The following is a 72,089-nucleotide window of genomic DNA, read 5'->3' as shown; positions in this document are numbered from 1 at the left end:
AGATAAAGTTGTAAGAGTCTGGAGAAATTTCTTCTGTTGGCTTACATTTTCTAACTGAAATAGGAATTAGGTTCATCTAATGTTTCCCAGTAAGTCTGATGCTTGCAGTAGTTTTTTTGACCAATACTCTCTTTCAAATTAAAGAACCATTTTATTCCTACACTTTGATATTTTTGTATCATGAGTAGTATCAAATTTTTTGATATAGATATAGATATCATATGGTTTACACTCTAATATTAGCAACAGCAAGTTTCTATAAAAATAAGCAGTAAAGCCAAGGATTATTTCAAAAGATAAAACAACATCATCCATTGAGCTGCTAAATAAATGTTTATTGAGTAAAGCTATTTCATGTGAAATAATTAATGGGACCTATAGAACAGATCAGAGAAAAATATTGTGGCATCTAAATGACAGGAAATAATTTCTGCTTGAATGGCCAGAAGAGCTTTTACCTAATAATAGAAGGGATAAATTATATATCTAACCTTGCTCCTGGAAAGTTACAAAAATATTACAAATATTTAATGTTAGGGATCTCATTGTGATCTTCCCTATTCTTTAATTCCACAATTAAAACAGAAAAAAAAAGTGATCCTCAAATGTTCTTACACAGTTCAAAGTTATAACACTGCCATGAATTTTTTCTTCTTCTTTGACATGAAGCAGGCAAAAGAGTTGTAAAGTGAATCTAGAAATTCAAATTTTAAATATTGTAAGCTGGCAGTAAATATTACATTCTGCCATTGATGCAGCAAAATTCAAATGGAAGTTCTGTGCAAAGATTTTTGACAGCAATTTTCTATGTCATCCATAAGCTCACGAAGAGTTTGATTTTTAATTATTATTCTAATAAAGTTATTTTGAAGTCCATGTTCTTTTCAAACCTGAGATTTAGAAAATAGTAGATTCTTTCATCATGGCTCTGGCTGCCTTTTACATTTCACCTTCTACCAGATTTTCTCCTGTCCTGTGTATGGATTACCTTGATCTTCACTTCAGGGTGGTTCTTATCTTAGTGTTTACCCCCAAGCTTTTCTCTTGCCTTGAATGTTCTTCCCACTTATGTACTTAAGGATGGTCCTGTCTCATCATTCAGACCTCAGTTTTGAAGTACACTCTCAGAAAACCCCCCTTTGTTCACCTCACTAGAGCTATCCAGTCACATGTGTGTCACTTCATTAAAATTTTCTGAATATCAGTTATCAACTTATGACCTTATTTTCATTTTAATATCATCTTCTTTAGTATCTTTAGTATTTTTGACTTCTGGAGAAAATAAACTCCAGGAAAAAAGTCAAATGTATTGCCTTAGTCATTACTGTACACCTCAATCCTATAAGAGTATCTGATGCTTCATTCTAACTTGGCAAAGATTCTTCAAAAAGTATATGTACTTCATAGTTATTGAAAATAGTTCACAATTAATGTGAAATACCTTTGCACATACACATTCTGTGTTTAAAGATAAACTACTGTTTTATATGTCAAGCTTGTATGAAATAATAAACTGATACTGTAATTATTATCATAATATACATCAAATATTTTTAAAAAGTAAGAAAACTATAATGGAACACTGCTGCTGCTGCTGCTGGTAAGTCGCTTCAGTCATGGCCGACTCTGTGCGACCCCAGAGGCAGGCAGCCCACCAGGCTCCCCCGTCCCTGGGATTCTCCAGGCAAGAACACTGGAGTGGGTTGCCATTTCCTTTCCCAATGCATGAAAGTGAACACTAGGTTAGACTAAAATCTAAGTCTTCCCATATACCTATTTAAGCAGTGCAGTTTTTTTTTTTTTAGTTTTATTTTTTTTATTTTATTTTTTTTAATTTTTAGTTTTTTATTTTTTAAATTTTAAAATCTTTAATTCTTACATGCATTCCCAAACATGAACCCCCCTCCCACCTCCCTCCCCAGAACATCTTTCTGGGTCATCCCCATGCACCAGCCCCAAGCATGTTGCATCCTGCGTCAGACATAGACTGGCGATTCAATTCACATGATAGTATACATGTTAGAATGTCATTCTCCCAAATCATCCCACCCTCTCCCTCTCCCTCTGCAGTGCAGTTTTGAAAAGTATCAATGTGTCTCTAGTGACAAAGAAAGCAAGATCTGGGAGAAATAGTCTTTTGCATTTAGAAACTAAACTCTCAGATTTAACAGCGAGGATAGTTCTTCCCATAGTTAAAAAAAAAAAATTATGTCTATATAGAATACTCTTGAGAGTCACTTGAACTGCAAAGATATCCATCCAGTCTGTTCTGAAGGAGATCAGCCCTGGGATTTCTTTGGAAGGAATGATGCTAAAGCTGAAACTCCAGTACTTTGGCCACTTCATGCGAAGAGTTGACTCATTGGAAAAGACTTTGATGCTGGGAGGGATTGGGGGCAGGAGGAGAAGGGGACGACAGAGGATGAGATGGCTGGATGGCATCACTGACTCCATGGACATGAATCTGAGTGAACTCCAGGAGTTGGCGATGGACAGGGAGGCCTGGCGTGCTGGGATTCATGGGATCTCAAAGAGTCGGACACGATTGAGCGACTAAACTGAACTGAGTTGCTCTCCTCTCATAAAGGATTACATAACTTCAAGATATTAACAAACATATTCTGAATTATGCTGACATGGTTATTTCTTTTTCTACTCATATAAAGGAAGAAAAAAAAGTAGTAGAGAATGTTTGTAGTGGTGTCTTCCATATTAAACAATAAACTACCAACTTGAAATTACACTGCCTTCTAGAATTTCCAAAAAGGACATTTGGAAGCAAGAAAACCATAGGAAGATTCTATCTTCCAAAAAAGATAGGAAGATTCTATCACCTAAAGAGTTAATATTTATGCGTTCTCCCTTACTTTGTACCCAAATCTATTTCTTTTAGACTTATATTCACTCAGCAGTATTTATTGAGCACCAAGTGACTGGAAGTGTTGTACATGTAGCATGAATGAATAAACCCAATGCCTCCCCTTACAGGGATTATAATCTTATGGGGGAAATAGAGAAAATTAAAATAAACAAACAATTTTTTAAGTACAGCTTCTGATCATTAATGTGAAGGATATAACCAGATGGAGAAGTAGGGAATAATAGAAGGGGATGACTAGAAAAAGTCATCAGGGAAAATTTGTCTAACAAGATGGGAACTCTTCGGAAAGTAGATAAAATAAGATGGAACAGGACAAGCAAAATTGCTGGGAAGAGAATTCCAGCAGTAAATAGAATCAGATAAACAAAAGTTCTGAATTGAGGAAGACTTGAATTATGCAAAAGACAGGTTAAAAAGGAAGAGAGAGACAGAGAGCCTTAAGAAAAGGGTTGAAATATAAAATGTACTTGAGATGTAGACAATACCTAACTTTATTACCTTAAATTGATTTGCATTCTTAACCAGATTTGCATTATTTGTTGTGTCCCAAGTGGGTTATAATGAATGGGAGGTAAGACCTCACTGTCCTTCAGGAAAGAATTGCTCTTAGCATGTAAGCTAATGACCACACAAGGCCCCTTGTTTCATCCACAATTTCCTCATGGCATTTTTTACCTCTGTGTTCTTCAAGGTGTATATCAGGGGATTTAACATGGGAGAAATGATGGTAAAAGACACAGCCATCACCTTGTCTATGGGGTAGGTGGCCACAGGCCTCAAATTCAAAAACATACAAGGCACAAGGAACATAATGACCACCATGAGGTGGGAGCCACAGGTGGAGAGGGCTTTACACCACCCTTTGGAGCTGAAGGACTTCACAGAGCAGAGAATGACCACGTAGGAGGTGATGAGAATCAGGAAGATGGTGACACACATCACCCCACTGTTGAGGATGAGTAAGAGGTCCAGGGTGCAGGTGTCCATGCAGGCCAGTTCCAACAGTGGGAACAAATCACACATAAAATGATCAATGATGTTAGGGCCACAGAAGGGTACTTGATACATAAAGAGAAGTTATGTTGTTGCATGTATGCACCGCCCCCCCCCCCAAGCCAAGCCACTCCCAGCAAAAGGCAGCACATTTGAGGCCTCATGATGGTCATGTAGTGAAGAGACTTACAGATGGTGACTGAGCGGTCATAGGCCATCACCGTGAGAAGGATGATGCCCACCCCACCAAAGAAGTGGTCAGCAAAGAGCTGGACCATGCAGCCTTCCAGGGAGATGGCAGAGAGGGAGATGCTCTTAGAAAGGGAGTCCACAATCACCTTGGGGGCAATGGCAAAAGAGTAGGTGTCATCCACAAGGGGTAAAAAGGTTAGGAAAAAGTACATGAGAGATCTCAGACTCTGACTTGTGACCATAGTTACCACAATGAGGAAGTTTCCCAAAATGGTGAACACATACTTGATTAGAAACACAGCAGAGAGGATTTTCTGCAGCTCTGGATTCTTCATAATGCCCAAAAGGATGAATTCTGTCACATTGTTGGGATTCCCTATTTACTATGGGCTGATGTAAGCTTCTTTCTAATCTGAAAAGTCTACAAAATAATATTATTTGTAGTTAGTAATCATTGAATGTGTTGGACATTATTTGCATTGTTACACCCCCCTGGCCTACTTTTTTCTCCAGCCATCTGTACAACAACCAGCTGATAATAATTGTATCCTGATAACAGTTTGATCCTTGAGATTCTCTCTACAACACCTCTCATCAGTGTATCTCCTGCTTTCCTTCCTGACACTTGCTGGTTGAGACACTTAAAAGATTCTGTTTCATCAATCACATGGTATTTTAAAGAATTATCATATCTTAAGGAAGACTGTTTGCAACTGCACAGACAGCAGCCCACCAGGCTCCTCTGTCCGTGGAAATCTCCAGGTCATAATAATAGAGTGGGTAGCATTCCCTTCTCCAGGGGATCTTCCAGAGCCAAGGATACAACTCAGGTCTCCTGCATTGCAGGCAGATTGTTTACCATCTGAGCCAACAGGAAAGCACTTTATTTGTATATTATTTTATAAAGAAAACCTAGATCATCAGTAGATAGGAGCCAGAGGATCAATGGATTCACTTACATTCATTCCTTGTCTTGCTCACCCCCATTTACAACCTTCATTCTGTTTTCCAAAATGAACCACTTACCCACAAGGCTTTCTCTCAGCCTATGCCTTTTAGAAATCTCACGTTAGGAATCTGAACTTATGTTATCACTAGACACACCTAATAGCCAATAATTTAGAAAGTTTCCTATAAATTGTCATTCATTTATTCTGTATACTTACTGAGCACCTACAATGTGTTAGCTGAAAAAAATTCCAGGTTAGGTAAGTCATGTTCCACCAAATATCAAATGCTGTGCTGTGTGCAAAGTTGTTTAATTAAATTTAATAACATTCATAGAACTGAATCCATCCAAAGTGAACTGCATTGAACCGTGGGGCCCAGGCAAACAGGTTCCAGACCTTGCTTCCAGAAATGAGAGAGTGCTGCTCTCAGAGCCTGGTCGCTATTCCCCCGACAGTCAGGTTGAAGAATCCCAGTAACTTTCTTTTGTCTTTGCTGGTTTTATTCCCAAACATTCATTAGCCAAAATCAAGAGCTTCTCCATTCTTTAGAATTCCAAGTTCAGTGTCAGTCACTGCCATGAGACTTTCTTTGTAATAAAGTCTATTTCTTTCCAGTGTGCCTGTGAAATACCATTGCTCATAAGATGTTTACATAAAACCTACACTGTATATATTTCTCACTTAATAACATGTCTGATAGTGCAAGGAATACAATTCAGCACCTTCGCCAAAAGAGGGAGAGAGAATGAGCTCTCCTGAAGCAATGCATGTACAAAATAACTTTCAGAAGGGAAAATATCAGTATGATATGCAGACTTCAGAAAAGATAATATAAGCTAGTCTTTGACACAAGAATTTAGACAATTCTAAATTTATAAAGTTATAATATAGAGAATGAACAAGGGCAATGACATGGTCAAGGCACAGAGAAAGAAGCATGAATACATGGTGTGTAGAATCAAATTATATGGATTTTGAGGTCAGAAAAGCTAGGTTTCATTATGGACCTTCCAGGGATGTATCAATAACTAACCATATATCAATTGTTTTTCTCAGGGTTGTTATATGAAACAAATTAATTTCCTGGGATTATAGTTTAAATGTTAAGATTAAACCTTATAGTCATTAAAATGCAATAAAAATGTGAACTTAAACTATAGCTTAAATATATTTTTTAAAATATAACAATGTCCTGGTATATGTTGTGTGTCTCATGAAAGTTAGTCACACATACCCATACTAATCTCAGGTAGGCTGTGTCTTAGGTAGAGATATATAATCAGACTGGAGTTCAACTGTGAATATTAAGTAAAAGCTTTAGTGGTGACTAAGACAGTAAAGAATCTGTCTGCAATGTGAGAGGGCTGGATTCAATGCCTGGGTCAGGAAGATGCCCCGGAGAAGGAAATGGCAACCCACTCCAGTATTCTTGCCTGGAGAATTCCAAGGGCAGAGGAGCTTAGCAGGCTACAGTCCATGGGGTCGCAAAGAGTTGAACACAACTGAGTGAGTAACACTTTCAACTTTCATCTTAAAGAAATCTATGTAAATACTTCATTTTTCACATTTCAGTTGATTCTTTCTTCTAAGTATCTGCAATATGTCAGACAACCTCTCTGTGCCTCAGTTTCATTCTCTATAAAATGGGAAAGTAACATTACCATCTGAAAAGGTTGTTTTAAAGATTGAATGGTTTTATGAATGTAAAGGGGTTAGATCATCATTCTCATTTGTTTTCCCAGCATGAGGAGAATGCCACTGACAATACACTATTTCTAAAAACTTCCCCTCCTTTGGATCATGTGTTTACATATGCATCTGATAAATGTTCCATTTACTGGCAGGATATTGGCTTAATGACTCCTCAACACTTGGGTAGAATGTAAGGTTTTGAATTGATCTGAAAGGAAAAATATGCCAAAACTCTTTTCTAAAACATAGTTCTGACAAAAAGAATAATAACTTAAATAAAAGATATTTATTTATGTAAGTTACACAATTGGAAAATAGTACATACAGATAGAGTGATACAAACTTTACGGTCAAGGGACCTCTCCCGACTGTAAGCACTCATGGACCCTCAATCACCAGTCTAGTGCATGCTTTTCAGATGTTCATTTTTGTGTAGATACATACACATTATTTAATGTGTTTACTCCAGATAAAAGTACACACAATGCAGTAATATACATGAAATTCTATTAAAATTTGCATGAACATTATTTGTCAGTATTTATGAATCCTCCTTCATTTTAATTGCTACATATTACTCTATTTGGGGCTTCCCTAGTGGCTCAGAGAGTTAAGAATCTGCCTGCAGTGTGGGGGACCCTAGTTTGATTTCTGCACTGGGAAGATCTTCCGGAGAAGGGAATAGTTACCCAAGCCAGTATTCTTGCCTGGGAAATCCCATGGAGAGGAACTTGGTAGGCTACAGTCTGTGGGGTCACAAAGAGTCGAACATGACTGAGATACTTAAACACACATACAAATATTATTCCATTTTATGGTTACACCATAACTCTTTTAACGAGTCCATTTTTGCTTGGAATTATATTTTTAATATTTTGCCTCCCATACAGGGCCATAAGGAACATCCCTTACAGAAATCTTTACTTAGTAGTTTGAATATTTCTGTTGAAGAAGTCTATATCATCACCACGTCAAAAACATGCTTATACTTAAATTTGATAGACTCTGTAACATTCCTCTTTCAAAGTTTTGAAGCACCTTTTATTGTCATAAATCATGTATTACAAACTATTAAACAGTAATTTTCCCCACAGGGTTTTCAATTCTAAATATTATCATTATTAAACTAATATATTTAAAATAAATTAGGTGAAAACACACCTCACTTTAATTTGTATTCATTCATAGAATTTTGTTAATGACATAAAGGATGAATATATTATTGGCCTCCAGATAAATTTAAATTGCATGCAATGTAATGTCTAAATAGACATATATAATCTTAACAAATGTACCAATCTCATAATAATACATCACCCTCAGCACCAAAGCCAACACCATTCCTGTAGGCAGAGCTGCTCACAAAGGAATGTATTTTTACATGGATAGATATATTTATAAAGTCAACTCTTTAGTATCACTGTAAAAATGGAATCATTAATCAATTCAGAGAGAAAAATCATGATAAAAAGTCTTTCTCAGAGATGATTAGTATAAAAACTAAGTTAAAGGAAATGGTACAAGAAGAAAAAAAGAATATATGCATGTATATGTGTGTATACACACACACACACACACACACAGAAAATTGCATGAAAGAAAAGAAATACAAAATCTATCTTAAAGTATCCTACATATATCAGCTACTCCTGTTCCTCTCTTTTCTTAAACAAATCTCTGGAGGAATCAACCTGCCTGACTTCAGGCTCTACTACAAAACCACAGTCATCAAGACAGTATGGTACTAGCACAAAGACAGAAATATAGATCAATGGAACAAAATAGAAAGCCCAGAGATAAATCCACACACCTATGGACACCTTATTTTTGACAAAGGAGGCAAAAATATACAATGGAGTAAAGACAATCTCTTTAACAAGTGGTGCTGGGAAAACTGGTCAACCACTTGTAAAAGAATGAAACTAGATCACTTTCTAACACCGCACACAAAAATAAACTCAAAATGGATTAAAGATCTAAACGTAAGACCAGAAACTCTAAAACTCCTAGAGGAGAACATAGGCAAAACACTCTCTGACATAAATCACAGCAGGATCCTCTACGATCCACCTCGCAGAATTCTGGAAATAAAAGCAAAAATAAACAAATGGAATCTAATTAAAATCAAAAGCTTTTGCACAACAAAGGGAACTATAAGCAAGGTGAAAAAACAGCCTTCTGAATGGGAGAAAACAATAGCAAATGAAGCAACTGACAAACAACTAATCTCAAAAATATACAAGCAACTTATGCAGCTTAATTCCAGAAAAATAAAAGACCCAATCAAAAAATGGGCCAAAGAACTAAATAGACATTTCTCCAAAGAAGACATATGGATGGCTAACAAACACATGAAAAGATGCTCAACATCACTCATTATCAGAGAATTGCAAATCAAGACCACAATGAAGTACCATTTCACACCAGTCAGAATGGCTGTGATCCAAAAGTGTACAAGCAATAAATGCTGGAGAGGGTGTGGAGGAAAGGGAACCCTCTTACACTGTCGGTGGGCATGCAAACTAGTACAGCCACTATGGAGAACAGTGTGGAGATTCCTTAAAAAACTGCAAATAGAACTGCCTGATGACCCAGCAATCCCAATGCTGGGCATACACACCAAGGAAACCAGAATTGAAAGAGACACGTGTACCCAAATGTTCATCGCATCACCGTTTATAATAGCCAGGACATGGAAGCAACCTAGATATCCATTAGCAAGTGAATGGATAAGAAAGCAGTGGTACATATACAAAATGGTGTATTACTCAGCCATTAAAAGGAATATATTTGAATCCGTTCTAATGAGGTGGATGAAACTGGAGCCGATTACACAGAGTGAAGTAAGCCAGAAAGAAAAACACCAATACAGTATACTAACACATATATATGGAATTTAGAAAGATGGTAATGATAACCCTGTATGTGAGACAGCAAAAGAGACACAGATGTAAAGAACAGACTTTTGGACTCTGTGGGAGAGGGAGAGGGAGAGGGTGGGATGATTTGGGAGAATGGCATTGTAACATGTATACTATCATGTAAGAAATGAATCGCTAGTCTAGGTTCGATACAGGATACAGCATGCTTGGGGCTGGTACACTGGGATGACCCAGAGAGATGATATGGGTAGGGTGGTGGGAGGGGGGTTCAGGGTTGGGAACTCATGTACACCTGTGGTGGATTCATGTCAATATATGGCAAAACCAATACAGTATTGTAAAGTGAAAAAAAACATAAAAAAATAAATTTAAAAATAAAACAGTCTCTGAAACATAAATACATTATTTTATTTGATAATCTCATAATCTGGACAGAGACCAAAGGGAGACACTTATATTTTGATAAATTGCCAAAGAGATTAAAGTAAATTAAATTGTTGATAGCTCAAAGGTCTTCATCCTGAGGCTACAATTTGTTTATACATACAAAACAACTGAACTACTGACACATTTTAAATATAATTGTGTGTGCATATAGGTAATTCAATTATTCAAAGATTTTAAAATAATAGTTCAAATTAATAAGGCTGTAACTGTCTTAAATACTCAAATATTTGTTAAAATCACCTCCAAAACTCAGTCTCATGTCATCTCTGTGACCTCAAAAGCCCAGTTACCTGATTGTCCCAGTAAATAGAAGGCAGATATTGTGGAAGTAAATTTTTTAGATCCATGTCAGGGTAACAAAAGATCTGGCTCCATCCAGGATGTAGTTATGAGAACTTTCCTCTAAAAAAGGAGCTTGGAGTCATGACACATTAGAGTTACAACTTAGCAAATCCAAGCACAGAGGCAAATAAGTCAGGACCACACTGGGAGCAAAACATCCAATCACTTAATAGAGAGTTATTTTGATAGGACCAGAATTTCTAATGATTTTAAAGAAAGATTTTAAACACATGATCTAAGTGTCCAGAGATTTGCATAAGAAACCACTTGCATGAGGCAAAGTAATTCAGACTTCATCCAAATAGGAAAGGTTGCCAAATAAGGCAGCCAGCTAAGCTGTTCATAGAATTGTTCATGGAACTGTGCCTACCATTTAGCTATACTTGAGTTTAATTTGAAAACAGTTTGTAATACACACCTTAGCAGACACGTCATTATTGAGATGTTCTCCTTTGGTTAACAGAACCTGGGCTGAAAGAGGGCAAATAGTCATTTTCAAGTCCAAACTTGCATCATTTCAACTGCACCCCTTTGAAGCTGTGCCTCTGCTGACTGAGGCACTGATCACCATACTAGTCAATTCCCATCTACCCCTGCAATGATCTGCTTTTCCCAGGGGCAGAGGTTCACTGGAGCCAGGCCAAGCTGATACTCCACAAACACAAAGCCATATCACAATATTAACCATTCAGTAATTTTTGAACAACTAAACTCTGTTCTTCAATAGAAGAATGCCCACACAATAATTTGCCTGCCTGATAATACAGATGAAGAAAAGTCAATAGGACTTACTTTTGGCCACCTAGGTAGTATTAAGACTGAAATCTTGTATCATCTAACCTGATGTTCTCTACATCTTGCAAGACTGTTGTTAAAATAATATCACATCTAACTTCAGGAGAGTTGTCATTATAATGGATTCTAAAATGTTTCTAAGCCAGAAAAAATAAGGACTAAACTTTCACTTCGTAACAGGATTCTCAGTTGACATCCTTTGAATTTAGAAATATTTGGGGTTATCAGTTCAGTTCAGTCGCTCAGTCGTGTCCGACTCTTTGCAACCCCACGAATCCCAGCACACCAGGCCTCCCTGTCCATCACCAACTCCTGGAGTTCATTCAGACTTATGTACATCGAGTCCGTGATGCCATCTAGCCATCTCATCTTCGGTTGTCCCCTTCTCCTCCTGCCCCCAATACCTCCCAACATCAAAGTCTTTTCCAGTGAGTCAACTCTTCGCATGAGGTGGCCAAAGTACTGGAGTTTCAGCTTTAGCATCATTCCTTCCAAAGAAATCCCAGGGCTGATCTCCTTCAGAATGGACTGGTGGTTTCTCCTTGCAGTCCAAGACACTCTCAAGAGTCTTCTCCAACACCACAGTTCCAAAGCATCAATTCTTCAGCGCTCAGCCTTCTTCACAGTCCAACTCTCACATTCATACATGACTACTGGAAAAACGATAGCCTTGACTAGACGGACCTTAGTTGGCAAAGTAATGTCTCTGCTTTTGAATATGCTATCTAGGTTGATCATAACTTTTCTTCTAAGCAGTAAGCGTCTTTTAATTTCCTGGCTGCAATCACCATCTGCAGTGATTTTGGAGTCCCCCCAAATAAAGTCTGACACTGTTTCCACTGTTTCCCCACCTATTTCCTATGAAGTGATGGGACTGGATGCCATGATCTTTGTTTTCTCAATGTTGAGCTTTAAGCCAACTTTTTCACTCTCCTCTTTCACTTTCATCAAGAGGCTTTTGAGTTCCTCTTCACTTTCTGCCATAAGGGTGGTGTCATCTGCATGTCTGAGGTTATTGATATTTCTCCTGGCAATCTTGATTCCAGCTTGTGTTTCTTCCAGTCCAGCGTTTCTCATGATGTACTCTGCATATAAGTTAAATGAGCAGGGTGACTGTATACAGCCTTGACGTACTCCTTTTCCTATTTGGAACCAGTCTGTTGTTTTATGTCCAGTTCTAACTGTTGCTTCCTGACCTGCATACAGATTTCTCAAGAGGCAGGTCAGGTGGTCTGGTATTCTTATCTCTCTCAGAATTTTCCACAGTTTATTGTGATCCACACAGTCAAAGGCTTTGGCATAGTCAATAAAGCAGAAATAGATGTTTTTCTGGAACTCTCTTGCTTTTTCCAAGTTTTGTGGTTATAGCCTCCCTTATTTTCAACCTTCGATAGTTAAAAATAGCAATATCTTATATAGTTCACAGAATACAACTGGTTCGTTAATATATTTGACAACATACTCTGAGAAGCTTGCTGAAAAGGAAGAGCCTCTCAGTTTTACTGAATATGATCCACACAGGTGATGGGCCAACCTCTGTGCTTGGAAGACGTTTCTTAGTTGCACCATGAGTAGTTATCTTGACTAACCATTCAGATATAAGCTATGGCTGTATTCGTTAATCTTCTTTCTTTTATCAATCAGTTCAATTCAGTTCAGTTCAGTCGCTCAGTTGTGTCTGACTCTTTGCGACCCCATGAATTGCAGCACATCAGGCTTCACTGTCCATCACCAACCCCCAGAGTTCACTCAAACTCATGTCCATCTAGTTGGTGGTGCCATCCAGTCATTTCATCTTCTGTCGTCCCCTTCTCCTCCTGCCCCCAATCCCTCCCAGCATCAGTCTTTTCCAATGAGTCAACTCTTCACATGAGGTGGGCAAAGTACTGGAGAATAGTGTTCTCTAAAGGCACATTTTAACATTGTTTCCTTAATCACTCCCCTTAAAATATTATAAACACACATATACTGCTCACATATATGTTTTATGTATATCTGTTCTTTATATATAAAAACTTTGACAATTTCATCCTCCAAGAAAACATTACTACATGCTTTGAAGAGATATTTTCTTCATTTCAAGTGTATGTATTAGAGAAACCTACTTATTTTTTAAAAGAGTGAGAAGAATAATGTGATTATTTAAACTTGGCCCTAACTACAATTCTAGCTGGATTTAAAAACTACACAAATCTCTATCCAATTCTTCCGTTCTGCAACACCCTCTTATGAAATGATTTTCATCAGACCCATTGCTAACAAAATTATATTTTTCATTTATTTATTTGTTTATTATGCATCTACTCCCTACTGGAAATTAACTTTCACACAAACACAACTCTTATTTGTAAAAGTTGTATACCCAGTTCCTATAACTCTCTCACATATTGTAGGCACTAGACAGTATTATTTGGCCAAATTAAATATGTCAAAATTTCCTAAGCTGAATTTCCCATGGAGGCATTTTTCCAGTAGTATTTGTTAACACTATGTGATAACAATGTGAAAAGCCCTGAGGAAACGGTACCTATGTAATTGCTCAAGGTGCTACCTTCATGCTCAAACAAAGTATCAGCCTCCTCAATGACTGAGCCGCTTATTTTTTGTCCAAATATCTCTTTCATCTGAGTGTCACTCTTTTTTGAAATTCAACTATTTGATTTTTATTTCTTGAGTCCATTGTACTTCACTTTTCAAGATGTGCATAAAGGGTAACATATCTGCACAAATGAGATCATTAGTTGTTTTTTCTCTGATACAAGAGGAATCAAAAAGATGCAGGTAGCCTGGGAAGTGAAGATCAATGCAGAAATGAGAGGAAGAAAATGCCCCATCCCTTTCCCCACCCCAAAATAAAGGCTGAATACTTCAATGACAATCTTCACAACTTGATCAGATCTGTGTTTTTATATGTTCACATCAAGTTAGGAAGAAATCTTGTGAAGTGGAAAGAGTAGAGGAAGCAGAGTTTCAAAGGTTTGATATTGTTTAATTTCATTGTCACATTTTCTTTTTTATAAAATGAAGTATCAACCACTCTAATAATACATGTTGCTTCATTAAGAGAGTGAAAGCAGTGATTTATGTCTGAGAGTGTTTGGCCTATGTTCTCCTCTAGGAGTTTTATAGTTTCTGATCTTACATTTAGATCTTTAATCCAAACACTCTCAGACATAAATCACAGCAGGATCCTCTATGATCCACCTCCCAGAATTCTGGAAATAAAAGCAAAAATAAACAAATGGGATCTAATTTAAATTAAAAGCTTCTGCACAACAAAGGAAAATATAAGCAAGGTGAAAAGACAGCCTTCTGAATGGGAGAAAATAATAGCAAATGAAGCAACTGACAAACAACTAATCTCAAAAATATACAAGCAACTTATGCAGCTCAACTCCAGAAAAATAAACGACCCAATCAAAAAATGGGCCAAAGAACTAAATAGACATTTCTCCAAAGAAGACATACGGATGGCTAACAAACACATGAAAAGATGCTCAACATCACTCATTATTAGAGAAATGCAAATCAAAACCACAATGAGGTACCACTTCACACCAGTCAGAATGGCTGCGATCCAAAAATCTGCAAGCAATAAATGCTGGAGAGGGTGTGGAGAAAAGGGAACCCTCCTACACTGTTGGTGGGAATGCAAACTAGTACAGCCACTATGGAGAACGGTGTGGAGATTCCTTAAAAAATTGCAAATAGAACTACCTTATGACCCAGCAATCCCACTTCTGGGCATACACACCGAGGAAACCAGAATTGAAAGAGACACATGTACCCCAATGTTCATCGCAGCACAGGTGGGGAAGAATGGACAATAGTTTCTGTGAGGTAAGCCTAGGGAGATAAACCTGGAACCACAGCTGGACCCATTCCGAGTATCTGAAATCACTTTAGCTCTCACCTTTGAAGCAAACATGGTATTTTTCTAAAAATTACTGTATTCATTTTCTAGGGCTGCTATAACAAAGTACCACAAACTGGGAGTCTTCAACAACAAGTATTTATTGTTTCACAGCTCAGGAGGCTGGAAGTCTGAGATCAAGGTGTTGGTAAGGTGGGTTCCCTCTAAGGGGCAGGAGGGAGAATCTGGCCCACGCCCCTCCCCTAGCATTTCAGGGTTTACCAGCAATGTTCTTTATTCTTTATAGATACATCACCCTGATTTCTGTCATTGTGTTCAGATGACTTACTTTCTCTGTCCATGTCTGTGTCCAAATTTCCCTTTTTCATAAAGACATCAGTCAGATTATAGCTCACTTTAATGATCCTATTTTTAACTTGATTACCTCCGTAAAGACCTGATCTCCATATAAAGTCACATTCTGAGGTACTGAGGGTTAGCATTTCAATATATCATTTTATATATAAAATATATATGCACCCACACACTGGCATGCACACGATGTTTCATAAGACAAGTGCCTTTTAAAAATGATGTTACAGTCATCAAGACAGTATGGTACTGGCACAAAGACAGACATATAGATCAATGGAACAAAATAGAAAGCCCAGAGATAAATCCACACACATACGGACACCTTATCTTTGACAAAGGAGGCAAGAATATACAATGGAGTAAAGACAATCTCTTTAACAAGTGGTGCTGGGAAAACTGGTCAACCACTTGTAAAAGAATGAAACTAGATCACTTTCTAACACCGCACACAAAAATAAACTCAAAATGGATTAAAGATCTAAATGTAAGATCAGAAACTATAAAACTCCTAGAGGAGAACATAGGCAAAACACTCTCAGACATATATCACAGCAGGATCCTCTATGATCCACCTCCCAGAATGCTGGAAATAAAAGCAAAAATAAACAAATGGGATCTAATTAAAATTAAAAGCTTCTGCACAACAAAGGAAAATATAAGCAAGGTGAAAAGACAGCCTTCTGAATGGGAGAAAATAATAGCAAATGAAGCAACTGACAAACAACTAATCTCAAAAATATACAAGCAACTTCTGCAGCTCAACTCCAGAAAAATAAACGACCCAATCAAAAAATGGGCCAAAGAACTAAATAGACATTTCTCCAAAGAAGACATACGGATGGCTAACAAACACATGAAAAGATGCTCAACATCACTCATTATTAGAGAAATGCAAATCAAAACCACAATGAGGTACCACTTCACACCAGTCAGAATGGCTGCGATCCAAAAATCTGCAAGCAATAAATGCTGGAGAGGGTGTGGAGAAAAGGGAAGCCTCCTACACTGTTGGTGGGAATGCAAACTAGTACAGCCACTATGGAGAACAGTGTGGAGATTCCTTAAAAAATTGCAAATAGAACTACCTTATGACCCAGCAATCCCACTTCTGGGCATACACACCGAGGAAACCAGAATTGAAAGAGACACATGTACCCCAATGTTCATCGCAGCACTGTTTATAATAGCCAGGACATGGAAACAACCTAGATGTCCATCAGCAGATGAATGGATAGGAAAGCTGTGGTACATATACACAATGGAGTATTACTCAGCCGTTAAAAAGAATTCATTTGAATCAGTTCTGATGAGATGGATGAAACTGGAGCCGATTATACAGAGTGAAGTAAGCCAGAAAGAAAAACACCAATACAGTATACTAACACATATATATGGAATTTAGGAAGATGGCAATGACGACCCTGTATGCAAGACAGGGAAAGAGACACAGATGTGTATAACGGACTTTTGGACTCAGAGGGAGAGGGAGAGGGTGGGATGATTTGGCAGAATGGCATTCTAAAATGTATACTATCATGTAAGAATTGAGTCGCCAGTCTATGTCTGACGCAGGGTGCAGCATGCTTGGGGCTGGTGCATGGGGATGACCCAGAGAGACGTTGTGGGGAGGGAGGTGGGAGGGGGGTTCATGTTTGGGAACGCATGTAAGAATTAAAGATTTTAAAATTTAAAAAATAAAAAGCTAATATAAAAAAAAGAGAGTTAAAGCATATAAAAGTGAAAGTGAAGTCGCTCAGTCGTGTCCAGCTCTTTGAGACCCCATGGACTCTAGCCTACCAAGATTCTCCACTGGATTTTCCAGGCAAGAGTACTGGAGTGGGTTTTCATTTCCTTCTCCAGGGGATCTTCCCAACCCAGGGATCAAACCCAGGTCTCCTGCAATGTAGGCAGATGCTTTACTCTCTGAGCCAGCAGGGAAGTCCCTATCAAAATGTATGCCTCATAGCTGGCCTTCAACAATGAGCTCACCTTCATTTAATGCCTGATATTTTCACTAAATTAACAGTCCAGATTAAATGAAAATATTCTTAACAACAGATTCAAACATTATTTATCTCTTTGATTTTAGGAGAGACATACGTCTTTATATGTTTCTTAAAGAATCAGACATAATCAAATGGCACTGTCCTCATGAGATTTTTGATGATGAGTGCAAAGAAATATTTTAAATTCCCTAGAATTATTTATAGACCAATAAAATTCCATACACCGAGGTGAGACTGCCTTACATTTCTTTCTTCTTTTCTTACACCTTCCAAGTTTGCTGTTGACACTGAGCCCTTAGTATAGCCCCTTCGGTCTTATTTTCCTCTTAAAATCAATAATTTCATCTTTGAGTAGAAATGCCATCTACTTAATACTTTTTCCATTCTTACCCTTGAATTACTCTCAACTCCTATCTAAGAGTCATAATGCAAAATGAACCCTATATTATTAAGTGTAGATTCTATTGCAGCACTTCTCATTATCAACCTCAAAATTGATCATCTTTAACAGATTAAGTGCTGATGACATTATCTTCCAGGCCTAGATACTGTGGGAAAACCTTCTGTTTCTTATGAATCTGAGGTACCATGCATAAGCTAGTAAACAGTCACCCCACAGAATAGGTGTGGATGCTTTGGCATATCAATATGGTCAAATTATGGTGAAACAGTCACCCCATAGAATAAGTGTGGATGCTCTGGCATAACAATATGGTCAAATTATGGTGAAAAAATGACTAGAGATGACTACTGAGTTTGAGAGAATATTTCTGAAAAAGCACAATTTGGAGTGTTATAGTCAGAGGAGCTTTGACTTATAAAGTGTTAGGTAATAACTTAGAATGATCTGGTATTCTCCATGTGTCTAGAGGAGCATTACAGGTATCACTGCTTTCCTAAAGTTTGTGCTATGAAAACTTTTGTAAAATCTTGCTTTCATAAAAGGCTATCGTTAGTACAGTAATGTTTTTGTTCATAAGAGCAAAATTTCTCTTCTGATTTCTTTCAGTTAGTGGAAATAATTCCAAGCTTAGGTATTCTTATATTGCCCTACATATGACAAGGCTACAGCAAATTTGATTATCTTCTTCAAGGAGAAAGTGAATCATTAACATTATAGATACATTTCTTATCTATAGACATAAATGTATCAGGAGTTGGTGATGGGCTGACGTGCTGCAGTCCATGGGGTCGCAAAGAGTCAGACACCACTGAGTGCATGAAATGAATGAACTAAAGGGTGTCAAAGACAACTGTGTTTTATTTGAAGAAAGTAGAACTGAGATTTGGAAAACCTAGATTCAAATGCTGTAGCTAAAACTCTTAGATGTGTTTTCTTCTTGTTGCTGACATGTGATTAAAGAATGTTTACTCTTCTTTATTCAAAAGACTTCTCAAGTCTTGTTAAGAAGAAAAGAAAATAATTCCTTTATATTCTATAAAAACTGTAAGTGATAGGATATTTACAATGATAAGACCAAATTAAGAATAATTTTCAAATTTCTGGTTTATTTTTTATGCTACAAAAAGAATTAAAGATAAATTGAGAACTGTTCCTTCCTCCTTTAGTGAGTGTTTCTCTTTTTGCTTTTGATAAATTCATAGTGCCAAAAAAAATCAGCAGTGATTCTTTCACTCCATAAATACACCTAAGAATTTCTAGGATCTATTTGCTTTACCACAGGTTATGTAAAAATAAAAGAAGATCTGAAATCAAGGCAGGCCCTAGGGAAAAGCCAATTTCATCCAAGCAATATTTGTATGAAGAATTTAGTAGAGTAGAAACACATACTTTATAATCATCTCACTAGGCATTCATAGGTGTTTTTCCTATTGCACATCCTAAATCTATGCACATGAATGTTAAAGCCTTGGCAGAGTACATTAAAAGTTATAAAAAGCACCTGGCAAAGTACCTATCCATTAAGCATTAAACAAATTTTAGTTTCTGGGCCTTTTTTAATGTCAATGATCTGCAAATTTTATTAATTGTTTTTTTTTCATATTTTACAATAGATATAATCCTCTCTACATAGATAAATCATCATACTATTGGCTTCATGAACAGTCTACTTTATTCTCCTCTTCATCAAATTCATCATGGAATTTTTCACCTCTGTGTTTCTCACTGTATAAATGATAGGATTTAACATGGGAGTGAGGATTGCAAAGAACACAGCCACCCACTTGTCCACAGGATAGGTGGCCACAGGACGCATGTAGGTGAATATACAAGGGACAAAAAAGAGCACCACTACTGTAAAATGGGAGCCACATGTAGAAAGAGCCTTGTGTCGTCCTTCAGAGCCGTAGGATTTCAGGGAGTTCAGGATGACTGTGTACGAGACGAGGAGCATGAAAAAAATGAGCAAACACATGGCCCCACTGTTGGCTGCCACCAGCATACCAAGCTTGTAGGTGTCACTGCAGGCAAACTTTAGCAGTGGAAAGAGGTCACACATGAAGTGATCGAAGATGTTGGGACCACAGAAGGTCAAGTTGACCATGAAAACAATCTGCGCAGTGGCATGCATAATCCCCCCGATCCAGGCTACCACCACCAGGAGCTTGCAGAGCCCCTGTCGCATGATGATTGTGTAGTGCAGAGGCTTGCAGATGGCCACATAGCGGTCATAGGCCATGACGATGAGGAGTATGATTTCTGATCCTCCCAAGAAGTGCTCCAGAAAGAGCTGAGTCAGGCAGCCACCCAAGGAGATGGTTCTCCTAGGGTACAGCAGGTCAGTGATCAATTTAGGGGTGGTAACGGATGTGTAGGAGGCATCTATGAAGGCCAAGTAAGTGAGAAAGAAGTACATGGGAGCAGAAAGTATGGGGCTGAGGGAGATGGTAATGACAATGAGCAAGTTGGCCATAACAGTGAATAGGAAAATAAACAAAAACACAATGAAGAGTATTTTCTGCAAGAGTGGATTCTGTGTGAGTCCCAAGAGAATAAATTCAGTCACATTGTTAGGAGGTATAAGAACATCCATTTAGGAAGTAATACCTTCTTGGGGCCTGAATTACCTACAAAGGAATAAAAACTGGCACCTGTTAATCATGAAAGGTTTGTGGTCTGAATTTCTTAGAACAAAACAGAGCAGTCACTATAGCTGTGGCTCAAGTCCTTGGCAGTTTTGCCCCAGTAATTGTTTCAAATCATTCTTATTTTTTTTCATGATGTGTTCCACCTTTTCAGACACCCAGCACCTGTCACTTGTAAAACATCTGGAGGGAAACACGTGATGTGTAGTTTACTGAGAAAATACTGGGTTCCCTACATGAAACCTAGATTCTCCTCCTGATTTCAGCTGCTTGCAACTCTGCCATGTCATCTCAGTGTTCCTTGATTTCAAGCCCTCCTTTGTGTATGTGAGGTTACAAATTGTAATTCTCAGATGTATCTCCAAAGCTGAGAGGTGTCCCACAGGTGTTAGAGCTCTTCTCTTTTCCGTGAGAATTTACATTTGAATTCTTAGATCTAACTGTGAAAAGAAAGACACATCAATAAATCTATCACAAGCAGGCGGTTTAGGGAAATGGATATAAGTCTTTGGTAACACACTGTCCGTTTTACCTACCGGAGCACATATGCTATTCAAGTGTATTTACTAACTGTGCCTATCACAGTGCCTGGCAGGATTTCTACAGTCTCTGAAACCTGTTAGATGATGAGTAAATGCTTTCCGAGTTGTCGTTCATGGGTAAGAGTATGCCTTCTTCCACAGATTATAAATCCAGAAGAATTCAAGTGTTCTTGTCCTCCAGCTCTGCTTATCATTACTTTTTATGAAAAACAAAAATAAACATTTGAAAGGAAGCTGCATTCCACTTTAATAATTTCTGACACACTTTATGGGGTAAGTATGAAAATATTAATTGCCTCTAGGAAAGATTATATTACTGGGTAATTTTACTTTCAGGATAATTACAATATTTATTAATTAATATTTTTAATTCTTCAAAATCCTGTTCCACATGCAATTTAACATAGTTACATTCAGTAAATGTACAGCTTCAGTAGACATATAAAAAACTGTGACATAGGTGTGCAGTAAAATAAAATTTATCAATCAAAGAAAATCATTATTTTCAAAGTTTTAAAAATAGAGATTTGATGTGAAAAATATAAAGACTCTGCTGGATGAGATAAAGTAACTATGCATATATACCCAAAAACATATATAATCTGTTTGTATAAGTAATTATTAATATTACAAGTTCATCCATTCAACAAGTATTTACTGGATATGACTATATATAGTAATGTGTATGTGTTTACATAGAGTCATAAAAAATGTGCCTATTAAATTTCTTTGTAATCCTTTCCCTGAAATTTCATCACCAAATAGCAGCAAGGCATCCATCCTTGATATGAGTCACCCTCCCACTCCATTATGTTTCTGCTACAGAAATTCCCCTGCCTTCTTTTCCCATCTTCCCATAGCATCCATCATCAATCATTCTTGGTTACAAGATACTGTATTACTAATATGATGAGGACAGGTGAGACATACATTTTCCAAAGAAAAGAGAAAACATAAACATAATTAAAAAAAAAAACTATTCTTTTTTCCAAGATGAAAATTCTATACATATGTGAAAACAAAGTACAGCAGCTTCACTGAATTTCCTTATTCTGAGGTGGAGTTTCTCAGCAGATCATAAAAAGTATAGTGAATAGAAAAAGTAAGAATTAGATATAACTAATAAAATTTATTCAGACATAACTGAAAAAAATAGAAATTATTCTGTCTTTTTTCTTTGACTCCAAAATACTCTCTCTAGAAATAACTTAATGGAAAAAATTTTTAAAAACAGAAAAATTAAATGTTCAAATATGTTCAACACAGTTATTAAAAGCTGTGGAAAATTTAGAAACCACACAGAATGCTGAACATTGGGGAAAGGGATAACTAAAATATATTACATATTTTTGAATAATGTATCATTTTAACAGAGGTGATAAATAAATATCAGTAAGAAGAAGTCTGATATATTTTTACTTCTAAATTGATAGCACTGTACTTAAACCTATTTTTCTTGATGATTGACATGCTTAAAAGAGATTTAAATCTTAGACTGGTGGGTGTGAGAGGTGATTATATGATTTGTATAATCCATTTAAACCTGATATTCTATGACTGTATAATGTCCTGTCCGGGGGGCGAGCTGGGGAATCTCACCCATGAACTTGTCTGACATAGGTCTACAGCCAGGGCCCCAGGCAGCTGTTAGTGCACCAAAAAAGAAGTAAATTTCAATATTAAAAGCATCAACTAATTCAGATACAGTAAGTGTTTTTTTGATATATAAACAGTACCTGTGGAGAAGGGCTTTCTCTTGAGCCTCAAAAGTGTTACCATATATCCTGTTTGGGAGCAAAGTCTATGAAGTTACTTACCTGTGACTAATTAAACCCAAGGGATATTTCATCATCATTACCAGGTCTTGCCAACAAGCCGATTATCTCAAGTAAGGTAACTGAACATCAGAGATGAACTTTTACAGAGTACATCTTTGTAAACTTCATCCTGATGTCTACATGAAAACAAAACATGATGAGAGGAAAAAAAAAATTTGACCACATATGAACTTAGATATTTGATAGTAAATGAGCTTAAATATGGAGTCTGAATATTAAATATTAAATATGTAAACAGGTGGGTATCTATTTTTTTATTTTTTATTATGATATTTTATTTTTTAATAGATCTACCATTCATGTCCATGAAAATAATTTTTCAAAAAGGAGTTTCTTGGATCTATACCAGGAAAGCCTGTTCCCAGAATACAAATGCAAAGATAGAATAGTTCAAAATCCTGAAAACACAGCAACACAGATTCTCAAACTTGAAAGGTAAAACAGAATGAAAACAGAAGAGATTATATATGGATCATATCACTGTTGATCAGAAACTAGTTGAGGTGTGCTTTGACCTTTGATAGACTCAGGGACTAATTTCACATAAACCAGGTACCTGTCAAAGTGTTCTCTTGGCAGCTTTATGTACTTGGGTAGCAGCTTTATGTATTTGGGTAGGTGCAAGAACATGTTCTCAAAACAACAAAGCACTCAAGTAGAGTTTGTATGTCTTATTGTTGTTCAGTCAATAAGTCATGTCTCAACTGTTTGCGACCCCATGAACTGCAGGACACCAGGCTTCCCTATCTTTCAATATCTCCCAGAGGTTTCTCTAACTCATGTCCATTGCTTCAGTGATACCATCCAATCATTTCATCCTGTCGCCCAGAGGCAACATGTATTAATCCAATCCTAAAACACTTTTATACCAGGAAGGTATTTCTTATGTTATTTATCAGAAATAGAAAAGTTTGGGGGAATGAGATAATTTTACTTCTAATAGAAGTACAAGCAAATATAAAAATACTTATAGCAAGTTATTGGCATGGGAAGAATCACAGAACTTGGAAACAGCTTCCAAATCACCTAAGTAAATTACTTTTAGAAATGTAAAGGTTATGGAATAAAATAATGGTATGTTGCAAAGTCGCTTCAGTCATGTCCGACTCTGTGGAACCCCATAGACGGCAGCCTACCAGGCTCCCCCGTCCCTGGGATTCTCAAGGCAAGAACACTAGAGTGGGTTACCATTTCCTTCTCCAATGCATGAAAGTGAACAGTGAAAGTGAAGTCGCTCAGTCGTGTCCGACTCTTCGCGACCCCATGGACTGCAGCCTACCAGGCTCCCCCATCCATGGTATTCTCCAGGCAAGAGTACTGGAGTGGGTCCCCATTGCCTTCTCCTAAATGACTGTATAGTAAAAATTAAAACTCACATCTCCTAATCCTGAAGCTAGTGTCCTAGATTTCTTTCTGATTAAAAGATTTAAAATACTTTTTTATTTCTCACACTGAAAAATAAAGGAAACTTAATTTAACGTGTGTCAGGTATGTGGAGGCGTTAATATTGCTAAGTACATGTGATGAATCCAAGTAGAATTGAGAAAGGATGAAGGCATATTTTAGGACTTAGTATCTGTGCTGTAAATTGAGTTCTAACAGGAAACATGTAATTCTAGAGCCTTAAATAGGATGCTTATAAAATAGTATCTGATTTCCAAGTCTGATATAGAGCAATTGCCAAAAGCAAGACAACTTCTAATTAGTCTTTTAAGTCAAGAACATACAGCTTACAGAGAATCAGATTATCATTCATTATATAAATCAGAATAATCTGTTTCCAGAATGTTAAACCCTCATTGTGCTAAAAAAAAAAACAACCATGTACCTAGACATTTTAATTTAATGCAGGTGGACTCTGAGGCCTTATGTGATGTGAATGACTTAAATATGTATTTCAATTATTGGAGGAGGTCAAGTGATCCAGATATATAGAGACTGGGGCTGAACAATTTAATTTTTCAGTTCAAAATTTGATCAGAATATACAAAATCAACCATATGGCACAATCAGAGTATATGCTAAAAAAATTCATTTTTCACAGATTTGAAAATGCAACTATGATCCTGTCTTTGAAATTTTAAATTTATTTTTTTATCAGATTCCACTATAAAATCTTAACACAGTATGATTTCATCTATAAGAGATTGAAGCTATGCAATTCTCTTGGTGTTTAAGATCCATAAACTATTCCACTAGGATAAGGATTAGATCATATAGCGGTTTCAGGAATAAGTAGTTTAAGTAACCCAAAGAAAATTATTTTTTAGTTGTAATTACTGATACTGAAAATATTCATTGATTATCAAAAAAAAAAAAAAAAGAATATCATGTCCTACACAACCTCTTCCAACTAAAGTCACATTTTTACTCCAAAGTTTCCTCATGGCATTTTTAACTTCTGCATTTCTCAGGGTGTAGATTAAAGGGTTCAACATGGGAGTTATGAAAGTTAAAACCACAGTCATGGATTTATCAATGCTGCTGCCGCCGCTGCTGCTGCTGCTAAGTCATGTCAGTCGTGTCCGACTCTGTGCGACCCTATAGACAGCCACTCATGAGGGTCCCCCATCCCTGGGATTCTCCAGGCAAGAACACTGGAGTGGGTTGCCATTTCCTTCTCCAGTGCATAAAAGTGAAAAGTAAAAGGGAAGACACTCAGTTGTATCCGACTCTTAGCGACCTCATGGACTGCAGCCTACCAGACTCCTCCATCCATGGGATTTTCCAGGCAAGAGTACTGGAGTGGGTTGCCATTGCCTTCTCCGATTTATCAATGGGTAGGGTTGAATTAGGCCTGGCATATAGGACGATACAGGGAACAAAGAATAAAATGGCCACCATCATTCGGGAGGCACAGGTATAGAAGGCTTTGTGATTCTCTTCCAAACCATGAGTCTTCAGGGATTGTATTATGACACCATAGGACACTAAGAGGATGAAGAAGACAACAGTGCAAATTGCTCCTCCATTAGCTGTCATAAAGAATCCAGTGAGGTGGGTATCAAAGCAAGTTAGTTTCAGTAAAGGGTATATGTCACAGACAATGTTGTCAATCACATTGGGGCCACAGAAAGGGAGATGAGAAATATACAGCAATTGAAACAGTGAGTGCAGAAAGCCTCCAGTCCAGGCCACCAGCAACATGAGGACACACACCGCCTGATTCATAATGATCAAATAATGAAGAGGTTTGGAGATGGCTACATAGGCCATCACCACCAGAAGAATGCCTTCAGCACCAGCAAATAAATGATCTATAAAGACCTGAGTCATACAAGACTGGAAGGAAATAGTCTTTTCCTCATGAAGCAAAGTCAGTGATCATTTTGAGAGTAACAGTAGTAGAATAGACAGGATCTATAAATGATAAAGAAGCCAGGAAAAAATACATGGGGGAACCAAGTGACCTGCTGGCTGCAATGGTCACCATGATAAGCACATTGCCCAATACTGTTGCAATGTAGATAAGTAAGAATAGGACAAATAGAACTTTTTGCATCTCAGGATTTTGTGTGAGCCCCAGGAGGACAAGCTCTGTCACATTGTTCCTATTTTCCATGTGTGCTTCTGAAGCTGTGAATCGAGTGTCAGAGGCTACAAACAAATGGCCAGTAATAACTTCAGAGGATTGCAAGCTTTGTGTCAAATACGTGGTGCCTTACTCAACAGTGTTGGCTCCATGAGATCTCACACATAGAAATTATAGAATATCAGAATTGGACACTTTTCCCACAGCACTTCATTCATTTTATCAAATTCCTTGCTTAAACTATAGTGGTGAGACTTCAGTATTCTAACTGGGAAGTATATATGAGTGGGTGTGAGTTGACGTACCAAATGACAAGAAAGTTGCTTTCTCTAGAATACCTCTCACAAACACCAAATGTTTTAACTTTATATATCATTTCTTTCCTTTCCTTTCTTTTCTTTTCTTTTTTTTTTTTTTGAGAGCAATTTTGGCATTCTGAAATATACCATGAAAACAATCAAATCCCTAATAGCTTTATTTACATATTTACATAAAGTAATACCTAGGCATGGGGCATAAAATTGTAAGCTGATGCTTAAATAGCAGCCTTTCTGAGTTGCTATGAGCTCCAAAATCAGTCAGTCGCCCTCTGCAGGGAAAAAACCAGGGACATCATAAGTGCTCAATAAATGCTGATAAGATTCCACTTATTTACAATGAATTTCAAAACACATAAGAAAGCACCTGAGAACAGATAAATGTATGAACTTCTTCCCATCCAAGAAAATACAATGAAAGCAATGTTTTGTTTGTAAATACACACACACACACACACACACACACAACATGTGTGCTCAGTCACTAGCTCTGTCTGACTCTTTGTGACTCCATTGACTATAGTATGCCAGACTCCTTCCTCTGCCCATGGAATTCCTCAGGCAAAAATATTAGAGTGAAAAAAAAAATTAGAGTGGTTGCCATTTCTTCCTCCAGGGAATCTTCCAGACCCAGGAATCAAACCCATGTCTCCTGTTTCTCTTGAATTGGCAAGTGGATATTTTACCACTCAGCCACCTAGGAAGCTCCCTCAATCCTGCCCCGGCCCTGCCAAAGACACACTAAACAGACATTTATTATAGTCTAGGTTATTGGAGGAAAATAATAGATAATACAAATCTATGTTAATGAGTACTACATAGACACATTTCTTGATTTACATAGCTGTTTAGATTTGATTATTGCTAGCCATAGCTCAATTCAGGATGCCAAAATAAAAATTTTAAGCAGAATCTTGGTATAGTAGAAAGAATTCCATGCCAAAAATCTAGAGCTATTATTTGATTTTGCTCAGGCATCTTAGGAAAACTCATACTTTTCTTGGAAAGATGACGATATTTCCAGATACTATGAGTTTCTGAATTTTTGTCATTGAAGCCTTTATCCTAAATGACATGCTAACACTTTTGCTGGTAGATCATCTTTATATTAACCAGAGTTAATTAGTGTGTATTGAAGGTTGTTTAACTATTATAGTAATCAATAAATTAAACTCATTATTTGGTTCATATTGTAAGTTCCTGGTTTTTTGAGTCTATATGAAAAGCAGGACAATCCTCACTTGAGGAAAATAGATCCATGGCCAGTTTTACATGTAATGCGTTTAACTTCATTTTGGCAAAATTATTTTAAGTGTGCTCCATCTCAGTGTCTAATTTACAGACTGTCATTTGTGAAAGGTGGAAGATTGTTCTCTTCTTTGTGCATTTGGTAATTCAATTTATGCTCAGATATCAGAGGGAAAATAAAAGTGAGAAAGAAGGAAGAAAGAAAATAAGAGACGACTGAGAAAATGTAGATTCAAAACAGCAAAGACTAAATATTAAATAAAATATGCTTTGAAATCAGCCAACAGTTTGGGTTGAGGGTACTGAATGAACAAGGAGTGGAGGATTTCCTGAGCTGTCCAGCTAGAGATGGATTGGAGGGTAACTCAGAATCAGCATCAGGATTTGCCTCTCAGAATCTTTATACTTCTAGGTCAAATAAAGAAAAGAAAAGAAAATTCTGAAGGTATGTGAATTGAAGAAACCAGTTGCCTCAGAGTTCCATCTTCAAGGTTCTGGCTGTTCATTGTATACGTACATAGTTAAATATCTCCACTCACAATGACATAACCACATAATCATTTGTAATGGAAAATAAATACTTGTGGTTCCTGGAAGTTGTCCTGTGTTCAAGAGATAACTTCCAGTAGGAGAGTCTAACCCTTTGACCTTCTGAGCATTTAAAACATTTATATGTTTATAGCTGGTTTTATGCTTTCATCTGTTGAGTTTGTTGGGACAATAAACATGTCTTAATAACTGTTTCTCTGGAATCTGAGTGTGCCTCATATATTTTAAGTGATCAAGAAATAGTTCACTTTTAAAATATTCTTATGAACACATTTATTCCTCTAAATGGTTTAAACCATTAATTTGACAAGACATGATACAAAATCCTATATTTTATCGATATTATATTTTATTAAAATAAATATATCTGCTTCAAACACTTGGGATATTCTTCAAACTTCTTAATATAATCAATTGGAACAAATAAATCTTTAAAGAATCCTCAGAACATGTAAATTCATGTCAACTATCCCACAATGATAAATGAAGTAAGATAAATTAAGTAGGTCTACACAATGACAAATTCAACAACATAAGGAGGAAAAACAAAACATCTACATGGATATGCAAAGTGTAAAATACTGAGAAACATTTTCATTCAGTAATATATTAGAAATTATAGACTGAAATTTCAGTTTCTGAAAATTTTGGTACATATTCTTTTGAAACATGTGATAGCAATTCATGCCTAAATATGTTTCTCTTTAACTGTCTATATAGTAAAATCTGGGGCTTCTCTTGTAGCTCAGTCACTATCTGCCTGCAGGAGGCCTGGATTCGATCCCTGGGTCAGGAAAATCCCATGGAGAAGGGAATGGCAACCCACTGCAGTGTCCTTGCCTGGGAAATCCCATGGACAGAGGAGCCTGGTGTACTGCCATCCACAGGGTCACAAAGAGTTGGGCGCAACTGACAGATTAACACTATCACTGTCACTGGCATAGTAAAACCTGCTTCCCACGTGAGCTATAGTGACCATTAAAATGATGCAGCAAAAATTTTGACGTCCTAAAAAATGCCTATCCAGTTCATTAGGTTAAAAAGAGATAAATTTTAAAGTAATATCACATTTTCCAAATCAATTTCTTTATAACAAAAGTGTTACACCTAAACCCTGAATATGGTTGAATAGACTTTGGAAACAAATACACACACACACAAAATAAAACTATCAGAGATGTCATATTGCCAAACTTATATATAGTTATATAACTTTTCTTTTGTTTTATAAATATAAAATTTATTTTATAAATATTGTGACCCTAAACGTCCACAGTGTACTTTTTGAGAGTGCAGGTTCTAAACTCTTGTTCGGAATTTGAGCCTCAGAATCTGTACTTACAAACTTTGTAACCTGGGTAAATCATTCAACATAATCTCTGTAATTAAACATAATAGAATCTAACACAATAGGGTTTAAAGAGAATAATGTAAATGAAGATCTTCAAAATTGTAAAAAATTGTCTAGCAAATAATAGGCATGAAATAAGCTCAAAATATATTTTATTATTCTTTTGTTTCCCCATTTAACTTTAGTGTCACATCTCATCCAAAGATGCTTTCCTGAGGGATGGAGAGATTGATTGGGTCATTATCATATGCAGTTTTGAAAGATGTCCGGTTTTACTACTCACATGATTGTGTGGACATTCCCTTTTATTTCTTTCTCCATATCTCACTCTCCTCTTTGAAATGTATCAATACATTTAAATTTAATTTGAGGGAACTTCTTTCCATAAATTATGAGGTCAACTGACTGCCTAATGCCATGTGTCTTGTTTCATTTACAATATTCATAAGACCCTAAAAATGAGAAAATATCCAGTTCATTAACCCCCTGAAGATAGATGCTGACATTTTCTCTAAGACTTTAATATACTTTGTATAGAACACAGTTCATGAATTGTATTTCCACAGACACTAAAATTCACTCTCCAGCTAGGTGTAAGTACAAATTGATGAGTCTAACAAGTAAATAAAGTCTCTGAATGTAAGGTTTTTACATTTCAAGTTTTGAGTTCCCTTTTATAATAATAAGCTATTGATTTACATATCAAAATGTTATTTGGGGTTTATACACAAAGGAATAGGAAGCAGAGATTTTAACGTTTATACATCAGTGTTCATAGAAGCATTTTTCACAATAGCCTAAAGGTGGTGACAACTCTAATGGCCATCAATTAACGAATGTGCAAACAAATTATGGTATATACAGACAATGGTATATACAATTGGTGCAGAGGTTAAAGCGTCTGTCTGCAATGTGGGAGACCTGGGTTCAATCCCTGGGTCTGGAAGATCCCCTGGAGAAGGAAATGGCAACCCACTCCAGTATTCTTGCCTGGAGAATCCCATGGATGGAGGAGCTTGGTGGGCTACAGTCCATGGGTCGCAGAGGGTCAGACATGACTGAGCGACTTCACTTCACTTCACTTCACTTCACTTCACTTCATGCTGATACATGCTATCAGATGAATCTTGAAGAAATTAACAGTAACAGATGGAGAAATTAAAGTAACAGATGAATCTTGAAGAAAGTATGCTAAGCACAATATGCCAGACACAGAAACACTTATATTTTATGATCTCCCCTTTATGAGGTACCTAGAATAGTCAAATTCAATGAGGTAGAAAGTATAACAGTACAACAGGGACTGGAGGGATGAGGAGACAGGGAATTACTTTTTTACACATCGAGTTTCAGTTTAAAATAATGAAAAAAATTCTGTTAGATGGAGAGTGTTACTGTATAATTTACCACAACAATGAAAAAAAAAACACAAATTATGAAAAGGAGTTAAATATCTACACAAAACAAGAACATTAAAAATACAGTGTACAAGGTAGCAACTTGTAAAGAACTATAATAATCTTTGGGTTTCCCTCAGAGCACAGAACCTGCAATAAAGGAGACCCTGGTTCAATTCCTGGGTGGGAAGATCTACTGGAGAAGGAATAGGAAACCCACTCCAGTGTTCTTGGGTTTTTTTGTGGCTCAGCTGGTAAAGAATCTGCCTGCAATGTGGGAGACATGGGTTCAATCCCTCGGTTGGAAAGATGCCCTGGAGAAAGGAAAGGATATCAAAATCTTTACTATCATTATCTTCAATATATGAAGATGCAAAATATATAATTGTTTGATTTTCTAAATTATATGAAACATTCAGTTCAATTCAGTTGAGTCGTTCAGTTGTGTCTGACTCTCGGCGACTCCATGAATCCCAGCACGCCAGGCCTCCCTGTCCATCACCAACTCCCGGAGTTCACTCGGACTCACGTCCATCGAGTCAGTGATACCATCCAGCCATCTCATCCTCAGTCGTCCCCTTCTCCTCCTGCCCCCCAATCCCTCCCAGCATCAGAGTCTTTTCCAATGAGTCAACTTTTCGCATGAGGTGGCCAAAGTACTGGAGTTTCAGCTTTAGCATCATTCCCTCCAAAGAAATCCCAGGGCTGATCTCCTTCAGAATGGACTTGTTGGATCTCCTTGCAGTCCAAGGGACTCTGAAGAGTCTTCGACAATACCACAGTTCAAAAGCATCAATTCTTCAGCCCTCAGCCTTCTTCACAGTCCAACTATTACATCCATCCATGACCACTGGAAAACCACAGCCTTGACTAGACGGAACTTACTTGGCAAAGTAATGTCTCTGCTTTTGAATAAACTATCTGGGTTGGTCATAACTTTTCTTCCAAGGAGTAAGTGTCTTTTAATTTCATGGCTGCAGTCACCATCTGCAGTGATTTTGGAGCCCCCAAAAATAAAGTCTGAAACCGTTTCCACTGTTTCCCCATCTATTTCCCATAAAGTGATGGAACCGGATGGCATGATCTTCGTTTGCTGAATGTTGAGCTTTAAGCCAACTTTTTCGCTCTCCTCTTTCACTTTTGTCAAGAGGCTTTTTAGCTCCTCTTCACTTTCTGCCATAAGTTAATGTCATCTGCATATCTGAAGTTATTCATATTTCTCACAGCAATCTTGATTCCAGCTTGTGTTTCTTCCAGACCAGCGTTTCTCATGATGTACTTTGCATACAAGTTAAATAAGCAGGGTGATAATATGCAGCCTTGATGTACTCCTTTTCCTATTTGGAACCAGTCTGTTGTTCCATGTCCAGTTCTAACTGTTGCTTCCTGGCCTGCATACAGATTTCTCAAGAGGCAGGTTAGGTGGTCTGATATTTCCATCTCTTTCAGAATTTTCCACAGTTTCTTGTGATCCACACAGTCAAAGGCTTTGGCATAGTCAATAAAGCAGAAATAGATGTTTTTCTGGGAATCTCTCGCTTTTTGCATGATCCAGCAGATGTTGGCAATTTGATCTCTGGTTCTTCTGTCTATTCTAAAACCACCTTGAACATCAGGAAGTTTCTGGTTCACGTATTGCTGAAGCCTGGCTTGGAGAATTTTGAGCATTACTTCACTAGCATGTGAGATGAGTGCAATTGTGCGGTAGTTTGAGCATTCTTTGGCATTACCTTTCTTTGGGATTGGAATGAAAACTGACCTTTTCCAGTCCTCTGGCCACTGCTGAGTTTTCCAAATTTGCTGGCATATTGCATGCAGCACTATGGCAGCATCATCTTTCAGGATTTGAAACAGCTCAACTGGAATTCCATCACCTCCACTAGCTTTGTTGGTAGTCATGCTTTCTAAGGCCCACTTGACTTCACATTCCAGGATGTCTGGCTCTAGATGAGTGATCACACCATCGTGATTATCTGGGTCATGAAGATGTTTTTGTACAGTTCTTCTGTGTATTCTTGCCACCTCTTCCTTATATCTTCTGTTTCTGTTAGGTCCAGACCATTTCTGTATTTTATCGAGCCCATCTTTACATGAAATGTTTCCTTGGTATCTCTAAAGTTCTTGAAGAGATCTCTAGTCTTTCCCATTCTGTTCTTTTCCTCTATTTCTTTGCATTGATCGCTGAAGAAGGCTTTCTTATCTCTACTTGCTATTCTTTGGAACTCTGCATTGAGATGCTTATATCTTTCTTGTTCTCCTTGGCTTTTTGCCTGTCTTCTTTTCACAACTATTTGTAAGGCCTCCCCAGACAGCCATTTTGCTTTTTTGCATTTCTTTTCCATGGGGATGGTTTTGATCCCTGTCTCCTGTACAATGTCACGAACCTCATTCCATAGTGCATCAGGCACTCTATCTATCAGATCTAGGTCCTTAAATCCATTTCTCACTTCCACTGTATAAACATAAGGTATTTGATTTAGGTCATACCTGAATGGTCTAGTGGTTTCCCCTACTTTCTTCAATTTGAGTCTGAATTTGGTAATAAAGAGTTCATGATCTGAGCCATAGTCAGCTCCTGGTCTTGTTTTTGTTGACTGTATAGAGCTTCTCCATCTTTGGCTGCATATAATATAATCAATCTGATTTCGGTGTTGACCAGCTGGTGATGTCCATGTGTAGAGTCTTCTCTTGTGTGTTGGAAGAGGGTGTTTGCTATGACCAGTGCATTTTCTTGGCAAAACTCTATTAGTCTTTGCCCTGCTTCATTCTGCATTCCAAGGCCAAATTTGCCTGTTACTCCAGGTGTTTCTTGACTTCCTACTTTTGCATTCCAGTCCCCTATAATGAAAAGGACATCTTTTTTAGTGTTAGTTCTAAAAGGTCTTGTAGATCTTCATAAAACCATTCAACTTCAGTTTCTTCAGCATTACTGGCTGGGGCATAGACTTGGATTACTGTGATATTGAATTGTTTGCCTTGGAGATGAACAGAGGTCATTCTGTCTTTTTTGAGATTGCATCCAAGTACTGCATTTCTGACTCTTGTGTTGACCATGATGGCTACTCCATTTCTTCTGAGGGATTCCTGCCCACAGGAGTAGATATAATGGTCATCTGAGTTAAATTCACCCATTCCAGCCCATTTTAGTTCGCTGATCCCTAGAATATCGACGTTCACTCTTGCCATCTCTTGTTTGACCACTTCCAACTTGCCTTGATTCATGGACCTGACATTCCAGGTTCCTATGCATATTTCTCTTTACAGCATCAGATCTTGCTTCTATCACCAGTCACATCCAGAGCTGGATATTGTTTTTGCTTTGGCTCCATCCCTTCATTCTTTCTGGAGTTATTTCTCCACTGATCTCCAGTAGCATATTGGGCACCTAATACCTGGGGAGTTCCTCTTTCAGTATCCTATCATTTTGCCTTTTCATACTGTTCATGGGATTCTCAAGGACTAAGCGCAGGTGGCTGTGAGAGCCAGCACACTAAGTGCAGGTGGCTGTGAGAGCTGGCACACTAAGCGCAGGCAGCTGTGAGAGCTGGTGCACTAAGCACATCCGACAGAAGCTACCCCACGTCCGAGGTCAGTGGCGGCCGGGAGGAGAAACCCCGCATCAGAGGTCAGTGGTGGCTGGGAGGAGACCCCCTGTGTTCCAGGTCAGGGCGTTGACCGAGAGGAGCTACCCTGCATCCGAGGTCAGGGGCGGCTGGGAGGAGACACCCCGCGTCTGAGGTCAGGGGCGGCAGCCAGGAGGAGCTATCCCTCGTCTGAGGTCAGAGGCGGCCAGGAGGAGCTACCCTGCGTCCGAGGTCAGGGGCGGCCGGTAGGAGACACCCCATGTCCGAGGCCAGGGGTGGTGACCCTGAGGAGCCACCCCGAGCCCGAGGCCAGGGGCGACAGCTTGGAGGAGCCACCCATGCCAGAGGCCAGGGTTGGCGGCCAGGAGGAACATCCAGAGGGGCGGTGTTTGGCAGGCGCAGGAGGGCCTAGAGGAGCTATCCCATGTTGAAGGTCAGGAATGGTGGCGGTAAGGAGATACCCCTTGTCCAAGGTAAGGAGCAGTGGCTGCACTTTGCTGGAGCAGCTGTGAAGAGATACCCCATGCCCAAGGTAAGAGAAATCCAAGTAAGATGGTAGATGTTATAAGAGGGCATCAGAGAACAGACACACTGAAACCATACTCACAGAAAACTAGTCCATCTAATCACACTAGGACCACAGCCTTGTTTAACTCAATAAAACCAAGCCATGCCTGAGGGGGAACCCAAAATGGGCAGGTCATGGTGGAGAGGTCTGACAAAGCGTGGTCCACTGGAGAAGGGAATTGCAAGCCACTTCAGTATTCTTGCCTTGAGAACCCCATGAACAGTATATGAAACATTAGAAAAAATTATTGTGCAGACCATATGCATGTCCTGTTATATTTTGTTATGTTGTATTTAAACTCTATTTCAGTTTGAATTTAAACAATCTTAATACAAAATATTGGCGAACATTATCGTCATTGGACTTATTCCAATAGTATTTTGTAAAATGGAGTAAATGTACATACTATATTATTCCTGGAACTTTTGGCATAAAATACTTAAAAAGTCAAACAATAAATAAATCAGCTCCTTAAGAAATATACATGATTAATTTCAAATAACTCTATTTTGCCCTCTTTTCATAGCAAGGAAGATTTTTATGAATGTGTTACCTGGGTTTTCTATTTCTTCTTTTGTCTCTTGTTCCAAATTCAGGCTTCTCGAATTTTATCTTTGGTTCTTGAAAATGAGTGTTTAGTTTGATGAAGATAAGGTAGGAGTGAGTGCAGAGAAAAAAATCAGGACACACTTAGTGCCTGCAACTGGAAGTGCTTTGTTATTTGGATACATCTCTCTGCCTGCACAAAGCATGAACATCTTGTTCAACGTTTATAAGCTTTTTACACTCTAGATTGTAGAATTACTCAGAACTGGCTTCAAAATCATACAGTTGATGTCACTGAATTTGAAAGCTGTTATTGAAAATATATCAAGAACAAATTTAAAACTTCATGAACAAATTAATTGAATAATTTTAACAATGTTTTAGTCAAAACTGTAAAACATTGTATTATTACAGAAATTGACTTTATTTTGTATATTTTAAAACATTTATTTGACCATTCTAATATGTTTCATAGTTAGGGAACTAATATATTTTATTTTACATCTTGACAGTGACATTAATACCCAAGGAGAAATCTTCCAGGTAAGGGGAAGATATGAATGGGCACTTAATCAACAATGAACAATAAGTCACTTCATTTAGTTGTTAAAAAAAAGTTTGTTCCCAAGGTTTGTTCAAGATTAAATTCACTGAAGAATCATGCTCTAGAGGACTGAGATTTTTTTTTTTTCAGTGCATGGTATATTTTCAGAGGCTTCTCCTGGCCAATCATTTTAGGGGAGTTAAATGAAAATAGAGTCTTCTAATAGCAAAAAATAAGCCTCTTACTTGGACTTCCCTGGTGGCTCAGATGGTAAAAAGTCTGTCTACAGTGTGAGAAACCTGGGTTTGATCCCTGGGTTGGGAAGATTCCCTGGAGAAGGAAATGGCAACCCACTCCAGTACTCTTGCCTTGAAAATCCCATGGATGGAGGAGCTTGGGGCAGGCTACTATCCATGGGGCCTCAAAGAGTCAGTCATGACTGAGCGACTTCACTTTCTTTCACTTTGGGCTTCCTAGGTGACGCTAGTGGTAAAGAACCCATCTGCCAATTCAAGACATGTAGGAGATGATTTCATCCTTGGGTTGGGAATATCTTCTTCAGGAGGACGTGGCAAATCACTCCAGGATTTTTGACTGGGGAATCTCATGTACAGGGGAGCTTGGCAGGCTAGAGTCCATAGGATCACAAAGAGCTGGACATGACTGAAACAACTTAGCATGCATGCACATCTCTTATTAATAGCAAAGCAGTAAGGTTGCTTAAACAAGAATCCTTTATTTTCAGCTAATCAGTGTATATTTGAAACTCTCAAATCTAAGATGGCACTGGAATAAAGTGAAAGTCTGTGTATGATAGACATATTTAATAAGATTGTCACTAATCAATTGACTTAAAGTACCGTTTAACTTAGATAACATTCTCATGCAAAATTTCAAATCAAACTTTGTCTGGAAGAAAATAATCTCAACATCACTCATTATTAGAGAAATGCAAATCAAAACCACAATGAGGTACCACTTCACACCAGTCAGAATGGCTGCGATCCAAAAATCTGCAAGCAATAAATGCTGGAGAGGGTGTGGAGAAAAGGGAACCCTCCTACACTGTTGGTGGGAATGCAAACTAGTACAGCCACTATGGAGAACAGTGTGGAGATTCCTTAAAAAATTGCAAATAGAACTACCTTATGACCCAGCAATCCCACTTCTGGGCATACACACTGAGGAAACCAGAATTGAAAGAGACGCATGTACCCCAATGTTCATCGCAGCACTGTTTATAATAGCCAGGACATGGAAACAACCTAGATGTCCATCAGCAGATGAATGGATAAGCAAGCTGTGGTACATATACACAATGGAGTATTACTCAGCCGTTAAAAAGAATTCATTTGAATCAGTTCTGATGAGATGGATGAAACTGGAGCCGATTATACAGAGTGAAGTAAGCCAGAAAGAAAAACACCAATACAGTATACTAACACATATATATGGAATTTAGGAAGATGGCAATGACGACCCTGTATGCAAGACAGGGAAAGAGACACAGATGTGTATAACGGACTTTTGGACTCAGAGGGAGAGGGAGAGGGTGGGATGATTTGGGAGAATGACATTCTAACATGTATACTATCATGTGAATTGAATCGCCAGTCTATGTCTGACGCAGGATGCAGCATGCTTGGGGCTGGTGCATGGGGATGACCCAGAAAGATGTTATGGGGAGGGAGGTGGGAGGGAGGTTCATGTTTGGGAATGCATGTAAGAATTAAAGATTTTAAAATTTTAAAGAAAAAAAAATAAATAAAAAGCAGAGACGTTACTTTATCAACAAAGGCCTGACTAGTCAAGGCTATGGTTTTTCTAGTAGTCATATATGAATGTGAGAGATGGACTATAAAGAAAGCTGAGCCCTGAAGAATTGATGCTTTTGAACTGCGGTGTTGGAGAAGACTCTTGAGAGTCCCTTGGATTGCAAGGAGATCCAACCAGTCCATCCTAAAGGAGATCAGTCCTGAGTTCACTGGAAGGTCTGATGTTGAAGCTGAAACTCTAATACTTTGGCCAGCTGATGCGAAGAGCTGATTCATTTGAAAAGATCCTGATGCTGGGAAAGATTGAAGGCAGGAGAAGGGGATGACAGAGGATGAGATGGTTGGATGGCATCACCAGTTCAATGGACATGAGTTTGAGTAAACTCCGGGACTTGGTGATGGACAGGGAGGCCTGGCTGCAGTCCATGGGGTTGCAAAGAGTCAGACACGACTGAGTGACTGAACTGAACTGAACTGAAACATCAAATGACCTGATCTGAAGTTTGAGAACCTGGGTTCAGGTTGAAATATGAGAGCAGTGATACATTATGTTAGAATTTTTATGCATACTCTATAGATTCTGCCTAATAATTATACCATTCAAAACATATAAAAGTGGTAGAGGATGGGCCCATTCTTCAAACTAATAATTCAAATGTTCTTTAATTTCTTAATTCAAGTGTTTTTTGATTTCTACCCAGTTAATTTTGTTATTAGGCATGAAATCAGTACTAAAACTTCAAGCTACATTTGTAGTACTTGCTGCTTTTCCAAGTCTATGACCATCCTGCCAGTTTCTTCTGTGGAAGGCACATATGTTCTATGAAGAGGCCTACTAGAAGTTGGGTGGAATGCCTTTCCACTGAAAAAGTGAATTTGTGAGTAACAGGAAAAAAGATTCCATACCATAGCACATGGAACTCTGCTCAGTGTTAATGGCAGCCTGGATGGGAGGGGAGTTTAGGGGATAATGGATACATGTATATTTATGGTTAAATCCTTTTGCAGTTCATTTGAAACTATCACAACATATTCGTTAATTGTATATATTCAAATACAAAATAAAGTTAAAAAAAGATCCTAAAAAAAAAAAAAAGAAATGCAGAAATAAGTAACTAGGACTTACAATTTGAAAGACACTATTATAAATTACTATAGTAAAGTATAGAAACCAAACCCAGGAATCTTTAATATAGCAATGGCAAGTCCTTAAATCTGAATCTCTCTACACATGGTCTTTTAAAACAAACAGTACAATGGAATAAACACATAAGTTCACATATAACTAACACTTTATCGTAACTGAGACACTGAGAATAAGCAAGTTCCAAATTGATTCTAAATAAATAAATAAGCATCAAATTCCAGCAGAACAATCTGGAGTTTATGGTCTAAGCTTGAGAGGAGAGTGAGAGAACTTGCAGAGAGGATTGAAAAGAAGAGGAAAGTAGCAATCCCAAGATACAGCATAGCCGTAATTGTGTAAAAGAGTCAATCATACTAATTTTTTAAAACTTTTTATTTTGTATATGGCTATAGCCAATTAACAATGTGGTAATAGTTTCAGGTGAACAGCGAAGGGATTTAGTCATACATATACATGAGTCCATTCTTCCCCAAACTCCCCTCCCATCCAGGCTGTGGCGTAGCATTGAACAGAGTTCCATGTACTATACAGTAGGTCTGTCTCTATTATCCATTTAAATTATAGCAGTGTGTACATGTCCATCCCAAGTTCCCTAACTATCCCTTCCCCCTATCTTTTCCCCTGACAACCATAACTTTGTTCTGTAAGTCTGGGAGTCTTTTTCTGTTTTGCAAGTTCATTTGTACCATTTCTTTGTGCTGGGAGCCAGTGTGAGGAATCCTGCCCGTGACAAGGTCATGAGGAAGGAAGCTGACATACGCAAGACTTGCTCAGACTTCAGGGACCCCTCTGGAAATTCCTAAGCATGTACCCCAACAAAAATCTGCCGGTTTTTGTGCTCTGCTTTTCCACTCTTCTGACATTTTCTGGAAAAAGTCAATTCAGGGCTTTAGTCTTCTGCATTTGAAAGAGTGTTTCAATCCAAAAAACCCTCTGATGGCTTTCTTTCAATCCAAAAAACCCTCTGATGGCTTTCTAGCCTGCCTGCAGGACTCGTACAGCTGCGCATGTGATTGTTTGAGGCCTCCTGACCGCAGGAGGCACAGGAAGCTTAAAACATCCTAGGAATGTAGGAGCTCCCGAGGAGTCAAAATCTTTAAAATAGGACTGATTAAAAGTTTCATTTGTTGAATCAATGCTCGCTGCTAAATTTTCATATCCTTTATTTGTAGATATAGTTGGTATACAGAAAAACAAGTAGTAGACCTTGTATTAGCAACATTAGATCTTTGAGTGAAGTACCTTCTTTGTTATAATCCACAGCACCTTTGTTCTATAGAGATGTAACTTTAGCGCTTTTAGGAGATGCAGATTAAAGAAAAACACTTCAGGGGAAACAAAATTAACATTCATTAAGGAAGAGAGCCAAAAAGTGTTAACAAGCCTCTCGGCCAGAAGATAATGTAAATCACCTGAGACCTTTTGTACACAAAATGATATACAGAAAGAGTCTGGGCTGCGAACGCTACATAATTTTGTGTTACCCATTGATCTCCATGTTTTATCAAAAGTATAAAAGGCCTTCTAAACAATAAAGGATGGGGCCAGCTTCTCGAACCAGTTTCTCGGACCAGTTTCTCGAACTAGTCTCTCGGCCTGGTTTCTTGGGACTCTGGCTCCCCCTGTGTCTTTCTCTCTCTTCTTCTCTCCTTTCCCTCTCTCTGCTCTTTACTTTAACTTCAGGCTGAATCTCCACCTGGGGCGCGGAGGCTCGCCAGGTCTACTTACTTGCCCTGGCTGTTAAGACCCGCGCGAAAGGGAGCTTAAGGTGAGGCACCCTTAGATATTCAAGCAGGCGCCAGTGGCCCAACGTAAATGGTGCAAGTTCCTTGTCTGGAATTTTATTGGCCTTCCGTGTAAACCAAGCTATGCAGCCCTCTTCCTCCACTTAATCTTCCTACTATGCTACAGTTTCTTAATCTAATCTTACATTAATAAATAAACAAGTCTTTCCACACCAACGCCGTCCACCCTTTGAATTCCCTGGATCCACCGGGGCTGGACCCCGGCATATTTGTAGATTCCACTTACAAGGGATGATATATGATAATTCTCCTTCTCTGTATAACTTACTTCACTCAGTATGACAATATCATAGGCCATCCAGGTTGCTGCAAATGGCATTATTTCATTCTTTTTAATGACTGAGTAATATTCCTTTGTATATATGCACCATATCATCTTTATCCATTCCTCTGTCAATGGACATTTAGGTTGCTTCCATGTCTCGGCTATTATACATTAGATGGCGACCCCGTGGACTGTAGTTCACCAGGCTCCTCTGTCCATGGGATTCTCCAGGCCAGAATACTGCAGTGGGTTGCCATTTCCTTCTCCAGGGGATCTTCCTGACCCAAGGATTAAACCCAGGTCTCCCGCATTGTGGTCAGACACTTTAACCTCTAAGCCACCAGGGAAGCCCTGCCAATTATTAGAGAAATGCAAATCAAAACTATGTCAAAAACTAGTCAAAACTAGTCAAAATGGCTATCATAAAAAACAAAAACCACACACACACACACACACACACACATTAAGTGCTGGAAAAGACGTGGAGAAAAGAGAACCCTCTTACATTCTTGGTGGGAATGTAAATTGGTTACAGCCACTATGAAGAACAGTATGGAGATTCCTTATAAAATAAAAAATTAAGCTACCATATGACCCTGCAATTCCATTCCTGAGCATATATCTGAAGAAAATCATAATTTGAATCAATATATGCACACAATGTTCATTGCAGCAGTATTCCCAATAGCCAGAACATGAAAGCAACCTAACTGTCCATCAATAAAGGAATTCACAAAGGAGATGTGATATATATACATAATGAAATATTACTAAGCCATAAAATGAACAAAATGTCATTTGTTGCCGCATGTATGGACCTAGTGATGGTCATACTGAGTGAAGTAAGTCAAATAGAGAAAGAAAAATATCATATATCAATCATATATCACTTATATGTAGAATATAAAACAAGACTACAGATTAACTTATCTACAAAACAGAATTTGAGTTACAGATGTAGAAAATAAACTGATGGTTATAAGGAGGGGTATAGTTGGGGAGGTGTAAATCGGAAAATTGAGAGGGACACATACACTCTGTGATATATAAAACAGAAATGCAATCTCACATTGCATCACAGCAAAGCAATGGGCCCATAATTCTGAAATTCACTGAACTTATGTTTCCCTATCACTCAGAAACATGTTCTATTCCATTTGTTTCTTTAGCCCTTTCCACTTTTCTTTTTTTTCTCTTGCTACTGCGTTTTTCTTTGTCTCCTTGTATTCATTATTGTAAGATGCAAAACAGAAGAAAAATCAAAAGTTTATAAAAACAACCTGACTGTATGCATCCTTGTTTATACCATTTAGGATCTAGATATAAAATGTTGAAAAACATAGGTAGTGGTGTATACATTATATTTGAAAAAGCTCAAGACATATTACTGAAGAACTAATGAACAAGTGACATGTAGAAAATCATTCTTCCATTGTTTTCTTCTATGAAGAATCTGTGGATTTGTATTATATATTAAGCATTTACATTTGGTTTGTTTCACAGGTAAAATATGAACAATTGAGTACAGTATTGAAATACTCAATGTGCTGGCATTTGTAGTTTTTATAAATCCCATTGCTGGCAATGGAATCATGCTAGAAAAATTTGATTTCTATTGCAAAAGGATTAGAGACTTTCCTGGTGGCTCAGATGGTAAAGCATCTGCCTACATGCGAGAGACCTGGGTTCGATCCCTGGGTCAGGAAAATCCTCTGCAGAAGGAAATGGTAACCCAGTCCAAAACTCTTGCCTGGAAAATCTCATGGATGGAGGAGGTTGGGGCAGGCTACTACCATGGGGCCACAAAGAGTTGGGCACGACTGAGCGACTTCACCTTCACTGCATATGAATAACATTGATAGCTTGTATTTCAATGTAGATATGAGGTGTGAGTGTGTCTGAGTTGAAATTATTTGATGGCAAGGAAGTAAAAGGAACTTGTACATTTCCCATGTTTGGGGCAGGGTTTTACTTCTTGTCCAATAGTCAAAATGTGAATGATAAGAGCAAAAATTGACCATTAAGGATACATTCTACATTTGCTCCTACAAAAGCAATTCTAATCTTTGCAAGTTATTCTGGGCCCTAGGAATTTGATGCCTATAAAGTACATCAATCAATCAGACTTGCCATTTTGGCAACGCACTCCGTATTTTTGCCTGGAGAATTCTGTGGACGGAGGGGCCTGGTAAGCTACAGTCCACGGGGTTGTAAAGTGTTGGACACTATTGAGCAACTTCATTTCACTTCTTCTTCTAGGTCCCACTCATGGGAGCAAATAGGAGATCTAAGAGTGAAAATTAAAATCACCAATGTATTAATTCCCCTAGCACTTTCCCTTAAGAGCCATGATTTGGAGTGATCATACCTCTCTAATCAAGCCAAGGCTCCTGTTAATGACCCTTATTCTTATAGCTATTACCATTCTCTAAATATATATATATCTTCCTTTGGCCCCTTCATAGCTTGGATACTAGTGACTTCTCGCTGTTGCTAGAAGTAGGTACATCATCATTTTAAAAAGTCTCTTTATCTTGAAAACTTTGTGAATAGCTTTCAGTTGTTTCTTTGAAGACTAATATCTGTTCCTGTCAGGACACTGACATACAGGTGGGAGTCATAATATTTAATACACACATTTTTATAGAAGATCACCACAAGCATCCCTATTGAAGCTATAAATGATTCAAAATTTCCTTTTTTCTCAGTTGTTACCTTGCTTTCCTATATCAAATAATACAATAATAAGGAGAAACACAAATATTTTTAGCCAAACACAGCATTTTCTCCTGTCTAAATATCATGAAACAGATGGAGAAACACTGGAAACAGTATCAGACTTTATTTTATTGGGCTCCAAAATCACTGCAGATGGTGACTGCAGCCATGAAATTAAAAGATGCTTACTCCTTGGAAGAAAAGTTATGACCAACCTAGACAGCATATTCAAAAGCAGAGACATTACTTTGCCAACTAAGGTCCGTCTAATCAAGGCTATGGTTTTTCCAGTAGTCATGTATGGATGTGAGAGTTGGACTGTGAAAAACCTGAGCACTGAAGAATTGATGCTTTTGAACTGTGGTGTTGGAGAAGACTCTTCAGAGTCCCTTGGACTGCAAAGAGATCCAACCAGTCTGTTCTGAAGATCAACCCTGGGATTTCTTTGGAGGGAATGATGCTAAAGCTGAAACTCCAGTACTTTGGCCTCCTCATGCAAAGAGTTGAATCATTGGAAAAGACTCTGATGCTGGGACGGATTGGGAGCAGGAGGAGAAGGGGACGACCGAGGATGAGATGGCTGGATGGCATCACTGACTCGGACGTGAGTCTGAGTGAACTCCAGGAGTTGGTGATGGACAGGGAGGCCTGGCGTGCTGCGATTCATGGGGTTGCAAAGGGTCAGACACGACTGAGCAACTGAACTGAACTGAATTGTAATATCCTGAGCTGCAAACACATAGACATTTACTTGAGGAATAGAAATTGTCTTAAGTGAAAATGCATAATGCATCCACAGAAAGTTACGATGATGAAAGAATAATTTTAACACTTTGAAATTTTAAAAACTTTTTTTTGTGTGTCAGAACTATGTTCTATTAACCAAAATGACTTTCTCCCGTTAATTTGGATTAAAAAATATATATTTTCAATATTAGCTTGTTTTTCGCTTCTGAAAAGAAACAATTCTTTCTATTCTTTCTTCTAAAGTCTGATTTTAATAAAAACTGAGAAAATTAAGTTACAAGATAAACTTTATTTTTTTCTGGTAATGACACAAACACAGGTGCCTTTCATTCATCTTGAAGAATTTCTCTATTAGATTGATTCTCTAGTCGATTAATTCTACTTTTTGGGTTGCTTTTGTATAAATGGAAAAAAAAACCTCCTCATAGAGTTCGTTTAGTTGACTAAATCATCCATTGTTAGAATCGACTGCCCATTTATTGCTTTAGGATTAGTAACAAATGTATTCAATGTGGGTGACACATTCTTATAATTGCCTGCAGTTAACCTTTTATACCAGAGTTTTGCCATAGCACTTTTCACCTCTGAATTTCTCAAAGTGTATATTAAAGGGTTCAGCATTGGAGTGATGATGGTATACATCACAGTTATGGATTTATCAATGGGAAAGTTGGAAACAAGTCTCACACCCATAAAAATACAGGGAATGAAAAAGAGAACCACCACTGTGATGGGGGAACTGCAGGTAGATAGGGCTTTGTGCCTTCCTCCCTGACTGTGAGCTCTGAGGGAGTTTAGGATGATCCCATAAGATACTAGCAGGAGGATAAAGATAACCGTACAGATTGCTCCATCGTTAGCAACCACCCTGAGACCTGCAATGTGTCAGTACAGGCAAGATCCAACAATGGATAATGTCACAGATGAAGTGGTCAGTGACACTGGGGCCACAGAAGGGGAGTCAGTACACAAAGAGGAATTGAACCATCGAGGGCAAAAGACCTCTCACCCAGGCCACCTCCAGCAACAGGATACAAACCTGTCACTTCATGATGGTCAGGTAGTGCAGTCCCTTGCAGATGGCTACATAGCGATCATAAGCCATCATCTCCAGAAGGAAAATCTCAGACCCTCCAAATAAGTGTTCTACAAAGAGCTGCCCCATGCAAACTGGGAAGGAAAGTATCTTTTTACCACTGAGTAATTCTATAATCAACTTGAGTGAAATGGCAGTGGAATAACCTGTATCCATGAGAGAAAGATAAGCAATGAAGAAGTACATGGTAGTCCAGAGAGGGGTAGTCCAGAGCAAGTTTCCCACCATTGTCACAAGGTAAATGAACAAAAACAAGACAAATAATGTAATTGGCTCCTCAGGATCCTGAGTGAAACCCAGGAGAATAAATTCTGTTACTTTGTCACTATGTCCCATTTAGTCTTCTGTAGGAGGCTCAGTATTAAAGAATCCACTTATCAACACAGTAGACACAGGAGACACAGGCTCAGTCCCTGGGTTGGGAATATCTCTGCAGAAGAAAATGACCGCCCACTCCATTATTCTTGCCTGAAAAATCCTATGGGCAGAGGAGCCTGGCGGGCTACAGTCCATTTTTTCTCAAAGAGTCGGCCACAACTTAGCAAATGTTTCAGAAGTAAGAACTCAGGAGAACCAGACCTGTACTGAGATTGTGAACAGGGCTGTAAACATATCTGTTACATTTTGGAACACATCTTCATCATTATACCTTCTATGGTGGTTTGCACATAAAACACATACAGTAAATATCTACTGAGTTCTTTCAATGAGCCTGTGAAGACTTCATTTGGGAATTCTGTTATTCTTCAGATGATTCTGTTGGGGTTATAAGAGATTATATCTTTATGTCTTAGAGCATCTTCTACAGAAAGGAGTAATTAAAGGCCTAACAAGCAATCATACATTTAATAGAATTTTATTGAAATTATATCAGTTTTTGACACAAAAGCCATCAATGACAAACTGGTGAAAGATCTCTGTTTTCCAGAAATTTCCTCCTTGGTAATAACAATCAACTATAGTGAAGGACAAGGAAGCCTGGTGTGCTGCAACCCAGGGAGTTGGAAAGAGTCAGACAGACACAGACACAACTTAGCAACTGAGCAACAACAAAACTGACTACTAACAACAGACCACAACCCAGTCCTTTGAATTGGTAGTGTTTTTAGTGAACACCATTGCAATATGACTTATATAACATCAAAAATAACTTTTGACGTAATTCCCTTAATATTATAATAGTTCACACTATTAGATATTCAATCCTTCACGTTTCAAATGCTGTTTGATTTTCATGAATCTCATTGGCTCTATCAAAGAGCTATACCAAATATAGAGAATTATATAACATATTGTTTCCTACAGCAATTACTTGGTCTGACTCTTTGACTATCAGATTTTTAAGGAACTGTAATTTTCTTCATTTAATCTTTTTTTTCTTTTAACTGGAGTGTAGTTGCTTTGCAATATTGTATTAGTTTCTGCCATATAACAAAGTGAATCATTTGTATGTACACATATTAGTTCAGTTCAGTTCAGTTGCTCAGTTGTGTCCGACTCTTTACGATCCCATGGCATGCAGTATGCTATGCTTCCCTGTCCATCACCAACTCCCAGAGCTTGCTCAAACTCATGTCCATCAAGTTGGTGATGCCATCCAACAATCTATTCCTGTGTCGTCCCCTTCTCCTCCCACCTTGAAACTTTCCCAGCATCAGGGTCTTTTCAAATGAGTCAGCTCTTCATATCAAGTGGCCAAAGTATTGGAATTTCAGCTTCAGCATCAGTCCTCCCAATGAATATTCAGGACTGATTTCCTTTCAAGTGGACCGGTTGGATTTCCTTGCAGTCCAAGGTACTCTCAAGAGTCTTCTCCAACTCCACAGTTCAAAAGCATCAATTCTTCAGTGTTCAGCTTTCTTTATGGTCCAACTCTCACATCCATACCTGAGTCTTAGAGTGAACTGACTTGAAGACAGTGTCTAGGGTAAATACATAGTTCATTAACATAGATTGACAAACATTCTATAAGAAAAAAAGCATTGGTTAGCCCAAGGTTTGAGAAAAGTTAAGTTTATGTGGAGCCAGATGTGGTCATGGCAACCCAGAATTTTAAGAGAAACCTCTTTTTAAATTTGTATAGAGAAGGGGGGAAAAAATCTAACACTTGTTTGTTTCCTCCTGCAGCTTAAGAGAGAGAGAAAAGTATGTCTGACACTTGCAGCCTATTTCCTCTGTTTGGAGACTCCTGGCCTTTCTGCCTGTTACCATCTCAATATTGTACATAGAAAACCCTAAAGATAGTATCAGAAAATTACTAGAGCTAATTGGTGAATTTAGAAAGTCATAGGATAGAAAATCAATACACAGAAAACATTTGTATTTCTATATACTGACAATGAAAAATCAGAAAGAGAAATTAAGGAATTAATATCATTCACCACTGCAACAAAAAGGATTAAGTATCCAGGAACAAACTTACCTAAGGAGAAAAAAATAACTATACACAGAAAATTATAAGACACTGATGAAAGAAATCAAAGATGACTTAAATGAATGGAGAGATATTCCATGTTCCTGGGTAGGAAGAATAAATACTGTGAAAATGACTATAATATCAAATGCAACCTACAGATTCAATGCAATCCCTATCAAATTACCAATGGCATTTTTCACAGAACTAGAACAAAAGATTTCACAATTCATATGAAAACACAAAACACCCAGAATAGCTAAAGGAGTCCTGAGAAGTAAGAATGGAGATGGAACAAACAACCTTTCTGACTTCAGATTATATTACAAAGCTACAGTTATGAAGATAGTATGGTACTGGCACAAAAACAAACATATAGGCCAATGGAGCAAGATAGAAAGGCCAGAAATAAACTATGCACCTATGGGTAACTTATTCTTGACAAAGGAGGCAAAAATATACAATAGGGCAAAGACAGCCTCTTCAATAAATGATACTGGGAAAACTGGACAGCTACATGTAAAAGAATGAAGTTAGAACACTTCTTAACACCATACACAAAGATAAACTCAAAACAGATTAAAGACCTAAATGTAATACCAAAAACTATTAAACTCTTAAAGGAAAACATAGAGCAGAGCACTCAATGACATAAATCAAAGCAAGATCTTCTATGATCCACCTCCTAGAGTAACAGACATAGAATCAAAAGTAAACAAATGGGACCTGATTAAACTTAAAAGCTTTTGCACAGCAAAGGAAATTATAATCAAGGTGAAAGACAACCCTCAGAATGGGAGAAAATAATAGCAAATGAAACAACTAACAAAGGATTAACTGCCAAACTATATAAGCAGCTCATACAACTCAATACCAGAAAAACAAGCAGCCCAATCAAAAAGTAGGAGAAAAACATTAACTAACATTTCTCCAAAGAAGACATAGATGGCTAATAAGTACATGAGAAGATGCTCAATATGACTCATTTATTCAGTTCAGTTCAGTTCGGTCACTCAGTTGTGTCTGACTCTTTGCAACCCAATGAATCGCAACATGCCAAGGCCTCCATGTCCATCACCAACTCCCGGAGTCCACCCAAACCCATGTGCATTGAGTCAGTGATGCCATCCAACCATCTCATCCTCGGTTGTCCCCTTCTCCTCCTGCCCTCAATCTTTCCCAGCATCAGAGTCTTTTCAAATGATTCAACCCTTTGCATCAGGGAGCCAAAATATTGGAGTTTCAGCTTCAGCATCAGTCCTTCCTATGAACACCCAGGACTGATCTCCTTTGGGATGGAATGGTTGGACCTCCTTGCAGTCCAAGGGACTCTCAAGAATCTTCTCCAACACCACAGTTCAAAAGCATCAGTACTTCAGTGCTCAGTTTCTTTATAGTCCAACTCTCATATCCATACATGACTACTGGGAAAACCATAGCCTTGATTAGATAGACCTTTGTTGTCAAAGTAATGTCTCTGCTTTTGAATATGCTATCTAGGTTGGTCATAACTTTTCTTCCAAGGAGTAAGCGCCTTTTAATGTCATGGTTGTAGTGATTTTGGAGCCCATCCCTCCCAACCCCCACCAAAAAAAAAAGTCTGTCACTTTTTTCATTTGTTTCCCCATCCATTTGCCATGAAGTGATGGGATCAGATGCCGCGATCTCTGAATGCTGAGTTTTAAGCCAAATTTTTCACTCCTCTTTCATTTTCATCAGGAGGCTCTTTAATTTTTCTTTGGTATATGTATATATATATATATATTTCATCTTTTATGAATTTCTTTGCCATTTAGGTCACCACAGAGCACTGAGTATAGTTCCCTGTGGTATACAGTTGGTTCTCATTAGTTATCCATTTTATACATGGTATGTATATGTCAATCTCAATCTCTTAATTCATTTTCACTTAATCTTTACCTGTCCCACAGCTCTTAACCCACATATGGTATATAGCAATATTTCAGAATATATTTTTGAATTGGTCTAACTCACAGCTGCTGCCAACTATTACACTGAGATTAGCAGATAATACTTTTTTCAAAACTCTTGGGGTGAGCTAGATAGTGATTTTTACTGCTAAAGTACTGAGAGTGCTCAAAAATAGGACTTCAGTAAGCAGCATACTGAAGGGAAAAATCTGAGTTTAGTATGAGAAGGCGTGGGTTTGAATCCTTTTCTAAGTGTAATGGCAAGTCTGTGTCAGTTTTCTCATTGGAAAATAAAGGAATTGAACTAGATGATCTTAGAAACCTTTCCAGTCTATCTGTGACACTCTTTGTGCAGCTCCACCTTATGCTATTCTGCTGATATCTTTTTTATTTCTTCAAAATTTTTAAAATTATGCAAAAATTTTCATGCTTATGACTATTACTTTAAAAATGCTAGCTAGCAAGCAATAAAGGGATTTGATAATTATAGGGACCAAACAATGACTACACGTTTCTCATCCAGTGAGCTCCTATCTAAAATCCAAAATATCCGAGGAGAGAGAATATGGCACAGTGATGAGTAATGTTTGCTTAAGAGCTGCTCTGCCTGTGTTGAAATCCTGGCTTCACTACCTACAATTCAGCTGACCTTGGCAACTTAATAAATCCTCTTTCAACATTAATTTCATCTGAAGGAAACAGAGGATACCAATAGTGCCTGTCTCTTAGTTCTGTTTGTTTTATAAAGCAGGGACATTACTTTGCCAACTAAGGTCCGTCTAGTTAAGGCTATGGTTTTTCCTGTGGTCATGTATGGATGTGAGAGTTGGACTGTGAAGAAGGCTGAGTGCCGAAGGATTGATGCTTTTGAACTGTGGTGTTGGAGAAGACTCTTCAGAGTCCCATGGACTGCAAGGAGATCCAACCAGTCCATTCTGAAGGAGATCAACCCTGGGATTTCTTTGGAGGGAATGATGCTGAAGATGAAACTCCAGTACTTTGGCCACCTCATGAGAAAAGTTGACTCATTGGAAAAGACTCTGATGCTGGGAGGGATTGGGGGCAGAAGGAGAAAGGAACGACCGAGGATGAGATGGATGGATGGCATCACGGACTCGATGGACATGAGTCTGAGTGAACTCCGGGAGATGGTGATGAACAGGGAGGCCTGGTGTGCTGCGATTCATGGGGTCGCAAAAGTCGGACACGACTGAGCGATTGAACTGAACTGAACTGAACTGAAATCCCTAGAAGTCTCCCTAGTACTTATTAAAGGCTAGATAAATGCTATTATTACTGTTTCTAAATACTTTACTATGAAAACTGCATCAGAAAAACTCATTTGGATTTTTCAGTTTAATTGTTATGGTCATGTCTCGAAATCTCCCAATGACCACCAGGGAGCTGATATCCGATGCAAAAGCAAGAGAGTTTTTATTACCAAGCTCAAGCTGGGGCTCCTACCGATACTGACACAGTGGCTATAGGGAGGAGCCCCAGATTTTGGATTACATTGCTTATATAGGGAGCATACATGGAAAAAAAAAAGGATTTCTAGGTAGGGGAACATCTGATTGGTCACTTTCTTTCGAACGGTTGTGTGTTGGTTCTTGATTGGTTCCTATTGTCTAGGTAGACCGCTAATTCCTGAGCGTTAAGTCAGGAGATTTTGATCTGGGGTCCGGTTGGCTCGTGGGTGGTGGGGTGAGGTCAGGGCATTTCCAAAGGCTCTTGGATTTCCAAAGGCTCTTTTCCTGGAACCTTACAAAATGGAGTTTTTCTGTTAACAAAATGGAGTAGCTTAGATTCTTCATTCCCCCCTTCTCTAGGATCCAGGACAGACCCAATCATGGGTCTGGGGTCAGCTCTATATTGTCTCCCGCTAAGGGGACCGTTGGCAAGGGTGTATATTGGGATCTGCGCACCATGAGCTGCACCGCTTTGATGCGGCTTTTAATGAAGGCCACCAATTTGTTTAGTAAGCATGGCCGGAGGGTGGGTAACAGTAATAAGATAATCAGGGGCCCTCCAAAGGAAGAAATGAGATTTGTGAACCAGGGGGATGAGTTGAACCAGGATTCAAACAGACATTTCTCTTTCTCTTTTTATCTTATCTTATTTTTTATCTTATCTTGGCCAGGGACTCCCTGACTAACCCTGAGTGATTCACATAAAAGCAAAGTTCTTCCCCTAATGCAGCACATAGGGCCCCTTAGAGACTTCATACTCAAGATACTTCTTGGGAATTCGGGTGGAGGCCTCTTTCTTCTGTAACTTCTTCCTGCTGTTCATGGGCGTAGGCCTGCCTAGCAGAGCAGAAGTCTCTCTCTACCTGATCTAAGTTGGGGTTTTCCACATCTGAAATCAGCTTCTACCCTTGTAGTAACTGCAATTTAGTTGACCCCTCTCAGAGATGAAATAGACAAGGGCCAAACAGGAGTCCTAACAGGATGGTCATCTCTGGTCCCTGGAAATAGAAGACAACATTTGGGATGAGGGTTGTAGGGTTTGTGACCCTTTCTGATTGGTTGGTGGTGAGGCAACAGAGCTGTGCTCCAAGAATCTTGTGTTCAGTCTGAGGTTACCATCTTCCACATGGGTGGGAGCTCAAAGACATTGTTATACATATTTCTTTGACTAGGAACCAGGACTGTGTCTGGAGGCTGTACCAACTTTTGATTGTTTCTGTTTTTGTATCCCCTTCCTTCCCTGATTAGCAATTGTTTGAATCCATGCTTTGGAATTCAGGGAAGGCCAAGGAGGCTGAAAAAAAATCTATATCCTATAGATAAGAAATGGAGAACACAGAACAGATCTGTACTCTAGAGCCCCATAGAGTCCCGCTCAGTTTTAATTTGAGGGAACTAGGCAACTATGACTGTGATAACTTCCTGTCAAAATGGGGTATAGTTCTTCCCCAGTTTGGAGTATAGACACTAAATTGGAAGTATTTCTGAGTTCCAAGTTCTAGATCTGAGTCTTGTATGATTAAAATCTTAATCCCTTGGTCTGCCATTTTGATGTAACAGACCCAGTTAGAAGTAGTTGGAGGAGTGATAACTGGAATTTAGTAGACAAAATAAATCTCATTTCTTTTTAGAAGAATAGGCCTGAAACCCAGTCTAGACCTGGCACTTCAGGGAGACTTGTAGCCATGTAGCCAGTTGCCTAGTTTTATAAAAAGTAAGGTTACTAACTTCCAGCAGACATTGTTTTGAAAATGGTGGCATCCAAGCCTGGCATGACTCGGAAAACTCAAGTTTTTAGCAATATAAGGTCTAATCTGAAAGTACACCCATAGCATCACCTAATTAGTCCCCAGGATATCTGAACCATAGCTACTCTATTTTGACTTTTAACTGTAAACTTTTCCTTAATAGCCAAAGCAGATTTCACCGTTAATGGTGCCAGTGTTTCTCTAGGTGTGAGAAGATGCAAGAATTGGGACTCATAAAATCTTCTCCTGAAAAAATCTAACTATCTGAAGGCCTGTTCTGCTAGTTGTTTTGTTTGTTTGTTTGTTTGTTTGTTTTCCAGAGAACAGAGCGCCTCCTTCCTGGTTTTCACCCTGAACTCTTTTCAGGGGCATTGAAAGTCAGCAGTTGCAGCGGCCATGATTTAATCTTTGTAGATGTGGATGGCAAGTGTCAGTCTTCAGTTGACAGAGCCCCTTTTTGCTCATAAACTTGACCATGATTTTTGAGGGGGTCATTTTGTGACCATTTTATCCCATGGTTTGACAAAGATTCTGTTGACAGGTCACTCAATGTGCTGTTACTGGACTAGGCCATAAAACAGTATCCAAAATTCTCTGGACCACCTATCTTACTAGCTTCTTGGTCCAGGAAAATATTCCCTCTTGTTGCTTCTTGCCATATCTAGAGTTACACTGTTACCATCATCGATCTCATATGGGACTATATATTATTCTATTAGAGGCCTCACACACATATTTGACAGTGTAAGAAACAGCAATTTTGTGTAACAGGTGAAATGCAAATAACATAGCCAGCAGTATTAGTAAAGTCACAAGTAAGACTTATGTTAAGAACTTCCATTAGATGTAGCCCAGTATATCTCAGGTCATCTGCACAGTGACCTGAATATGACTATATATATATATGTATATGTATATGTATATATATATATATATATATTTTTTTTTTTAAGTAAATTTTCTCAGGGCCAACCAGTTAGAGTCTGGTAGTAGAGAAATTTACCAAGGAAACCCAGAACTAAATACAGGTAATTGGCCACAAACCCAACAATTGGATTGATATTTATTTAATTTATTTTTTTATTTTTTACTTTTACTTTATTTTACTTTACAATACTGTATTGGTTTTGCCATACATTGACATGAATCCACCACGGGTGTACATGCGATCCCAAACATTAACCCCCCTCCAATCTCCCTCCCCACAACATCCCTCTGGGTCATCCCCGTGCACCAGCCCCAAGCATGCTGTATCCTGCATTGGACATAGACTGGTGATTTGATTCTTACATGATAGTATACATGTTTCAATGCCATTCTCCCAAATCATCCCACCCTCTCGCTCTCCCTCTGAGTCCAGAAGTCTGCTATACACATCTGTGCCTTTTTTGCTGTCTTGTATAGAGGGTCATCATTGCCATCTTTCTAAATTCCATATATATGTGTTAGTATACTGTATTGGTGTTTTTCTTTCCGGCTTACTTCACTCTGTATAATCGGCTCCAGTTTCATCCATCTCATCAAAACTGATTCAAATGTATTCTTTTTAATGGCTGAGTAATACACCATTGTGTATATGTATCACAGATTTCTTATCAATTCATCTGCTGATGGACATCTAGGTTGTTTCCATGTCCTGGCTATTATAAACAGTGCTGCGATGAACATTGGGGTACATGTGTCTCTTTCAATTCTGGCTTCCTCAGTGTGTATGCCCAGCAGTGGGACTGCTGGGTCATAAGGTAGTTCTATTTGCAATTTTTTTAAGGAATCTCCACACTTTTCCACAGCGGTTGTACTAGTTTGCATTCCCACCAACAGTGTAGGAGGCTTCCCTTTTCTCCACACCCTCTCCAGCATTTATTGCTTGCAGATTTTTGGATCGCAGACATTCTGACTGGTGTGAGGTGGTACCTCATTGTTGTTTTAATTTGCATTTCTCTAATAATGAGTGATGTTGAGCATCTTTTCATGTGTTTGTTAGCCATCCGTATGTCTTCTTTGGAGAAATGTCTATTTAGTTCTTTGGCCCATTTTTTGATTGGGTCGTTTATTTTTCTGGAATTGAGTTGCATAAGTTGTTTGTATATTTTTGAGATTAGTTTTTTGTCAGTTGCTTCATTTGCTATTATTTTCTCCCATTCAGAAGTCTGTCTTTTCACCTAGCTTATATTTTCCTTTGTTGTGCAGAAGCTTTTAATTTTAATTAGATCCCATTTGTTTATTTTTGCTTTTATTTCCAGAATTCTGGGAGGTGAATCATAGAGGATCCTGCTGTGATTTATGTCTGAGAGTGTTTTGCCTATGTTCTCCTCTAGGAGTTTTAGAGTTTCTGATCTTACATTTAGAGATTTAATCCATTTTGAGTTTATTTTTGTGTAGGGTGTTAGAATTACTCAGCCGTAAAAAAGAATTCATTTGAATCAGTTCTGATGAGATGGATGAAACTGGAGCCGATTATACAGAGTGAAGTAAGCCAGAAAGAAAAACACCAATACAGTATACTAACACATATATATGGAATTTAGGAAGATGGCAATGACGACCCTGTATGCAAGACAGGGAAAGAGACACAGATGTGTATAACGGACTTTTGGACTCAGAGGGAGAGGGAGAGGGTGGGATGATTTGGGAGAATGACATTCTAACATGTATACTATCACGTAAGAATTGAATCGCCAGTCTATGTCTGACGCAGGATGCAGCATGCTTGAGGCTGGTGCATGGGGATGACCCAGAGAGATGTTATGGGGAGAGAGGTGGGAGGGGGGTTCATGTTTGGGAATGCATGTAAAAATTAAAGATATTAAAATTTAAAAAATAAAAAACTAAAAAAAAAAAAAAAAGAAAGTGATCTAGTTTCATTCTTTTACAAGTGGTTGACCAGTTTTCCCAGCACCACTTGTTAAAGAGATTGTCTTTACTCCATTGTATATTCTTGCCTCCTTTGTCAAAGATAAGGTGTCGATAGGTGTGTAAATTTATCTCTGGGCTTTCTATTTTGTTCCATTGATCTATATTTCTGTCTTTGTGCCAGTACCATACTGTCTTGATGACTGTGGTTTTGTAGTAGAGCCTGAAGTCAGGCAATCTGATTCCTCCAGTTCCATTCTTCTTTCTCAAGATTGTTTTGGCTATTCTAGGTTTTTTGTATTTCCATACAAATCTTGAAATTATTTGTTCTAGTTCTGTGAAAAATATCAATGGTATCTTGATAGGGATTGCATTGAATTTGTAAATTGCTTTGGGTAGTATACTCATTTTCACTATATTGATTCTTCCGATCCATGAACATGGTATATTTCTCCATCTATTAGTGTCCTCTTTGATTTCTTTCATCAGTGTTGTATAGTTTTCTATATATAGGTCTTTAGTTTCTTTAGGTAGATACATTCCTAAGTATTTTATTCTTTTCGTTGCAATGGTGAATGGAATTGTTTCCTTAATTTCTTTTTCTACTTTCTCATTATTCGTGTATAGGAATGCAAGGGATTTCTGTGTGTTGATTTTATATCCTGCAACTTTACTATATTCATTGATGAGCTCTAGTAATTTTCTGGTGGAGTCTTTAGGGTTTTCTATGTAGAGGATCATGTCATCTGCAAACAGTGAGAGTTTTACTTCTTCTTTTCCAATTTGGATTCCTTTTATTTCTTTTTCTGCTCTGATTGCTGTGGCCAAATCTTCCAGAACTATGTTGAATAGTAGCAGTGAAAGTCGGCACCCTTGTCTCGTTCCTGTGTTGTCTGTTGTGATCTCTCCATTTTCATTTCTAATTTTATTGATTTGATTTTTCTCTCTTTGTTTCTTGATAAGTGTGGCTATTGGTTTGTCATTTTTATTTATCCTTTCAAAGAACCAGCTTTTGCCTTTGTTGATTTTTGCTATGGTCTCTTTTGTTTCTTTTGCATTTATTTCTGCCCTAATTTTTAAGATTTCTTTCCTTCTACTAACTCTGGGGATCTCCATTTCTTCCTTTTCTAGTTCCTTTAGGTGTAGAGTTAGGTTATTTATTTGACTTTTTTCTTGTTTCTTGAGGTATGCCTGTATTGCTATGAACTTTCCTCTTAGCACTGCTTTTATAGTGTCCCACAGGTTTTGGGTTGTTGTGTTTTCATTTTCATTCATTTCTATGCATATTTTGATTTCTTTTTTGATTTCTTCTGTGATTTGTTGGTTATTCAGAAGTGTGTTGTTCAACCTCCATATGTTGGAATTTTTAATAGTTTTTCTCATGTAATTGAGATCTAATCTTAATGCATTATGGTCAGAAAAGATGCTTGGAATGATTTCGATTTTTTAAAATTTATCAACTAGATTTATGGCCCAGGATGTGATGTATCCTTGAGAAGTTTCCGTGAGCACTTGAGAAAAAGGTGAAATTCATTGTTTTGGGGTGAAATGTCCTATAGATATCAATTAGGTCTAACTGGTAAAATGTATCATTTAAAGTTTGCGTTTCTTTGTTAACTTTCTGTTTAGTTGATCTGTCCATAGTTGTGAGTGGGGTATTAAAGTCTCCCACTATTATTGTGTTCTTATTAATTTCCCCTTTCATACTTGTTAGCATTTGTCTTACATATTGCGGTGCTTCTATATTGGGTGCATATATGTTTATAATTGTTATATCTTCTTCTTGGATTGTTCCTTTGATCATTATGTAGTGGCCTTCTTTGTCTCTTTTCACAGCCTTTGTTTTAAAGTCTACTTTATCAGATATGAGTATTGCCACTCCTGCTTTCTTTTGGTCTCTATTTGCGTGGAATATCTTTTTCCAGCCCTTCACTTTCAGTCTGTATGCCTCCCTTGTTTTGAGGTGGGTCTCTTGTAAGCAGTATATAGAGGGGTCTTGTTTTTGTATCCATTCGGCCAGTCTTTGCCTTTTGGTTGGGGCTTTCAACCCATTTACGTTGAAGGTGATTATTGATAAGTATGATCCCAGTACCATTTACTTTATTGTTTTGGGTTCGGGTTTATACACCCTTTTCGTGTTTCCTGTCTAGAGAATATCCTTTAGAATTTGTTGGAGAGCTGGTTTGGTGGTGCTGAATTCTCTCAGCTTTTGTTTGTCTGTAAAGCTTTTGATTTCTCCTTCGTATTTGAATGAGATCCTTGCTGGGTACAGTAATCTGGGCTGTAGGTTATTTTCTTTCTGCACTTTAAGTATGTCTTGCCATTCCCTCCTGGCCTGAAGAGTTTCTGTTGAAAGATCAGCTGTTATCCTTATGGGAATCCCCTTGTGTGTTATTTATTATTTTTCCCTTGCTGCTTTTAATATTTGTTCTTTGTGTTTGATCTTTGTTACTTTGATTAATATGTGTCTTGGGGTGTTTCGCCTTGGGTTTATCCTATTTGGAACTCTCTGTGTTTCTTGGACTTGGGTGATTATTTCCTTCCCCATTTTAGGTAAGTTTTCAACTATTATCTCCTCAAGGATTTTCTCATGGTCTTTCTTTTTGCCTTCATTTTCTGGGACTCCTATAATTCGAATGTTGGAGCATTTCATGTTGTCCTGGAGGTTTCTGAGATCGTCCTCATTTCTTTTAATTCTTTTTTCCTCTCTGATTCATTTATTTATACCATTCTGTCTTCTATTTCACTAATCCTATCTTCTGCCTCCGTTATTCTACTATTTGTTGCCTCCAGAGTGTTTCTGATCTCATTTATTGTGTTATTCATTATATTTTGACTCTTTTTTATTTCTTCTAGGTCCTTGTTAAACCTTTCTTGCATCTTCTCAATCCTTGTCTCTAAGCTATTTATCTGTGATTCCATTTTGATTTCAAGATTTTGGATCATTTTCACTACCAATATTCCGAATTCTTTCTCAGGTAGATTCCCTATCTCTTCCTCTTTTGTTTGGTTTGGTGGGCATTTCTCCTGTTCCTTAACCTGCTGAGTATTCCTCTTTCTCTTCATCTTGGTTATATTGCTGCGTTTGGGGTGGCCTTTTAATATTCTGGTAATTTGTGGAGTTCTCTTTATTATGGAGCTTCCTCACTGTGGGTGGGGTTGTATCAGTGGCTTGTCAAGGTTTCCTGGTTAGGGAGGCTTGTGTTGGAGTTTTGGTGGGTGGAGCTGGGTTTCTTCTCTCTGGAGTGCAGTGGAGTGACCAGTAATGTGTTATGAGACGTCAAAGGTTTTGGAGTAGCTTTGAGCTGCCTGTATGTTGAAGCTCAGGGGTGTGTTCCTATGTTGCTGGAGAATTTGTGTGGTATGTCTTGTTTTGGAACTTGTTGGCCCTTGGGTGGAGCTTGGTTTCTGTGTAGATATGGAGGCGTTTGATGAGCTCCTATTGCTTAATGTTCCCTGAATTCAGGAGTTCCCTGATGTTCTCAGGCTTTGGACTTAAGCCTCCTGCTTCTGGTTTTCAGTTTTATTTTTACAGTAGCCTCTAGATTTCTCCATCTATACAGCACTGATGATAAAACATCTAGGTTAAAGATGAAAAGTTTCTCCACATTGAGGGACACCCAGAGAGATTCACTGAGTTACAAGGAGAAGAGAAGAGGGAGGGGGTAATTAGAGGACTGGAATGAGGTGCGGTGAGATCAAAAGAGGAGAGAGCAAGCTAGCCAGTAGTCACTTCCTTATGTGCTCTCCATAGTCTGAACCGTCAGAGGTATTTATGGAGTTATACAGGGAAGAGGAGAGGGAGGAAGTAGACAGAGGTGGCCAGGAGGTTGAGAGAGGAATGAGAAGGAGAGAGAAAAATCCTGTCAGTAACCAGTTCCTTAGGTGTTCTCCACCGTCTGGAACACACAGAGATTCATAGAGTTGGACAGAGAATAGATGGGGGAGGAAAGAGACAGAGGCCACCTGGTGGAGAAAAAGGAGAGTCCAAAGGAGGAGAGAGTGGTCAAGCCAGTAATCTCGCCCTCAGGTAAAATTGGGTAGTGAAGTTTGGGTTTTTAAATGCACAAAATTCACAACAAAAACCAAAAAGCAAAGATTAACAATCTAGAGTAGAGGTAGGATTTTAAAAAATACAATACTAAAGAAAAGAAGCAGAAGGAAAAAAGAAAAAAGAAAAAAAAAAGCCACAAGAATTATTAAAAAACTCCAGCAACAACCACATAAAAACTATATATGGTGTTTGCCTTAAAAAAAAATAGTCTTTTTATTTTTTGAAAAGTAAATAGTAGGTTATAGAAATAAAAATTAGAAGAGAAATAGAAGACTTAACAATTTAAAAAGAAGTTAGGAAAAAAAGCAAAAAGAAAAAAAAAAGAGGGAAAAAAAAAAGGAATGATTGCAAAAATAGTAAATATATTTCTAGCCCTTCTCTGATGTTGTGGGCAGTGTGGGGTCACTTCCAAGGCGGTTCCCTCTGTTTAACTTCTTCTGTTTGCTGGTTTTTTAGGCTCACTAGTTCAGTCACACTGTGGGGAGGCGGGGATGCTGCAAACAAATAGCACTGTCGTGTGCACACCGTGTCTCAGCCCCGCTGGACCTGTCCCTTCTCATGGCGCACAAACCGCTCCGGTTATACGATGCTCAGCCGGGAACCGTCTGAGGCCGGCCCTAGGCTGTGTGCACCTCCCCGGTCTAAGCCGCTCAGGTTCGGCGCTCAGGTAGCCCTCAGAGGCTCAGATTCGGTTGGGACTGCGTTTTGTGCCCTTCCCAGGTCCGAGTAGTTCAGGAGTTTGGCGATCACGGTCGCTGGGACTTGTCGCCTTTTCTGTCTCTGCTGCTCAGTTTTCTGGGTGTGTCGCTGGTGCCCCTTGTGAGGCAGATGGTGGCTGTCCAGCAACCCCAGAAGTCTTAGCAAAGAAGCCTGCTTGCAGTTTTGTAGGTAGAGTCTCTCCGGGGCTGCAATTGCCCTTTTCCAGCCCTTACTGCTCAGGCTACCTGTCCCCGGTGGGGGATGGTCTGCAGCCGGCTATTTCTGTTCCGTCCTTTGTTCTCTGCATGGTCCTGGTGGTGTCTTAAGTTCGAGCTTTTCGCGTGGTAGATATCCCACAGTCTGGTTTGCTAGCTCAAGTTAGATCGTTCTGGTTACGCATGGGGCATTCCTGCCCGATTCTTACAAATCTCTGCAGCCTGAGCTTCCCACGCTACCCTGCCCTACCCCTGCTTGCTAGTGGCAGATGCAGGCATCTGTGCTGCTTTTCCACTGGGGGAGTTACTGTTGGGCTTGTAATCTGTTGGTTTCAATTATTTATTTATTTTTCCTTCCTGTTATGTTGCCCTCTGTGTTTCCAAGGCTCGCCACAGACTCGGCAGGGAGAGTGTTTCCTGGTGTTTGGAAACCTCTCTTCTTAAGATTCCCTTCCCCGGACAGGCTTCCCTTCCCAGGACGGAGCTCCCTCCCCACCTCCTTTGTCTCTCTTTTCGTCTTTTATATTTTTTCCTACCTGTTTTTGAAGACAATGGTCTGCTTTTCTGGTTGCCTGATGTCCTCTGCCAAAATTCAGAAGTTGTTTTGTGGAGTTTGCTCAGCATTGAAATGTTCTTTTGAGGAATTTTTGAGGGGAGAAAATGGTCTTCCCGTCCTATTCCTCCACCATCTTAGGACCGCCCTGGATTGATTTTTTAAACTAGCATAGGATCAGGCCTATGATAGAAAAACATTTGATTTATATGCAAAGGTCTAAGTCAAGGAAACATAAATAATCATATGAATCAGGTCCAGCATCTTGGGGAAGCTGTCTACCTCTGATGTCATTGTCTTCTCATCCTGGTGTAGTGTAATTTTTATGATAAAAAAGTCATTCCATCCATGTTGGAGACAGTCCCTTAAATTATGTCTTTTTCCAGTCCTGGTTGCAGGTCATGAGGCATCTGATCTTCATCCAAAGATAGATTACTGAGATAAGCTTCAGAAACGAACTTAGGGTGTTCTTCAAGAATTCAATTGAATTTTACATTAATATCACATAACAGAAAAGAACTATCTAAGAGATGAGTCTTACTAGATGCAGACCTCCATTAACAAACTGGTATTTAACATTTTGAAATATCTTTTTCTCCTTAAAGTTCCTCTTATTTTTATTAAATATAACCAAATTAAGGCTAGTTTGTTTGCAAAATAATTTTGGTCTGATGATTTTTTATAACCATAATTGATTATAGGCTTTTTATTTTGCTGAAACATTTATAGAGTCTCAGACTGAACTTTTAAAATAAAACAGGGCTTGGAAACTCACACCAAAGGCTTATCACAGATTTTGCCTAAAAAATCTAGGTGAATTCTTCCCTTTTTAAGGTCTCAAAAATTTCTTGAGATTTTTGTACCCATGAAGTACCTTCCTAACTCATTTGATAAACTTACTGGAAACTTAAGAACTGCCAATTTTTGTAGGAGTCAGAAAATATAATTGTTTTGTTTATAACGTTTAATTTTACCAAAATATTGTCATAATTATTTTGAGAGGAAGATTTTCCCTACTCCCTGAAAACATAAGATTCAAACCCATAATTGTTCAGATAGAAATGATAAAAGTTATAAGCATATTTGCTAGTTCATTCAGTCCTTTTGTTAACTTTTGTGAAGTCATCAGGTTATCCATTAAAATACCAGGACATATCAGAATGCTAAAAACTCCATATAATTTCTAGGATATCTATATTAGTTATTTTAACATACATTATAACATGAGCGGATTTATTACTCATCTGATAATCTTTTCCATGTAATTTAACCAACCAAATAAACACAGTTTAATATCTCTCTTTGGGATGTTCCAGGGGCCCTCTGAAGCACCCCAAAGGTAGCTAGAGATCAAAAGAATTTCAAAAGAGTTCTATTTAGGAAGTTTTATGAAAAAGATCAGTTAGAAGAGTTTAGAACATTTGGTCAGATTTAGTCAATGTTGATGGGTGTATCATTTAGCTTGTTGATATATCACAATGGGTGTAAATACTGAGGCTCAAGGTCTAGTGAAAGTCAGCTCCGCCATCTTGGACCTAGTTGACTCTAACCAGTTTTTTTTTTTTTTTTTTTAATGGCTGTGCCATTCTTAACAAAATTCATTTCTCTAACTAATTGTAATTCAATTTTAGAAAGTCCTGATCATGCATAACTCTTTTTAGTATTTTATCATAACTTTTTTTTTTTTTTTACTGAAAACATACTTCTTACTTTCCTTTAGCAACCAATAACCAAATTTTATATTAGCATTTTATAGATTGGTGAGCATAAATGCCAGCAATAATTTCTAAAGAATAATTATTCTTAATAGAGTTTATATAAAAGCTCATATCTCATTTACACTTTTTAGAAGTTTTTTTCACTTGGGGTAATTTCCTTGTTGACAAACTTGTAACAGATATAATATTTAACTTATATTAAACCTAGGTACAATTAAAATATTCTACTTAATGTTAATTACTCTAAGAAATGTCTATATTAGATAGGTTAACAAACATTAATATCAGGTATTTAACATTGAATATTTCCCAGTTCACATGAACATGGAATTTATTGTTTAATTTAGAATTACTTTATTTGTAAGCACTTACCTTTTTTTAAGCCAACTAAATAGAGCTCATATACAAATTATCCTCAAAAATATTACCCAGAGACAGAGACATACTAAAACATATTTAGATAGACACAGTGCAAGATCTACCTTTAAGTTTTTTTTTTTTCCCCTTTTTCCTCAGTGTCAGGAGTTAGAGATGGTCTAGATAAATGTTCCTGAGAGCCCTGGTCTCAAGGCACAGGGAAGGAAAATCAGGTTCTGACGAAATGGCAGCAGGTCTAAACCACATGGTGGCCAGACAAAGCAAAATGGCCATCAAAAATCACAACACAGAACACAGAGTTAAGACACATATAAACCTGGCGGTCCTCATCAAAGTGAAAGTGAAAGTGAAGTCACTCAGTCATATCCGACTGTTTGCAACCCGTGGACTTTAGCCCACCAAGCCTTTCTGTCCATGAGATTCTCTAGGCAAGAATGCTGGAGTGGGTTGCCATTTCCTTCTCCAGGGGATCTTCTCGACCCAGGGATTGAACCCAGGTCTCTCAAATTGCAGGCAGACGCTTTAACCTCGGCTCCACCAGGGAAGACCTTAGATACAAAAATACAGTCTCTCAGAAAACCTCCTATAGGGACACAGAACTTCAGATCTAAGTACTAACATCAAAGATTTCAAGGGAGGAAAGGAAGAGGGGGTTGAAAAAGAAGGAGGAGGAGGCGGAGAGGGGGGCAAAAGGGGTGGCCTTACAGACATCTCCTGCCACCTACAGATATCTAGGTGTTACAGGACTTTTACCTGGGCCTCCAGAGAAGGGAGGACTGAAACTTGGCCCTACCAGAAATCAGAACCAGAATTCGAGTTCTCTGCCAAGAGGAGGTGATCAGTTTCCAATCCTCAGCTCAGGCTGAGGGCCCTTTGACTAGATTCCTGCATCTAGGACTGGGGGACTAGAAAAACAGGGAAGGATAGGAAGGGTTAAGGAGAGGAAAGAGAGAGGGAAGGGGAGAGAGATCAACAAAGTCTCTTTTCCTTACCGGTTGGGGCACTCTGGCCAGCTGTCTGCGTCAGGAGGAGACCAGGGACAAAAGGGCCCCAGTTGCGGCCACTGGGTCTGGTCCATTGGCAGGCAAGCTGGCTTCTGTGTACCCCGAGTGGTCAGGATATCAGTCTCGGTGAAGAAGAGTCCCAACAGAGTCACCATTTGTTGCAGGAAGAGGGACTCCTTCCAGGGCCCGAAACTGGGCTCCTGTCTAACACTCGGAAATGAATTGTCTGAAGAGACACATGTGCTGACAACGCAAGATATTTTATTGGGAAAGGGCACGTGGGTGGAGAGCAGCAGGGTAAGGAAACCCAGGAAAGCTGCTCTGCCGGGTGGCTCGCAATGTCGGGTTTTATGGTGGTTTTGGGAAGTGGACGGACACGCAGTGTCTCCTTTAGACCTTTTCTGAACTCTTCTGGTTGGTGGATGCTTATGGCTTATTAGTTCCAAATTCCTTATCAGGATCTCCTGTCATAAAAAAATTCATGCAAATGGTTACTATGGTGCCTGGCCAGGGTGGGCGGTTTCAATCAGTGTGCTTCCCCTAACAACTCCCCCCTGTAAGATGGGGTATAGTGGCGCTGTTGGTTCAGGCTCCTTGGGATTCTTCATGTTCTTTCCTACACGTGTCACCAACAACTGAGCAGTAGAAAATCCCTGTTGAGGCAAAAAAGGTTTTACCCAAGGGAGGGGGCACAATATGATATTTTCCCATACTATGATATAGGGAACTTGGTCAGGGTGTCTGATCCGCAGTCGGAAGATGATATCTCGGACTTGGTGTACAGTTCCCAAGTCAAAGGTGCCTTCTGAGGGCCAGCCTACATGGAAGGTTGGCCATTCTGGCTGCAAAAAAGCGATTAATTTATTCCTTATACTTTCTACACTGAGGTCATGAGCACACATCTTGACTTCCTTAAAATTATCAGTAACCAAGGATAGAGGTGTGGAGCTAGAATGGCGTTGCCCCATCATCCCTGGATCAGTCAGATGTTGGTAAATTAACACAGACAATACAAACAGCCACACAGACAGACAGAGAGACAGGAGAAATACACCTACAGGAGTCTGGAGGCAAAACCAAAAGACAACGGCCTCTGGCCGTTCAGTGGGAGTGACCTGCTATCATCTACAGAGAACAGGGGCACTCCATCCTCTCCGAGAGGGTCAGGGACCTCTCCCAATGACCCCCACCGGTGACCCATCAGCACGTTTGCCTGAGTCATATACTGATCTCAGAAAATAGGCCCTGTCAGAAACTAACAGAAAGACAGAAAAAAGCTTACCGGTTGCAGATGACTCTCCAGATTGGTCTTCCTGTGCAGCCAGTGGGAGATCCCGGATGAGCCCCCAAATGTTATGCCCAAGTCGTGAAATCTCCCAATGACCACCAGGGAGCTGATATCCAATGCAAAAGCAAGAGAGTTTTTATTACCAAGCTCGAGCTGGGGCTCCCACCCATTCCTACACAGCGGCTATAGGGAGGAGCCCCAGATTTTGGATTACATTGCTCATATAGGCAGTATACATGGGAAAAAAGGATTTCTAGGTAGGGGAACACCTGATTGGTCACCTTCTTTCAAAGGGTTGTGTGTTGGTTGTTGATTGGTTCCTATTGTCTAGGTAGACCACAAGTTCCTGAGTGTTAAGTCAGGAGATTTTGATCTGGGGTCCGATTGGCTCATGGGTGGTGGGGTGAGGTCAGGGCATTTCCAAAGGCTCTTGGATTTCCAAAGGCTCTTTTCCTGGAATCTTACAAAATTGAGTTTTTCTGTTAATAAAATAGAGTAGCTTAGATTCTTCATAATAATATTTATACATAAAGACAAGGATAAAAAAATAGTATGCCTATAAGTCACGAACCCTTACTTGGGCATAGAATACAACTATGCACTTTAGGAATGATCCATTTTATTACATAGAAGTATAGTATTCATTTGTGATAGTATGTATTTTGACCAGAAACATGCAGAATAATTGAGAAAAATAGGAAATGAAAGAAAAGAAGCGTCAAATCAGGAGGGAGAAATCATATAATTATATTATATTATTAAAAAATAATATTTTTATGAAAATTAAGTCTATATTCTTTTTTTAAAAAAAAATCTTCAGAAAGATTTATTTTTTTAGAGGGGAAGTGCTGGAAGCCTATTCCTCTAGACTTCCATGAGTTACTCAGGGGGCTTACATCTTTGTAAAAAAAAAAAAAAAGAAAAGAAAATTCAAAAAGAAAAATAGCATTGATTATTCAGAGAACCCAAACTTTCATGTTATTCAGTGCTCAGGAAAATTACAAAATCACTAAACCTCAAGTGTAGAAAAGTTGATTCTGTTTACATATGTTTGCTGAGGGGAAGGGAATGGACAGAGGATGGAGAAGGAGGAAACATGTGCAGGAAATGTTTGAGCTTGCTCTGATAATATTCACCATGACTCATTCTTGTTAATGCTCCCATCTGATTCAGGAGTTGTATCATTGTTGAAGTTATAGACTGATAAAGGCACACCTCTTGAAAAACTTAAAGGCATATAGTAGTGTATAGGCAATGATTTTTTTTTTTTTCACTCCTACTGAGACTGTTAACAGCCTTGGTAGGCAGGCCTAAGGTTCTCAAGCAGAAAGAGGAAATAAACTGCAAGCAGCAGACATTTTTCCCTTCTCTGTTGAGAACACCTGGTTCCGCCTGAATTTAACTTTTCTCAAATCTTGAGCTAACCAATGTGTTTTTTCTTATGGAAATGTTTTTCTTAAGCTATGTTAATGACAGTATGTATTTACTTTGGAATCTGCCTTTCTTCAATGGGTTCTGCCTAAGACCAACTTTTTTTTTTTCTTTTTTTCTCAAACCTTGGGGGGATAATGACTCAACAAACCGTATTCATGTCAACTATTTTATGCCAGTGATGACACTTGCATAACACTCGTGTTCCATTCCATCTCAAAAATGCATATTGTGGGAGAGGGGCCTGGTGAAACTTCCTCAGCCTTGAGGTGTTTCTTTAATCTGATTAGAAGCTTGCTAACAGATATAAAATGCTGTGCTAAAAATTAACAAGAAGGCACTCCTTCTGTCCCCTTCTGATGTCCATGTCAGAAGTTTTCCCTATCTCTATTATACTTCAATAAAAAATAATAAAAAACAAAAATAAACAAACAAAAAATTGATACACAAAAAGTACCCAGAAGTCAAGCCTTTTCTCTGGACCCTGGATCAAAATCCTCTTCTCCGGAAGTCACAAATCCCAGTGTGCCATGGCCCACAACCTCAATGTTTCACTACTTTCTGCAGAATTTAACGTCCATACCTTTACTGAAATCATCAATGTTGGCTGTCATGAGGATAAATTTTCTGGTAGACATTTATTTGCATGTAAAAACTAAGTATATGAACTATTTTCTATCATATAAGTTATCCAAGATCAACTAAATAACTTTGAAATTGACTTTAAATTTTTGAGAAAACCAGTTTATTTTGTAGTCTAAGCTAAAAAATGCCCCTTTTGTCACTGAATTCATATCTAGCATTCATCATTTTTTTCCCCCACACAATGGATTGCTTAAAAAAGAAAAAAAATAAAGAGCAATGGGATGGCTTTCTAATTGGATTTTGGGTAAAATGTGCTTATGGCCAGATATCTTCCTTGGTATTTGATCTTCCAACTTTTCTTTTTTTAATACTGGAAGGTGCTACATTTATATTTGTATGTTTAAATTCTGTCTTCTAATCTTCTAGTGTGGCAAATAATTTTAAACATTCAATTAAGCATTGCTAATGGAGTATCTGGTAATACTAGAAAATAATTCTGCTAAGTCACTTCAGTTATGTCTGACTCTGTGTGACTCCATGGATGGCAGCCCACCAGGCTCCCCTGTCCCTGGGATTCTCCAGGCAAGAACACTGGAGTCGGTTACCATTTCCTTCTCCAATGCATGAAAGTGAAAAGTGAAAGGGAAGTCGCTCGGTCGTGTCTGACTCTTGGTGACTCCATGGACTGCAGTCCACCAGGCTCCTCCATCCATGGGATTTTCTCCAGGCAAGAGTACTGGAGTGGGGTGCCATTGCCTTCTCCTCCCTAATGTGCTCCAAATTCAGCTTCATTTTCCGCATACCTTGATGTAGAATAAAGTATTTCATTATTAGGTGAAAAAAAAACAAAACACCTATAATGAACCTTATTAAGTGTGGAAAGATTGCATTATTTGTCGGAAACAAGAAAATCTTTAACTGAGATAAATTTGCAGTATTACCTATAGCTTAACTCATGACATAGAACATAAATCTGTGGTCTCAACAAAGATATTTTATATAAAAACTATACACAGTTTCATAAGACATTGTGACAACCTTAAAAACATATTTCAAACAAAATATATGTTCTGAACTAGGAAATTATGAAAGTCTTAAAGTATGTTTTGATCCCTGGAAGTATTCATATAATAAAAGATTTTAACAATGCCCAAGTTATTAAACTAGAGGAAAAATTTACTGCAATTAAATAATAACATATGGTTTTTCTGGAAACAGCAACTCTTCATTAAAAGTAGTTCTTATACTTCCTTGCTGCCTCATTATCTTTGTGTGGCCCAAGCTTTCTCATGCCATTTTTTCATTTCACGATTTCTCAGAGTGTAGATTAGAGGGGAAAACATAGGGGTGACAATGGTGTAAAACACTCAAGGATTTACCAATGGGTAAAATGGAAGGAGGTCTCGTATACATACAAATACAGGGCATAATGAAGAGAAGCATCAGAGTAATGTGGGAGCCACAGATTCATAAGGCTTTGAGCCTCTCTTCTTGACCAAGATTCTTCAGGGGGTGCAGAATGACCCCGTAAGAGATGAATAAGACTAATGAAGAGGCAAGTGATTAGAGACATACATAGGAAAAGGACACATTACTAAATAAATGAGTATCCACAACTAGTTTTCAATCTGGAAACTAAATTATACATATAGTTAATACCTTACACAAAAATAAAAATTGAGGAGTAAAGGTTCAATAAAAAGTACACCAAGATTTACTTCATATTCTGTTTTGTTGCTTAGTCGCTAAGTTGTGCCTAACACTTTGCAATCCCATGAACTGTAGCCCACCAGTCACCTCTCTTCATGGGATTCTCCAGGCCAGAATACTGGAGTGGGTTGCCATTTCCTTCACCAAGGGATCTTCCTGATCCAGGAATCAAACCCAAGTCTCCTGCATTGGTAGATGGATTTTTTACCTCTGAGTCACCCAGGAAGTACCTCCTATATATTTTACAGTTAATAAAGGAGCTGACTTTCTCCATTCAAGTGGTGGAAGAATCATCTGAGCCACTCACTGAATTCCCAAGTAGATGTCTTGGACAATTTCATTTTTTAAAAAGGATTTAGGAAAAGATACCACGATGTCTTCGGCACTCAGCTTTCTTTACAGTCCAACTCTCACATACATACATGACTACTGGAAAAGCTTTATCTTTGACTAGATGGGCTTTGTCAGCAAAGTAATGTCCTGCTGTTTAATATGCTGTTTAGGTTGATCATGGAGAAGGCAATGACAACCCACTCCAGTACTCTTGCCTGGAAAACCCCATGGATGGAGGAGCCTGGTAGGCGGCAGTCCATGGAGTCACTAAGAGTTGGGCACGATGACTGAGTGACTTCTTTCACTTTTCACATTCATGCATTGGAGAAGGAAACGGCAACCCACTCCAGTGTTCTTGCCTGGAGAATCCCAGGGATGGCCAAGCCTGGTGGGCTGCCATCTATGGGGTTGCACAGAATCAAAAATGGCTGAAGTGACTTAGCAGGCTGATCATAGCTTTGCTGAAGAATTGATGCTTTTGAACTGTGGTGTTGGAGAAGTCTCTTGAGAGTCCCTTGGACTGTAAGGAGATCCAACCAGTCAATCCTAAAGAAAATCAATCCTGAATATTCACTGGAAGGACTGATGTTGAAGTTGAAGCTCCAATACTTTGGCCACCAGATGGGAAGAGCTGATTCATTGGAAAAGACCCTGATTCTAGGCAAGGTTGAAGGCAGGAGAAGGGGATGACAGAGGATGAGATGCTTGAATGGTATCACCGAATCAATAGACATGAGTTTAAGCAAGCTCTGGAGTTGGTGATGGACAAGGAAGCCTGGTGTGCTGCAGTCCATGGGGTCACAAAGAGTCCAACATGACTGAGTGACTGAAGTGAAATGAACTGAAACATAATGTCAATAGACAATGTAGTTTGTGGAAATTATTTACATTTTACAAGATATACACAGAGTTAATATCTAAAATAAATATTTCTAAGAGATTAACCAATATGATATAGAGAACATAAAGAAATTGTAACTAAAAAGTCTCTTGACGAAAGTAAAAGAGGAGAGTGAAAAAGTTGGTTTAAAGCTCAACATTCAGAGAACGAAGATCATGACATCCGGTCCCATCGCTCCATGGGAAATAGATGGGGAAACAGTGGAAAGAGTGTCAGACTTTATTTTTGTGGGCTCCAAAATCACTGCAGATGGTGATTGCAGCCATGAAATTAAAAGATGCTTACTCCTTGGAAAAAAAGTTATGAGCAACCTAGATAGCATATTCAAAAGCAGAGACATTACTTTGCCGACTAAGGTCCGTCTAGTCAAGGCTATGGTTTTTCCAGTAGTCATGTATGGATCTAAGAGTTGGACTGTGAAAAAGGTTGAGCACCGAAGAACTGATGCTTTTGAACTGTTGTTGAAGAGTCTTTGAGAGTCCCTTGGACTGCAAGGAGATCCAACCAGTCTATTCTGAAGATCAACCTTGGGACTTCTTTGGAAGGAATGATGCTAAAGTTGAAACTCCAGTACTTTGGCTACCTCATGCGAAGAGTTGACTCATTGGAAAAGACTCTGATGCTGGGAGGGATTGGGGGCATGAGGAGAAGGGGACGACCGAGGATGAGATGGCAGGATGGAATCACTGACTCGATGGAAATGAGTCTGAGTGAACTCCGGGAGTTGGTGATGGACAGGGAGGCCTGGCGTGCTCCAATTCATGTTGTCTCAAAGAGTCGG

The 72,089-nt window shown here is 38.5% G+C and overlaps 1 protein-coding gene and 3 pseudogenes across 1 annotated transcript; all 4 read right to left on the bottom strand.

Annotated features, from left to right (window-relative positions):
* Positions 1 to 3,499: 3,499 nt before the first annotated feature.
* On the bottom strand, positions 3,500 to 5,053 carry LOC138421046 (olfactory receptor 4C6-like; annotated as a pseudogene).
* Positions 5,054 to 19,477: 14,424 nt separating this feature from the next.
* On the bottom strand, positions 19,478 to 20,404 carry LOC138420481 (olfactory receptor 4C3D-like). The gene has a single exon (XM_069553713.1). The coding sequence runs from the start codon at positions 20,402 to 20,404 to the stop codon at positions 19,478 to 19,480; it is 927 nt and encodes a 308-aa protein (XP_069409814.1).
* Positions 20,405 to 22,535: 2,131 nt separating this feature from the next.
* On the bottom strand, positions 22,536 to 26,398 carry LOC138421045 (olfactory receptor 4A15-like; annotated as a pseudogene).
* An 18,966-nt stretch (positions 26,399 to 45,364) lies between these two features.
* On the bottom strand, positions 45,365 to 46,361 carry LOC138421044 (putative olfactory receptor 4A4; annotated as a pseudogene).
* Positions 46,362 to 72,089: the final 25,728 nt, after the last annotated feature.

The sequence above is a fragment of the Ovis canadensis genome, chromosome 15, assembly GCF_042477335.2.
Source record: "Ovis canadensis isolate MfBH-ARS-UI-01 breed Bighorn chromosome 15, ARS-UI_OviCan_v2, whole genome shotgun sequence".
Taxonomy (NCBI): domain Eukaryota; kingdom Metazoa; phylum Chordata; class Mammalia; order Artiodactyla; family Bovidae; genus Ovis; species Ovis canadensis.
Note: the sequence above shows the minus strand (reverse complement) of the source record. Positions and strands in the feature narration are given on the sequence as shown.

Excerpts from the sequence above, each read along its gene's own strand:
- LOC138420481 (XM_069553713.1), bottom strand. The coding sequence starts at position 20,404 with ATGGATGTTCTTATACCTCCTAACAATGTGACTGAATTTATTCTCTTG.